Source organism: Ochlerotatus camptorhynchus, unplaced genomic scaffold, assembly GCF_037179485.1.
Source record: "Ochlerotatus camptorhynchus isolate MF236.1 unplaced genomic scaffold, CSIRO-AGI_Acam_v1.1 ptg000503l, whole genome shotgun sequence".
In the NCBI taxonomy this organism is placed as follows: Eukaryota; Metazoa; Arthropoda; class Insecta; order Diptera; family Culicidae; genus Ochlerotatus; species Ochlerotatus camptorhynchus.
Window position 1 is genome coordinate 5867329 of NW_027040988.1, and position 72089 is coordinate 5939417.

General features: G+C 39.0%; 1 protein-coding gene across 1 annotated transcript; it reads right to left on the reverse strand.

Moving 5' to 3' along the window:
- Window positions 1-8012: 8012 nt before the first annotated feature.
- Window positions 8013-45117, reverse strand: Ip6k (Inositol hexakisphosphate kinase). The gene is made up of 8 exons (XM_065235736.1): window positions 44326-45117; window positions 35791-36055; window positions 35177-35717; window positions 34860-34986; window positions 11331-11451; window positions 10627-10703; window positions 9676-10057; window positions 8013-9577 (listed from the first exon to the last, which is right to left on the reverse strand). The coding sequence occupies exons 1-8, from the start codon at window positions 44447-44449 to the stop codon at window positions 8317-8319; spliced, it is 2898 nt and encodes a 965-aa protein (XP_065091808.1). The 5' UTR covers window positions 44450-45117; the 3' UTR covers window positions 8013-8316.
- Window positions 45118-72089: the final 26972 nt, after the last annotated feature.

Below are 72089 nucleotides of genomic sequence, written 5' to 3' on the forward strand. Positions count from 1 at the left end.
CATTTTTTTTATCGGGCGAAGATTTTTCTCAGAAACTATAAGAGATATTGACTTGAATCTTTGCGCATTTTGTTCCTTATTAAATTCTTTGGAGCTTCTCCCACTTTCAGCCAAAAATATTAACATTTAACATTGTTTGAAGCACCTTAAATCTGCAAAAAAGCGGGCTAAAAATCGCCTGTTTTTTCAAATGGCCGCCATTTTGTTAATTTGCAAGATTTTTTGCTGCCAACAGGAGAAGCTCCAGAGAATCTTATGCAGATTATTAATTTCATCACGAAATCTGATTCAGATGAAGCCGTTTCAGAGAAAAGTCTTCGCCCGTCCAGGCGTTTGCGGCGAACAGGGGTCTGTTTGCCGCCACTTTGTGACGTCAATAATGTCTTTTTTTATGTCGAAAAAAATTTATTTGTAAACTTTAATGTTCAATAAACAAGAATCCCAAAGAGTTAGGCGCATTACTATGCATTTTCCTTGAAAAAAAAAATAATTGAAAAACAGGCCGAAAAAAGGCAAAAGATTGGGAATACCCCCTTAAAACAAAGAGTAAAGTTGTTTTCATTTTTTAAGACATTAGCAGTTATATCGAGTTTTACTGTTCTTGATTGTGTGAGTCAATAGGTATGTTAACATGTTAACAGCAAGGTTGCAAAGACTCATTTCAGCTAAAACAATGTTTTTCTAAATTATGAAATAATTAGATGCCATAATCAAATTTTGAATTGGTAGGATACAAGAAGAGGTTGCAAAGAATGTGTTTGACATATTAAACCTGTTTATTTCACTTCATGAGAGTCACAATCAGCGATTTTTCACAAACTCACTCACTCACTCACTCAGCGATCAGCAAATCGCTGATTGTGACTCATAGAAAGCAAAATTTACAGGTTTTATGTTTCCAACGCATACTTTGTAACCTCTTCTTGTAAGTTACAAGTAAAACATGCCATCATACCATCTTTTGGTTTTATTATTCCGAAAAACATTATTTTAGCTGAAATAAGTCTTTGCAACCTTGGTTAACAGTGTTTGTTTTTTTATCATTTCCCATCACACGCAACGAGTAGCGCTTCAACCCAGTGTAGTTTTGAATATCTTCGCTGTGAAGTACGAGCGAAACTAATAAATGAGTTCATTATACATCAACGAATACGCGTTTGTTGATATTCACCACTGCTTGATTATCCAACCCGAAAATGTCAAAATCAGAAGCGATCCTCAAAAGCAAAACAATCAAATTCATTTTGGGCAAGATGATTATTTTGAATATTGTCGACTCCAGAGTCTAAAACTTCGATATTATCATCATTTCAGCTCGAGGCAATAATTTTCAAATTCAATCTATGTTTAAAAACCAGCACTATATTTGAGTGATATGAAAATAATCATTATGTATTTGATCCTCAAAATCATCCCCACCAAGATGAAGGTGATTATTGATATTGACTACAACACAGGCGATAATAAACAGCCAGCCACGAATTAACAAAAACAAATGTTGACTTCGATACTCAGAGGTTGCCTTGATCAAGAGAATGTGTAAATGTCAAAATTCAAATTCATGCACGTAGCTGGTCTATCTCTTAAGGTTGCATTAATTTTCAGCTAAGTTGATTGTAGAAGGAATTATTTTTATCAGCATTGCATGTTAACGTATTATGCCACACGACCATTATGCCAAACGACCTTATGCCAAACGTGGCACAATCATTTTGGATGGAAACTACGGTGGTTTTTCGGTATTTTCGTTACTGGCAGTATTTTTGATTTAAAATCAAATTTAAAAAATCGTCAACATTCAAATGTGTTTCAAAGTGAGTGTGAGTGTTCGCGCCAGCGGCCTAAATGCCCCTAATTTGGGCCCATACATAATACATACCCCTATCACACATTTTTTTAGTCTCAAGATGGTCAAACAATTTTTCAACGTTAAACATTTCTTATGCGATACTCTTTCGACTAATTACCTTCCTGTTTTTGGCTACCCAGGAATCCAGAAACAGCTGATGGCCTATCCCGGTAATTGCTGGGAATACTTCTATTCAGTGAACAAATAGGTCCACTAAAATTTTAACTTTCTGAAGTTTATTCCATCCTTCCCCTGGAATTTCTTCCACCTTACCCCGTAAGTTATTTTCCAAATCCTCCCAGAAGTTGTTCCGATTTTCCTTGGAAGCTTCGTCTGACTTCGCTCAAAAAGTTCTTCCATCTTCTCCTGCCAGTTTTTATTCAAATTCCTTGGAACACCAGGGATGCATCCTGAAGTTTATTTCGGTTCTAATGACTGCAGGTATTTTTAGAAGTTTTTAAAATTAAGAAACGTTCAGACTTTTGGGTATCTGTGAGGGTAAGTTAAATTAAAGACAGTTTCATTAACTTCTGTTAAAATTCGAGAAGCCTGTAATTTCAGGAAAGTCAAGAGAACTCCAGTGAACTTTTCACATAGATTAAGACTATTTGTTTCCTTGTTTCAAGATTCACTATCAACAAGGCATAAAAAGTAACAAGGACTAAGATGTGTTCCTTTGATTACTGAAAAATCCTGTTCCCCAAGTTTGAAGGAGTCAGGACTAGGAATCGGTGATAGATCTTACATCCCGTAACGTACCACGAAAAGGTGATCTACCCACGTTACGGGGCTCCAGTGAACTTACGGACGCATCAGAAACATTTCGGAAACTTCGCAAGTCCAAAGAACTTCAAGGAAATTTAATGGTTCTCAGGACAGTTCCATTTGATTCAGAGGAATGCGAAGAACTTTTGGGAAGTTCTGGTAACATCAGGCCAGATCAATTAGTTTTAAGAAAATTGCTGAAACTTTGAAAAAGTTCCGAGAAACTCAAGGAACTTCCGAAAATTTCAGCAAAGTTCCGAGAGGTTCATACATATTTTAGTACCGTTAGGAAAATTGCATATGCATCAGATAATTGCGACAACAGTTTAAGGTAAGTTCCGTGCTTTTCAATTCCATTTTCTAGAACTTTTAAAAATTGGAAAGATCAAGGAACCTTAATGCTGATGTTCGATTAATTCCAAAAATATTGTGAGAGCTCTTAAGAAATTCCGAAATTTCCAAGAAAGCCCAAAGACATTCAAAGAAGATTAGAGATTTTCTGGTAGTTCCGAGAGCTTCAAAACAGCCCCATTAACGTCAGGCAAATTGCAGGAACTTTCAAGGAGTTCCGAGGAATTATGGGATATTCCCAAGTGCATTTCACGAATGTTCCGAAAACTTCAGGGATCTTGTGGGGTCTTTAGGGATGGTTTTTGAATTTCAGGAAATTATCTGGATCATTAGAACATGTAAGGGAATTCAGATAATATAAGCACAATATTCCCTGAATTAATTACATGTTCTCTATCGAATCAGGATCTAGAAAATTTCCTGAAATTAAAAAAATACATGCCATAAATACAATTCAAAATATCCTATAATTCCTCGGACCTCCTTGAAAGTTCCTGCAATTTTCCTGACGTTAATGGGGCCCAGAAATCTCTTTCATCCGAATTTTTTTCCCCCCTTCCAGCGTCTCTAGGAAGTTTCCTCTGTCTTCGCCAGGAAGTTCTATTAATCATCTAATCCAATTCTCCCACAAGTTTTTTTCGACTTCTATTGGAAAAATTTCCGAACTTCTTCTGGCTTCCCCTGAAATTTGCTTCCAATGTCCGAACCTTTCTGGGTTCTTCTGGATGTGCCATTCTATTTCTTTAATTTTTCGCCAGAAGGTAATCAGTATTTGTCTTGGAAGTTCCTCGGATGCTTTTCTGACGTTTCTTACAACTTTCTTCAACCTTCCTCCAGAAGAGCTTTTTTATTCACTCTAAGGAAGTTTTTTCGGCTTCCTTCAGAAGCTAATTCAGAAACTAAATTCCTCGGAAATGTATTTTGACTAAAGTAGTAAATTTTCCGTTCTTAGTCAAAAAGTTTGATTTTTCACCTTCAGAAACGACAGAAATATAAAATTAATTAAAATAGTAAATACCCATTTTTTTTTAATTTGGTGCCGATAGGCATGCACATAATCTGGGCAACGCTGGTTCGCTCAAGCGACATTTCCACCACTATATTTTTACTGTTTCTCTGTAATGTGATGTCTCTGTAACATGAATCCAATAAATACACGATAGAAGCAATGAAATTGGGTTGTTAGCGGAATGCTTAAATAAAACAGCAAACTAAGCATTTTTAATTCCAATCAATTAATTTTGGTATCGATGACAGATACGTATTTCGACTAAAATGTGCAGTCTTCATCAGTGTCAATCCCACTAAAGACTTATCAAAAACCTAACCCCCTTAAGTACTCATCCCCTAGGTAAAAATGACAAGATCACAGGTATAAAAATGAAACTACCACGTGTGGAATCGGAACCTACCTAACTAATAATAACCAAAGATTTAAGTAAAATAAAAGAGAAAAATCTATTCAAATCTCTAATAAGGAATAAATCCCAAACCCAAGCAGAATAAAATACCTTATGGATAACAAATGCAGGTATGAAAATAGAATAACTGGCAACCTAAATCTCGATGAACATTTCAAATGGTCCTACCTGTTTTGATCGATTCTCTTCATCGACTTTCTCTTTTCATAACCACTGCTATACAAACAGATTTCGCGCTAATTCTACCACATAGTTTGATAAAGGAGGTTCTTATCTAGCGTCCAAAACGTTAAATACAACAGGGAAAGGTTTTGCAGCTGAGTTATTGGCGAAAGAGAAAGTCGATGAAGAGAATCGATCAATGCAGATAGGACCTTTTGAAATGTTTATCTAGAATATGGTATTGACGAGGCTGACATAAGAAGCAAAATACCAAAAATAATACCTCAAAAATGTTCTACGAATAAAGAACTAATAATTAATTTAGTTATTATAATTACGGACGGATAACCCGAGCAGAAAAAAATAACTTATTAATACCAAATTCAGGTATGAAAATAGCATAACTGGCAACCTAAATATGGTATTAGTGAGGCTGACATAAGAGGTAAAATACCAAAAATAATACCACAAAAATGTTCTACGAATAACGAACTAATAAATAATTTTGTTAGTACAATAACAAACGGATAATAGACGCTGATCATATTTTGTTATTTTGGTATTCATTTGAATTTTACAAAATATTTCGATTACTGAATATTATCAACAATCAATACGAAACTATCGATTTAAAATTGGCTCACTACTTGACTAGTCTATTGGTCCCAAGCAAATCGATTCACACCATTCTAGTCGAAATTCTAGTACTATACACAGAAATTCAAAACAACCCAAAATTAAATTCTTTTCACTCATCTCCCATGTTCCGTACGATAAGCCAAATTTGGGTAAACCGGCTCAAAGTAGTTTGCATTTAGGCACGGCAAAAAAAATTACCCATCGCTAAGTTATTTTCAATTTTTTCTACCCAAAATTAAGTTCAATTAACTCAAATTTGGGTATATCGCATATTACTCAATTTTGGCTTCTCGTACGGAACTAGACGGTTGAGTCGAATCTTTCGTTCTATTTTTGACAACAATAGCGAGAGAAAATGAAACGGGCTGAGGTCAAATAACTTTAATTTGAGTTTAAAAAACCCAAGCGGTAGGTAGTTTTGTTTTTCTGTGTACTATGTTTGTTTTGATTCGCTATGAAAGTTTGACAGATAAAATGAGGGGTTCGTGGATTTTTCTATGTTTCGAGGGGTACATCGATTAGCTTGGGACCGAAGATAGTACAAGAGCTGAGCCAAAAAGTTGACCACGTTTCTTCGGGACCTTCTGGTCTTAGAGTAACCTCTATGATAATATCAAAACAAGGTTTTATACCACAAGCATACCGAAATCTGGTATCATACCACATTAAGATGTTCATTTGTTTTCGGTTAGCTATCGGTTCCTGCTCGGGAAGGCTTGGTAGCCATCATAATGAAGAATTGAAATTGGGTTATTAGCGTAACCCCTCATGTTATCTGCCAAACTTTCATATCGAATCAAAACAAACATAGTGTAGTACTAGAATTTCGACTAGAATGGGGTACGCTTATAGATGTACTTTGGACCAATAGGCTAGTCAAGTAGTGAGCCAATTTAAAATCATTAGTTTCCACCGGTCGGTAAAACCGAGTTAAGCTAGGTGCCATGCGTGGGAGAAGAAATAAACGCATGCAGTTTTCCATTTTTGGATTAACTATCGGGACCTAAGCTACGTGCTTACGCCAGCGCATATGAGGGGCGTAGGAAAATCATAGAAGTAGAATCAACAATCAATACGAAACTAACGATTTTAAATTGGCTCACTACTTGACTAGCCTATTGGTCCCAAGCAAACGATTAACGTATCCCATTCTAGTCGAAATTCTAGTACTACGCACTGTTTGTTTTGATTTGCTATGAAAGTTTGACAGATAAAATGAGGGGTTATTGGTTTTTCCTATGTTTCGAGGGGTGAATCGATTAGCTTGGGACCGAAGAGAGTACCAGAGCTGAGCCAAACAGTAGAGAACGTTATTTCGGGAGCTTCTAGTCTTAGAGTTACCTCCATGGTAGAATGATTTTATTCTAGAATTATTTTAATGTTTCTCGGTCGCCCTTGCAGGCAAACTCCTTGCGGGATACAGGGGAAATGGATGTAATGTCGGCCTAAATGCCCCTAATTTGGGCCCATACATAAATTCAGCAATCGACTAAATTTTCAATAGCGGCCAAAAATATCCATTACTACCGCCCAATGACACGTTCATCTAGATAAAATTGATAAATAGCAGATTTTTAGCGTTGAGCCTAATCTTAGATCCATGGGCCAACATAAGAGCTATGTATGTGGAATCCCCAATCGTCATGAAATCCAAAAATAAAAGTAGTAATTATCAATTATTAAAAAGTAAAGTACCATAATTTCGTTCACCTAGGTCCCTAATTTCGCGCATTTTTTGAAAAATTAAAAAACAAAATTATTAATCAGGATATTTTTGAATTGAGCTAGGAATTTAGATACGTTTAATTCGCCAGCGGATGGGAAAAATATAAATTTAGAAAATATCACAATATATGGGAAATGTATGTAATGTCGGCCTGAGTGTCCCTAATTTGGGCCCATACAAAAATTCAGCAATCGACTAAATTTTCAATGGCGACCAAAAACATCCATTAGTACCGTCCCAATGACGTGTTCATCTAGATACAATTGATAAATAACAGATTTTTAGCGATGGGCCCAATCTTAGATCCATAGGCCAACATTAGAGCCATTTCCTCTACTACAAATTTTCGATAAAATTGCGCGGAGTTAGGCGACGCGTGAAATTATGGCACTTCACTGTTGCATGTACCACCTATAAAATGATACTTTTATTGAAACTAAACTAAGAACTGATCACAGTTTGTAAACAAACCGTACTGCTGACTTAAAGATTTTATAGGTTAATTGTAACTTCACAGTTCAATTCCTAATACCATCTTAGGCTGCCCGGTTGAGCTCAAATTTTCAGAATTGCCTACTCAATTTCTACAGAACAACAAATTGTAACAACAACCATTGCACTACGACATCATACCTTGGAAATTATAATTTACCACCTAAGTAACCACTTACCGTTATCGTCCACTATTTTCAGTGTAGCTTAGAGCTATCAGCGAGCGAATACTTACGGTTTTAACGGCTATGATAAAAGTGATGCGAATTAATAGGGGGCGCATCAGTGAGGCATAGAATTGAGAAAACTGCACCCTTATTGAACACACAAACACACGGAAAGAAACATCTACTCGCTCTACTTAATCTGAATACCATAGCACCTTATATCACCCACTTTGCAACGTTACTAAACGCAGTGCGTACAGATATTGAACTCCCCAAGATTCACAGAAAAAGACGAAAATCAAACGAAAACGATACGGCAGTCGAAAACGCACATCACTCCGGTCGAGGAATTTTCTTCTAAAATTAACTGTTTGCTTTTGTTTGTAATTTTTCTTTTTTCCTTTCATATTAAATATATAGTTTATATATGTACTTGGATGAAAAAATGCTTTAGTATCACAATATTTCACAAAAAACGGGTGTTTCCTCGTTCCGACAAAACACACTTTTACCGAAGGGCGACACAACCGCTGCTGCTGATCGTGGCCGCCTTGCATCCAAAGTCCTGCTGGAAGAGCCGCACAGCTGCTACTCAAAGTTCGGAGAATGAGACAGAGAGAGAGAGACTAAGGACACACGTGCACCGTCGCGGCACGTGCTTGTAGGTATTACGTAGTATGCACTTAGAATACAAGGAAGAACCAACGGTGTAGTACTAGAGATCGATTCTGCTCACTCTCACCCTCAGTGTTCTTGGCAGATTTCGGTCAGGATTCGCTTCAAGCTATCCAGGCCCCGAAGGAATCCACTGTCTGGACCATGGTGCACCTTGGTATTTGCGCTACACATCGAGGATCCGTTCTTGATCTCGAATGTGGTGTGTGCGAAATCGATCATTCGCACATCTGCCATTCCTAGCGTGCTGGATCCTGCACTGGCTCCACTGATCGAAGTTGACTTCGACTTGGCGCTAAGCTTTCGTCGGAGAGTCTGTTGTACCTTGGACGCTGCACGACTGCCGATGGTTTCTTTTTCTTTGCCGCGGTGCCGTTTTGAGCTGACGGTTGTTTCCTGAAGCAGATGGCCCTCATCGTCCTCGTCTTCGTCGTCATCATCTACGGCGCCTTCCTCTTCGTCATCATCGAGATCATCCACTTCATCCTCGTGATAACCAGCATCGGACTGGTCGTATGCCTTACCACAACTACTGCTACTATTGTTATTGGTATTACTAATATTAATACTGCCACAACAATGCGTGTCCGACGGCGACGCCGTAGTGGTGGTCGTCGTCGCCGTCGTGGTTATTGCAATAGGTGGGACCGTCGTGAGAGATGAAGACCGCTCACGATCTCGCTCCATGGTCTCGACGCTACTTAGCTTTCGGCTCGGTGGAACAACCCGTCCGCTGAATCCTCCGTCAAAGTCCGAACTGGCGTCGGCTTCAGTATTTTGTACATGAGACGGCACCACAAAGGCCGAAGAATAATCATCGCTGCTGCTATTGCTACTGTAGTTCATCCACGAATCCATCGAATGTGGACTGGAGCTGGTCACGTTCTGTGTCGTTCCCATCGGTACGTTCATTGTTACGTCACATACACCGGGATATATCGTTTCCTCGGAGATGGGAACGAAGGGAGTTTTAGCCTTGTTGCCAGTGGTGCCGCTAACAGAGGACGAACTTCCTCCGCTTGAAACTCCACTGGTGGACGTCGCCGACGGAGGTGAACAGGATGAAGCAGCTTTGGCTGCCGTTGCAACCGTAGCCATCGAGGCATTCAATCGCTGATGAGCCGATGTGGACGAAGACGACATATCCAGCTGGTCGTCGTGTGACGAAGAATGATTGAACTGCTCGATCGAACTGTTCGAAGCGTCCGCATCGTAGCAGTAGGAGTTGGATTCGGTTTCGAGCAGGTGGTATTCGGGCTCGGATGGGAAGCTACTACTGGCCGGGGTGGCCGGAGGTTCCTCGTAGCCTTCGTACACGATGAGCAGGGAGCTGGTCGGGAAGAGAAGAGATACATTTGTTTGTGAGAGATTTCTCAAACCGGTTTAAGGAAACATCTATAATAGATCTATGTATGAAGTGTCCCTTACCAGGAATAGAAACGATAGCTGGACTGCTTCTCGATGACCCGCCTCATCTGCTCGAGTTTATCGAGCACTCTGGCGATCACCTTCACACGTAATCGGAACCCATTGTGGAAAAAGTTGTGCAGCGCTTCCTTGAAGCCCTCCTCGTTCAGTTCCCGGCCCCAGTATTTGTCCTTCTTCATGTAGTGATCGATATCCGCCTGGTACACCTGCATACCGCACAGACGTACCCCGAGCGATGCCGACGTACTAGCGGCACATTTGGCCATCTGCTTGCTACGTTTCTCCGCCGAGGCATCGTCCCCGTGCTGGCGAGTACCCATCTTCAGATCCAGAATACACGGCTGTCGATAACAGGACGTGATGTTTTCCAGCATTAGGAAATCTGCGGAGGAATAAGAAAAAAGAAGAAGCGATATTCGCCTATTAGCATTTCCAATTTCCACCGCATTCAGGTTATGCTAAATGAAAGAGACAAGAGTCACACATTTCTTCGCCAATGCCTGGGATGGTGATGCTCGCGCGCATGGATGATGATAATGGACGGCCACACATACGACACTCAGTGGTACGCGGTGGTTCTTATGAGCGGTGATCCAAGGAAATCAAAATCCGGCCTGCAAATAGCGATCCAGCCACCATTATGGACCGTGTGGGAGAGGAACAACAAATATAAACAAACCGAAACCGGTAGTGAAACCAGTTCCATGATTGTCAACATTTGGATTTCAAATTAAGACTAATAGAAATGATAAGAATGAATAAAATACGGACTAAACAGAAGAAGAAAAAAAGCAGGATGTAGAGCAGACATAGCGAACGAACGGACAAAGATGAGCGACCCGTTTGCTGATTGCTAATAGGTATACTAAATGTTAATATTAATTAGGCATGTTTGTTGGAAGGCGATGTGCATTCGGCGCTTGTGGGCTCTCCAATCCGTGCGATACTAACATTGTTTGTTGGAGTTGTCAATCTGTGAAATACTTTTTAACACTTCTGAAGGTATGCCATTCTTATGAATTTTCATCCTGAAAGTAGAAGAAAGAGAAATAAGGGAAAAAGTCTCTGATTAGTACTAGATTGGGCAGCTTTTCAATCTGATATGAGCTTCTTAATAAAAAAAATGAGATTATTATTATTTTTGGACTAGAGTAGAGTAGAGGGCAAATATGATCAATCACGCAAAAAGGCAAACTATGGGACTCTTTCGCTGTTCAATCTAGGAATGAGAGGAACAGACACAGGTATTTGTGGTTGTTGTTGTTGATAGGTAAGTAACAATTTACCATATGTTCACAGATCACTGGCCAGAAGAGAACAAGTGTACGTTCCGCGTGACCCTCAGAGAGTCAGATGGCAGCGAATCACGACAGCCGAGCACATGCCGAGCGGGCGATCTGCTGAAGCTCGAGATTACACTCGCACACTTCTATTGTGTCAGAGAGGCGGCTTGCAACATTCACAACAAGTCACAGGCGGTCTGTCTTGTCTACGTGTGTATGTGAGTGATTGTAGATTGGTCTGCATGTCGCGCACACACACACGGGGCCAATGGTGTGGGACAGACACAACAGTAAGCTGCAATTTGGATTACAAAACACAATGGTAATGGCCAAGGGAAATGGGTTTCCGAATACAGACGGCAGGACACTTACCGTAGTACTTCCTCGCGTTTGCGCTTCGAAGCGGCCATTTTGCGGCCCGGATCGTCCCGGAAGCTCGGCGAGTAGCGTTTCTCCAGCTTGGTACCGCCCATCGTGGTGGCTTGCATGACACCTGGAATAAGAACGGGAGAAAGGGCACATTTTTAGCACGGGGTTTTGATTTTTCGTTATTGTTTGAATACATCACAGCAAAAAAAATAATTTTAATATTACATCCAAGAGGATGCACTTCAATCATGTCAAAAATGTCATGAAATTTTTATGGCCGCAAAAAACTAAACAAATGCAGTAAAAGCAGCGTAATGTTAGTCAGGGTGGCAAGTGAATTTCCATTTAGAAATTCCTGGTTTTCCTGGTAAACAACGCTGGTTTAATAACTCTTATTATTGAAAAGACTCACTGCTGAAACTCCCTTAAGTTCGTAGAGCTTCCCTGAAGCGTTAAGGTCTTTCCTGAAGGGTTCATTGAAGTTTTGAAGTTTGAATTGCCTTAATTTCATGGAACTTCCTCGAAGTTCGAATGACTTTTTTTTTAAGATTTTAGAACTTCCCTGAAGTTTGGAGTTTTTTTTTAAATTTATAGGAATTTCTTAAATATTGTAGAAGTACCACGAAGTTCGTAGAAATTTTCAGCAGTTCGTAAGACTTCCTTCAAGTCCGAAGAACTTTCTCGAAGATCTGAGGACTTCCCTGAAGTTTGAAGGATTTAACTGAATATATAAGGACCCTAAATTTAGAAGAGCTTTCCTGAAGTTCATAAGGCTTTAAATATCGAAGGGTTTTCCAAAAGTTTGTGGGTCTTTCCTTAATTTCTTGGAAATTCCCTGAAGTTTGGAGAGCTCCCATGAATTTCGTAGGACTACCTGTAGTTCAATCGACTTCTCGGAAGTTCTAGGAACATTTTTGAGCTTCGAGAACTATGTTAAGTTCAGAGGACTTCCCAGAGTATTGAAGACTTCTCTGAAGATCGGAAAAAATCCATAAGTATAATCCTATGATCCTTAAGTCTTAAGTTTTAAGCAATGCATAAATGTCGTAGAAGTTACATTAAATCTGCAGAAAATTCTGAACTTCCCTGAAGTTCGTAAGACTTCTCTGAAATTTGTAGAACTTCTCTGAAGGTTCGGAGAGATTTCCTGACCGTCGTAGGTCATCACAGTAGTTCACAGGATTTCCCTGAAACTTGTAAGACTTTCTCGAATTTTATAGAACTTGCATGAAGTTCGAAGGCCTTATCTGAAGTATTTAGAAATAAAACTTTTTATTGAACATTATGAACAGGTACTTCAAAGTATTTACGCGTCGGCACTGCTTAAGTCTGCTATCAATTAAGCACAAATCATACATGCAATTGATTCGAGAAAAAATAAATAAATTAAAAATAAATACAAAATATATTTACTAAATTCTCAGGGTAAAATTTTTTTCATCAATGTTCAGTTGTGTGAAAGATTTAGCTTGAACAAAATGCTTAGTTTTGACCAGATTATAAAAAGAAACTTTGACATACATAAAATTTATAAACCCTATTTAAATTATACAAACAAGATTATTTTCCTGGTGGACTTATGAAATTCCTGGTTTTTTCTCGGTTTTTCCTGGTGAACATAAATTCCCGACTTTTTCCCGGTTTTCCTGGTTCACTTGCTGCTGTTAGTTCATGCACTGTCAAAATCAAAAGAAATCAATTGAAGGGACCACTTTGTATTAGACAAGAACTGAGGACCACTTCAATGGTGGTCGATAGTCGTGAAGATTAATTCGCACTCGCGATGATTGATATACTTCTGCATTCAGTCTATTTTTCAAGATGCTTGACTAATAAAATTAAGCAGAGTGACAGTAGCGAGCGAAAAAAGAATGCGCGAGCATAGAGCACACTTCGATTAGACTAGATTTTCTAAGGAGCCCAAACACAGTAGGTGCCTTTAGAGCAACAGATGCAGCTTGCTTAGACCTTTTACAAACATACAAAGTACACTGTTGAACCATAGAGGTAACTCTAAGACTAGAAGGTCCCGAAGAAAAGTGCTCAACTTTTTGGCTCAGCTCTGGTACTCTCTTCGAACACAAGCTAATCAATTCACCCCTCGAAACATAGGAAAATCCACTAACCCCTCTTTTTATCTGTCAAACTTTCATAGCGAATCAAAACAAACATTGTGTAGTACTAGAATTTCGACTAGAATGGAGTACGTTAATCGTTTGCTTGGGACCAATAGGCTAGTCCAGTGGCGTCGCGTAACCTCACTTTTTACCTGTTCAACAACTTTGAAAACGTTATTTAGGGTCATGTTTACATTCAAATCAGTTTCAAAAGGCATCGGGTCTTCTAGTTTCACTGATGTTTATCCATTGGAACCAATATTGTTTTGTTTGTTTACGTATTGAGAGTTGTTGAACAGGTAGATTGAGGTTAGGGCGACGCCACTGGGCTAGTCAAGTAGTGAACCAATTTAAAATCGTTAGTTTCCACCGGTTAGTTGTACCAACAATCAATACGAAACTATCGATTTTAAATTGACTCACCACTTGACTAGCCTATTGGTCCCAAGCAAATCGATTAACGTGCCCCATTCTAGTATAAATTCCAGTACTACTCTATGTTTGTTTTGATTCGCTATGAAAGTTTGACAGATAAAATGAGGGGTTAGTGGATTTACCTATGTTTCGAGGGGTGAATCGATTAGCTAGGGACCGAAGATAGTACCAGAGCTGAGCCAAAAAGTTGAGCTCGTTTCTTCGGGACCTTCTGGTCTTAGAGTTACCTCTATGGTTGTACCAACAATCAATACGAAACTAACGATTTTAAATTGGCTCACCACTTTAGTAGCCTATTGGTCCCAAGCAAACGATTAACGTACCCTATTCTAGTTGAAATTCTATTACTACACTATGTTTGTTTTGATTCACTATGAAAGTTTGACAGATAACATCAGGGGTGTGTGGATTCATGCAGAACATGCAGGGGTGAGTGAAATAGCTTGGGACTGCTTGGGACCGTTGTTCTGGTACTGAGTGAGCCAAAAATAATAATGATTTTCTTCGGGACCCAGTGGTCTTAGAGTTACCTCTATGGTTGTACTACCGTTGTACTGCTTGAAGTTAGTACCTCAAATTGTATGTTTTGAGGTACTAGATTAAAAGAGTACAACCAACCGGTGGAAACTAACGATTTTAAATTGGCTCAATACTTGACTAGCCTATTGGTCCCAAGCAAATCGATCAACGTTCACCATTCCAGTTGAAATTCTAGTACTACACTATGTTTGTTTTGATTCGCTATGAAATTTTACAGATAAAACGGGAGTTCGTGGATTTTCCTATATTTCAAGGAGTACATCGATTAGCTTGGGACCGAAGATAGTGCCAGAGCTGAGCCAAAAAATTGAACACGTTTCTTCAGGATCTTCTGGTCTTAGTACTACCATAGAGGTAACTCTAAGACTAGAAGGTCCCGAAGAAACGTGCTCAACTTTTTGGCTCAGCTCTGGTACTCTCTTCGGTCTCAAGCTAATCGATTCACCCCTCGAAACATAGGAAAATCCTTCTTCTTCTTCTTCTTCTTCTTCTTCTTCGCATTTCAAGCTTATTGCATATCGCATATGAGCTTATTGCGTGCTCTCAACTTAGTGTTCTAGATGCACTTCCAAAGTTATTAATTGAGAGCTTTCGATGCCTGTACCATTTCTTCATTGGTATTATTGTGTGGCAAGTCCAATCATACTTCTATGCCCAAGGAAGTCGAGAAATTTTCCAACCCGAAAAATTCCTAGACCGGACCGGGAATTGAACCCAGCCACCTCCAGCATGGTCTTGCTTTGTAGCTACGCCTTTGCCGACTGAGCTAAGGGAGGCCCCAGGAAAATCCACTAACCCCTAATTTTATCTGTCAAACTTTCATAGCGAATCAAAACAAACATTGTGTAGTACTAGAATTTCGACTAGAATGGGGTACGTTAATCGTTTGCTTGGGACCAATAGGCTAGTCAAGTAGTGAGCCAATTTAAAATCGTTAGTTTCGTATTGATTGTTGATACTACTTTGTATGTCTGTTGATGGTATTATACTGTTGTCACGTCAGTCATCTAATCACACATAAAATGACACGACTGACCATTCCACATCGCGCCATCAGTTAGCGCTATCGTCCATCGATAACAGAGTGCTAACGATTGTAACTGTCAGCTTCCTGAGATAGCCGCGCCATTAACTGTATCAACTCAGACTGGCACGTGTAGAATCGAATGTAATCATTTGATGATTTCACTCGATCGTCATCTTATCACATTCCCAGTTCAGTGTACATACCTGCAATGCACTTGCTGATTGTTCCGCAGTGTGCCGTTGCTTTTATCATATGAATGAATTCACACCTCAAACAAAAAAAAAACACCGTCCGCCGCACATTACCACTTTTGAACATATTCCCAAAATCAGGGAGGTTTGTTTATTTGAATATCGTTTAACCAAAGTGCTCCTGCTGCTGCTACTTTGTAACACTTTTCCCGTTTGCACTTTGAGAGAACCACCAAAACCAAATCTAGACGAACATGTGGAAAGGGCCACATGGCCCACATGTACACAATCCACGGAAACTAACTACACCATCTGATAGAGTAAAATTTCTCTACCATATGCTGCTGTTGGTTGCGAGAAATCACAGTTACACTTGGCTCGTTTCGCCTTTTCAGATGTTCGGCTAGAAATAACACCGCAGGATGGTTTGTTTATACCACCATGGTGGAAACAGTTTTCCTGCTTGAATCGGAGGATTTCCAATACATTTGGGTATCTGAGGTGGAAAATTTGGCACATTCCTAACCTGTCTAGTAAAAGACATACGGTGGCATCGGGTTGTTACACTTTTGACTGCTTGACCGTGACCAGTTTGTTTACTTAGTTTTAGTTATACATGTAATTGATTTGAGATTTTGCCTCATTACCCTTAACGGTCTGTCTATATGGTCAGGTTGATGGCTTGTTTTGTCGGATGACTCAAACTTCAAGCTAGCTCGTCTATCAAAATAATGACACACCCCAAAAAGGACTGATTATCGCGCTCGTGCATAAAATCAAACGAAAGATGCTCATCTTTCTAGCAGCACACTTGTATAGTGAGTGGTAGTTTACTAGAGCGGCTTTTTTTTTCCTATCCCGTTCGTCTGATTCAGCAAGGCCGGACCGGCGTCGTGGACCAGATTTGTTTTGCGCTCGTTTGCCAACGACGAGCACAACAAAGTTGGTGATGACAAATTTCGTTATTTCATTCATGGTATTTTCTCCCCGATGCTTAATCACACGTGGCAATGACTTTAATTAGTGTTGAATAGGTTCTTTTTTTATTTGCTTTCGCCTCAATGGCGACGTGCGGAGGACAACAAGACGACCCGACCATGGTGGGCAACGCGACGGTCAATCGAATCCTGATGGGAGGCTTGACACGTGCGTGTAATTGGTCAATTTTAGCAGCACATTTCGATCGTAAATACCGACGATGAGCGAGCGACATTGTAGGAAGCAACCAGAAGCACAAATTGGGAAGGTAAACAAATTCCTTGATTCTCCAATTAGGTGCCTCGGAACCATCCTACAGGAAATTGATGTCGATGTTGGAAGCAATAACAGCTCGGGAAAGCGGAAAAATCTTTCATCGTGTTAATCTGTTCCGTCGGGTGGTGGTGGGTGAATAAAAAAGAAGAAAAAATGAACACCACCGGTAAACAAGGAGCTGCAAAAAAAAGATACACAAACGAGTTTGTCCGCACCCAGTTCTGAAAATAGTAACCCCCTTACGAGAGGTGGCGAATTTAAAATCAGGCAAGATTTTGTAGATAAGTATTTTGACTAGCTTTTTTTTTTTTGTTTTCATAGTAAAACCGGTTTGTGTTGGTTCGCATTTGTTTACGTAATTGGATAGGCAAGAGCGGTAACTGGTGTAGCGGAATCGCATATTCAATTAAGTCGAATGGATAGTATTCATGTGTCACCCTTGGAACTTTGATTCGTAACATACTTTTAACCTTGAATAGTCTATGCAACCGAATCAAATCAAGCAAAGTGAAAGCGAACTGTAAACCTTTAGTTGGGAAATTGTGAACAGCTTACTCAAATTTGTTAGACTATTCCGAAATTAATATTAAAAATGCAATTATTTTATTTTTAATATATAGGGGAAATGACGGCTTCAAAACGATGTTCAGGAATATGTTTCTCCTACATGCAAAAAATCAGCGCTCAAGAACATTTACCATTTACCCATTGAAGATATTAGTACCGATGAAACCAAAATAAAAATCTTCTATTTTCGTGAATATATAACTACACAGGTAATGTTTACTTTCGTGTATATTCAGATGCCAAGAAATCCGACCGCGGATTTGCAGTATAATCGTCTCTGTGTTTCCTTATCACGTTCCCAACGAGGTAATCCATGAAGATAAAGAAGTGCTCCGAAACACCAAGTCTCATTTTCAGTAGTGATAAGGAAGTACCATTATTGATCGTGCGTCACAAGACGGTAATAGATAAAGCGGTCAAATCAAAACAAGAGGCAACTGGTTCCCACCAGCCAGTTCCAATATAAGCAATTTGTCTTCCAAAACAATGCACTGCATCATCAAATTTGCACCAATTGAGAATCAAGATAGCCTAGCCATAGCCATATTTTACTTTACCGAGACTACTAGAGACACGTAGTTAATCAATAAAAGCATGTACTGGTTGGTTGATTTATTGGTCGTGATGAATGGTTGCTTTATTGTTCGCGATGAATAATGCACGTCAAACTATTGCCAGGCAAAGTTTATCCCCTTCGTTTCTCGGTTCAATGCTAGCTCCTATGAGAGTGTGAAAAAAGGACTGTCCATTAGACTGATGCAAAATTTCGAAATTTCGCTCCACAATGCTCAAACGGTTCCAAATTTGGTCCTGATTAGCCTCCCAAAATTTGAACTCATTTGAAAAGAAACTGACCTGGCACAAACCATTTGTAATTTATATAGAAATTATTATGGGAAAAACGTTTTGTTCATTATCTTCTAGATGTTGATGGCTGGTTGGCCGTCGAAACTTGAAGAAGTTGTTCGAAGTGGTCAAACCAGCAAACCACTAATAATTGGGAGCAAATTATGACTGTAACGGGAATTGACAAAACAGCTGACGGGATATGTTCCTATTTTGAGCCTAGGACTGCAACCTGCATTCTGAATTTTATACTTTGAATAGACTGAATAGCTTACACAAACTTGTTGCCTTAAAACAAATAGACTTGTCTCAATCGTTAAATAGCGAATCGATCCCATTACCTTAAATGTTTCAATAATTCAGAACACTGATTCTCAGCTGTCAAGTTACGAATTAAGAACTGTCCTATGAAATGGTATGCCATTTCTTATTACCCAAACGACGGGAACTGATGCAGAACAGCGATGGTAGTAAAAATAATCGAGATTCATCCTGTCTGTGGAATTATTTATATTTCAGACGAAAAGCCGTGCATATGGCCGGTGGGATTCTATGCATATTAGCAGATGCGCAGGATGTCCACATTGATTAATGTTAAGCGGAGCTAGGTAGTTGCTTTGAATGCAAAAAAACGATGATTCGGATAAATCAAATTCCCGAGCTTATTGCTGAACACGATTTCAATGCTATATATGCTTTCGAAAAAGTGAGTTATAATCGAAATTATCGTCGTGTTACTAAATGTGCTACGGCGTCTGACTGTGGTCGATTGTAGAGTAACATTGAGTGAAAAGATAAAATTTCTTTCAAAGTGGGAAGGTGTCTTTTATCCGTACAAGTTTGCAGAATAGGGGTGGTGCATGGTGGGTACCTAGATCCCAGCGATGTTGAGATTGTGTTCAGAGTATGGTGACCAGCAAATAATTTTATTTTCTGGAAATTTTCCAATTTATCCAAAATTTATTTCTTTACCCGAAATCTTCAAAATTTGTCTACCTTGAAAATTCGCTTCGAACTCTTAGAATTTAATTGGGATTTTCTTTAGAATAAAGCTCTTTTCAGATTTCTTCTCAAGTAAATTGACGATTCTCTCTGGTTCAGTTTTTTTGTTCATTAATTTTTTTGATAAGGCTCAACCGAATTAACTTTACAGAGCCGAGGATTCTTGGTCAGTATACAATACATCTTAAAACTATAGTCAAAAGGTACAACACAATAAACACTTTATCTTCCGCTATCCAAAAAGCCTCCTCCATCAGAACTGGAGCCGCTTGCAGTGGTTTCATTGTATGGCAGTTACGCTATCGTGGGGCAAAGCGTATCCATTGCAGCAATGGACGCAAAACGTGGTCAATACTCACACACACATCACGAAACGGTTGCTTTCCAAAGTCGACGACGCATCGACCGAAAGAACTGCTGATGAAGAACAATGAGGAGGACCACACAATGCACAGTGGGGATTGTTGCAACAAAAAGGCTTGAAATTGTCTGCCGCTGGAACCACACATTGTAGCATATGCGAGGGGCACGCCCTTCCAGATATAAGTGCGTGATATTTAAAATACATACATCGTAGTAATTTAAATACGTTGAAGACAGTAATAATTTGAATTTAAATATCGGAGACGAGCCAGCCAACAGCTGAAAGTCTCCTTAATAAAGATATAAAAAAAAGAATTTAAATACTTTAAGCGGTATTGAAAATAATTAACAAATAATTAGCGATAATTTATGTAATGACAAATAATTTAACTATATTGTTAATGATTTAAATATAAAATTTGTGAGTAATTTAAGTATTTATTGAAATTCAGAGTTTATTAAAATTATTTAATGCAGTAATGGCAAGATTTTAATTATTTGGTCAGCAGGCTTTGTAGTATTGAAAGACTAGTGCGTGCCCCTCGAGCATATGACTTTATTTGGGGAAAATGTCAAGAAATTTATTCTTCATATTTTGAATCGGCGCACGCTGTGATAAGTGCATGTGTCCTATTTTGCCCTAAAATCCCATAGTTTCTGTGTTTACTGTGTTTCATGTGTGTTACTTCATTGATTCAAATTGTCAGTACCTTTTATCAGAAGTAGCCAATATATCTTCTAGTAGTCAGCTTATGCCTTTTAAAAACTATTAAAAACATATATAGGAGAGCATGTGGTCAAATAAACCAGATTGTTTAATAAAATATAAAAGATTTAAATATGAGAAGCACAAAACACTCAGAAAGTGGATTAAAATAGTCTAAAGGACAAAACTGATTCAAGTGCATGTTTTGAGCGTATTTTTCCCCGGTATCTCATATCAAAACAATTCACTTTATTTGAAAGACTTCTGCCGCTGAAATGCTAACACGAGATTTAGGTTTTCTTGAAGTAAAAAGGAATATAAGCATCCAATGTGCTTGTTTGCATACTGTGTACGAACAAATAAATACATGTTTAAAACCTGATTTACCCCAAAATCATCTATCAATTGAAAGCATTTGAACTGGTTTATTGGCATAAATAGACAATATCTCTCTTTTAAAATATCCAAATATACCATTTAGAAACCAGGAAGTGAGCTTTGATTAACTATTGGAAACATTCATAGGAGAATGAGGCGTCAAATAAGCTTGAACCGGGTACCTGGGATTCCCACGATATACCCACGGCAATAGTCAGCAGACGATGTTTTGTGCGTATTTAGTATGTTATATATTTTATTTGAATATACAAAATGTTTGAAGTCTTGCGTCATCAAAACCACAATCTGCATCACCACAAATACACTTTTCAACAATCTTCAACTGGAACGTTCTCACCAAATCATTACACCCGGGAGCGCATTCCCGATATCCCGAATAGGGGAAATGGCTCTAACGTTGGCCTATGGATCTAAGATTGGGCCCATCACTAAAAATATTTGATCGCTATTGAAAATTTTGTCGATTGCTGAATTTATGTATGGGTCCATTTAGTTAACAAAAACCCTACAATATATCAGCGCGGTTGAGCCACACCGGCAACAAAGGGAACCGAGAGCACACCAGGCACCTAAGCAACAGGGGGAAAACATCATTCCAAATCAAATTATCGCGCCCGGGATACAAAACTATTCAAAACTGACATTATCAATCACACACCTAAAACCGTCCGGGAAGCAGAGTGACAGCGCAAATCAGGCAAAAGCAGACGAAAACTACGAAAGCGAACGCACGCACAAAACAGAGAGCAAATTTACACAACCGTATCCGAAGGGGTTCGAAACTGAACTCTGGCAACAACTGTCTTCGTTATTAAGGCCTGTACTCGAAAAAAATGCACCAGACAAAAGTGTTCGCCAAAAATTTATTTTAAGTCGGATTTTTTTGAAACATATACATATGGATTATGTTTCGGCATAATTACTTTATTCAATTTCCTTTCCATCGCTGAAAGCCCGCACCTTTCCCTTAAGACCCCTCATTACATTTTGTGCAACGGTGGAGCCGACCTTTTTGGTCACTTTCATCCATTCTTTTTTCAACTCCAGCTCGTTCTTAAACACCTTGGACGATTTTCGAACTTTGGCCTTCATTATGGCCCAAAATCTTTCCACCGGACGAATCTGTGGTGAATTCGGGGGGTTGGCGGTTTTTGGTACAAAAACAACGTTATTGTCTCTGTACCAATCCAACGTCGATCGCGCGTAACTGCATGATGCCAGGTCCGGCCAAAATAATGTCTCGCCTCCGTGAGACCGCAGGAAGGGCAACAGACGCTTCTGGAGGCACTCGGTGCGGTAAATTTCGCTGTTGATGGTACCCATTGTGATGTACTCAAATAGTGACAGCGGCGCCGGTTGTGTAGTGACAAGCATGACTGCCTCTCACTCCAAAGGGCCTGAGTTCAATCCCAGTCGCGCCTTCATTCGAAAGGGAAGTAAAGCCGTTGGTCCGCGGTCCATGTGTTTGATAGGTCGATAGGTAGGGTCCAGGTGTGGGAGTTGCCTCCATGGCGTCGGTAGTATTGGTACACAGTACGGAAATTAAGATCGACGAAAAACAAATCTGACTCTAGGAACTTTTTGGGAAAAAGTGACTTTTTGTTGAATGACTTGGAAAAAGTGACCTAATCACTAAAAAGTATCTGCTAACAGCCCTGTGTAGAGTAAGGTGGGGCAAAAGTTCGACCGGGACAACAGCTCGTTTTGAGGTTTTCCCATAAGTTTGACCAAGAAGAGAAGATACAAGCAGAAACCGTCACTCCACGCGGCGATCAAGATCAAGTGTGATGTGCGCGCTGCATACAGACGTCAACATTAACACAAGGTGGGGTTGAATTTGTGTTTTATGTAACCGTTAATAGACCCAACATGATGGGGGATATTCCGAGAGTCGCAGTGACTTTTGTCACTAGTGAAGTGAGAAAAGTCAAGTCATGGAAACGTAAATCTCCTTTTGTTTTACACAGAGATTTTCAAAGGAAATGGATGTAATGTCGACCTAAATGCCCCTAATTTGGACCCATACATAAATTCAGATATTTACTAAATTTTCAATAGCGACCAAAAATATCCATTAGACCGCCCCAATGACGCGTTCATCTAGATAAAATTGATAAATAGCAGATTTTTAGCTATGAGCAGATTTTTAGCGATCTTAGATCCATAGGCCAACATTAGAGCCATTTCCCCTTCTTAGAAGAGCCTCCTGAAGAAAGTTAGAAGAATTCGGAAGAAATTTGGGAGAAAAAAAACTTTGCAGAAGTCGGATGACACTTCCTGGATTAGTTCTGGGACAATTTGACTTCCAGAGAATTCAAAAGAAACTTTTGGGGGGAATTCAATAGGCCTTCCAATGTAAATCAAAATATTAAAATAAAATGCTGGAACTTATTTAATCATTTAGATGTACAGAAGTTCATGATTTACTTATATGAATTAAATACTAAAAAATTTGAATACCAAAATCTCCAACTTTCCTTGCATTTTGATACTTTTAATCAAAAATTTCATAAGGGAACGCATGAAAATTTTATGTTTACATCAAGGCTCTGGGAGAGGTGAACCTTAATCCCCTCCTCCCCTCGCTGCGCTAGTGCCATATTGATACTTTGATACTTGGGCAATGCTGAAAAAACTGGAATTCTGACATAAATTTCAAGAGAATTGCGATAACAATTCGAAAGGAATCTGAATATGAAGCTGATTCGATTACAAAGGAATTCTAGGAATTTAGCATTTTCGAAAGCGTGAGGTTATTTAGCTGTAGTTTTGAGTTGAACTTCATGGAAGTTCAAACTCACAAAATCGGAGGTGTCATAAGAGTTAAGGAGAATTAAAAAAAAAATCAGAACGAAATTCTGGGAAAATTCGAACGGAATTTTTAAGACAAATTATAACGACATTTTATGGAGAATTCGTGAGAAATTTTGAAAAATTCTGAAAATAATTATGAGAATCTAGAAGAAAATAGTTCTGAAGAGAATGCCAAGGAAGTCCTGTCAAAATTCAACGGCATCATAGAAATGCAAGGAAATCTCAATCTGATAATAGTTGCAAAGGAATTCTAAAGCGAATTCCAATTAAGAGGCTGTTTTTTTTTCGAATCACGAGGAAGATTCCAAGTGACTTCTAAGGATAATATTAAAGAACTCCTGGAAACATGTCAAGGAAACTTTTGAACAGAGACTCATTGAAACGATTAAAAATTTAGACGGAATACTTAAAGAATAGTAAGGTGTGTTCCTAGTACCATTCTGTGGAAAATTCAAAGTTAAATAATTCTGGACATAATGGCTATTATTTAATTACAAAGCACATTAAGCATCTTTGAAATGTCCGGTCAGTCTGCGGGCGGGCGTACAAGCGTATCTAAAACTGTGTGAAAATAAGCATACAGTCCCACCTATTTGAAGTCAATTTTACGATGGAAATTATTTATAGTTACATCCTGGTCCAGTTCAAACGATTCCACGACCAGTGTGATTGAAACTTACAAACACATCCAACGTCCAAAGCAAGCTATCCAATGCTACCATTTTTTTTTCTTCAGGCAAGCGCCGTTCAAATCCGGATCTGGCCTCAGAGCAATCACTCTCTGTGTGGTAGCAAATAAATAATACACGTCGACCGACTAGCAGAGTGAAACGTTACAATTTTAATGAGCATATTTAGGACGAAATTTTTGCATCCGTATGGCTGAGATTGAATTCTTCAGGTTTTAATTTTCATACGGCCGGTAGGTATAGATCATTTAAAATGTTTTCACTTGGATAATCTTCCACTCTACGCCGACGTTGGAATTTCACTTGACCATCACATCTAGGCGCCGCTGCCGCCTTCGCCGCCGGTCGGTATTTTGTTGTCGCCATCGCCGTTCATTCAGAAGCTGTTGCTCTTCAACATAAGTATATACTGGTAAGTCCAGATTTATGGACCGACTTTTATATTTTAGGCGCCAAACCGACACTCAAGTCCGGATATAAATATCACTTTATGGATTTGGTTGTTTTTCTCAACGGATCATTCGACGTACTTGACCCGTGAAATTCCGACGGCATGACTTTTCATCGAGTGGCGTCTGTGAGCTTCCTCATGACCAACCGAAGAGAATATATAAATTATGTGAGGATGTTTTCACCGGCAGCCAATGCGAAATAACTTCTCCGTCTTGCCCTGGTGACCGATAGAATGCATCCGAAATGCGTGGGAAAATTTGTAAGTGCGGCGTCAGAAATGATGTTTTCGTTTCAAATCGAATGGAAACGCACGGTTGCCCAAGCGTGACTTTCCGACAGCCAAGGAGCTGGTAATATTTCCTCGAACACAACTACGCGCAAATATACACATGTGAGAAACTGGCGCTCGTCAGTTGTCGGTCACGTTTCCATCCAATTTCGTCATACAGGTGTGCAGCTGTTGTTATTGTTGTTGTTGATATTTGGTGCCATTTGGCTTGTAGTTCGTTTGGTCTGGCGATTACACTGGGACTATTGTGGCTCCTACGCATTATCTAATCACATATTTAGGACAGGACTATGCAATCTGCAGTAGTTACATAGCATGCAACTGATTTACTATATACAATCCGCAATTTGACAATGTCGTAGGATTTCACTATTGCAGTAGGTTATCAAGCATGCCGTCGCAAAATTGCTGTGTTAACCTAATTATGGTTAATATGTTGAGTAGAAGATGAAAGATGACCAATAGAACTTCTTAGTTATAGAGTTAAGTTTATCCTGGGGCCTCTCTTAGCTCAGTCGGTATAGGCGCAGTTATAAAGCAAGGCTATGCTGGAGATAACTCGGTTTGATTCCCGGCCTGTCAAGGAATTTTTCGGGTTGAAAACTCCTCGACTTCCTCCATAGACTTATGATTGTACTTGCCACACAATTACACTATTCCAAAAATGGTACAGGCATCGAAAGCTCTCAATTAATAACTGTGGAAGTGCATCTAGAACACTAGCAGAGAGAGCAGGCAATAAGCTAATATGCGATAAATAATAAGCTTGAAATTTGAGTAAGAAGAAAAAGTAATCCTAACAGGTGCAGACTTAATTTTGAATAAATATTTCCGGAACATTATTGTCGTAGACGTAGAGCCTAATGTTTATTCATGATTTATCGACAAAAGGTAGTGCTCAACCTTGCACCATGACCCGCATCGTGCCAATATTTCAATACTACATACAGCCTTTAGTTCACCCATTTGGAAGCCCTCTGCTGGCGACAGTTTCTGAATAAATGGCTCCTGAGGCTCCCAACCGTACACCCGTAACCAGCAGAGCGATGAATCAACAGCATCCCCCCAAAGGGATAAAAGGAAAAATGTTCCCTGCCATAAATTATCCAACAGTTTTCCTTCATTATCGGTATCCTCTTATGCGCGAGCACAGGTTTCCCAGAGAGACTGACTGTTGGAGGGACATAAATCTGTTGTCACATTATGCACATAAACAAGAACCATCCTGAATCTTCATTTCATGTGCTAAAAGTAATAACGATTATAGGTTTTAGTAGCTAATATGATCGCATACTTCAACCACTAGAAGGCAATAGTTGCTCCTTGGTCAGCCTGCATGTTTGTTCTCTGCGGTGAAGATCTGTCTCTGGAATGTTCTTCATTCGTTAGATAGAGCTATATGGACATGAAAACCTCCATGGCATAGCAAATACAAAGGCGCGCCGTGGACGGAAATATATGGCCGACCAAGCGCCAGTGGAATGCTCCCTTTGTGTATGTGGCCTTCTTCTATGTGCTCATATTTTTTCATTTTTCTCTGCATTGGACCACTCTTGACTCTTGACTAGTAAACGTATGGCAGCGAGGTTAGAAAGAGCAGTCCTTTCAGTAGACTGAAAGGGCGGTTTTTCTTTGTAAAGTCTACACAGTTTAAAAAAAAAAGCATAAATTGATGTTGTGTTACTTGCATCATATATTGATCTACATCACGGAATTTATGACATATTACATGAAATAATTCAAATATTGTATTAGAACACCATTCTTGTGTGCAACCTGTAAGCAAGATACTTTCTCTCACTCTCTCTTTTTTTCTAGGCTTTTAAGCTTTGTAGCGATCATTTTTCTGGCTTTCAACTTAGTGTTCTAGATGTGCTTCCACAGTTATTAATTGAGAGCTGTCTATGCCAACAAATGCATGAATTTGTATACTATGTGGCAAGCACAATGGTATTCTATGCCCAGGGAAGTCGAGAAAACTTCCAACCCGAAAGATTTCCTCGATCAGACCGGGAATCGAAGCCACCCCGCCTCCAGCTTGGTAATACAGTGCCTTTACTGACTAGGCTAGCTGAGCAAGAGACTCATTCGTGCAGAAATAAAACAAATATTGACATGCCCGGCTGGTTACGTCACATGTCATATTCAAAACTTTGTACTGTGTACACACTGCTAGACATCTCTAGAGTACAGGGCTCTGTGCGGAGAAATCGCCATCACCATTAACCCTGACCACGGGTGCTGTGCGGTTTGCCTGTATCCTGCAGCTAGTTCTCATAGGCTGGTACTTCCTACATAGAGATATAGCAGCTCGTCTGCATAGCTAGGGTAGATGTACCAGTTATGACTATACGTTCCTATTACCGTGTGTTCCAATGTAGTTCCTATATCCCATAATTGGAACACTCCATAATAGGAACGTATGGCAATAGCTGGTACATATACCTTATAACAATATAATAATGTCCATAGGAATATAACTGTCAGGAAAAGGCCATGGTTACAGCAACAATCGTGAGCTGCCCTATCTCTGCGCCTGACTGGTTGGTTGCAAAGTTATTGGGAAAACAGACGATGGAAAGTTTACTCTATAGCTAGTGTAAAGCGTGCTAGAGAGCTGCATAGTTGTGTATGTGTGTATGTACGTACATGACAGATTACTAACTAGACGATGGGTGCATTGTTATACATTGCAATGGGTCGATCCTGATATAGAGATATGCGGTGAATGTTTTCAAGTGGGTAGCGTGATGAAAACTTGATTATATAGGTAGGTTAAATATATCCAAAATCAGCAAAGAAGTATTATGTAACTTCAATAAAAAAGATAGTATGACAAATTTCATACATACAAAGGGTATAATCACATTACATTCAAGCCCAATCTTTATACCCTGGTGCAACCATTTGAGCTCTGTATCACTAATATACAGATCACTTCTAGTCTAAAGACACGTGCCCACCGATGTTTCGGCCATATCTCCGGACCCAGTCAACCGATTCCAAACATATAGGGGAAATGGATGTAATGTCGACCTAAATGTTCCTAATTTGGGCCCATACATAAATTCAGCAATCGACTAAATTTTCAATAGCGACCATAAATATCCATTCGTACCGTCCCAATGATGCGTTCATCTAGATAAAATTGATAAATAGCAGATTTTTATCGATGGGCCCAATCTTAGAGCCATTTCCCCTATAATAGAGTTCTAGAGTTCATGATTCCTTTCACAGGTATAACATCACTGCCTTATAGAGTTAGTTAGTTAGTTAGTCATCTTTATTAAGGAGACTTTCAGCCGAACGCTGGTTCGTCTCTGGGCCTTATAGAGATTAGAGACGTTTAACGCACGCACACTAGCGGGTGCATCGCCGTGTAAAGATGTTTTATATTTTCGTCTGACTAATCTAAAAAATGTATGAAATTAGATCTGTCAAAATGACCGATGGATTGACCTGGTTGCAGCAGTTTGGATGTAATATTCAACAACTTTTTTTTCTGTGTATGGAGATATTTTTAAAAGTCTAGGTAACTCAGCTTATGAGTATCCTACGCTTTTATAAATATCTCTATACGAATGAGTAAAAGTGACTCACTCTCTGAGTATGATTCGTTTTCAGACACTCTATCATTCAGACATCTCGAATCTAAAGTCGGTTCTTTGAAAGAAGGGTCGAATACATCCAAGCTACCAAAATGAGAACCACCACGCGCTTAGTGACAGATAGAATTTGTATTGTTGAAAATACGTTCTACCCAACATTTTATTAAAGTGCTAAACCGATTATTAACATCAGATTATCACCTCGATCTCGCAAAACAAAACGCAACAGATCACAAGCCACGATGAGCTGTCTAAGTGTTTATACTCTTAGTGCCAAGTAGCTCACCAAATAATGAATGAAAGTAAAATCAGCTTGTTGAGGCGCAAAAATGATTCATTCACACTTACAAGTGAACTTTTTATAAAACTTGGTATAGTTCAAACTAGTAGCACCTATCTATAGAAGCTAATCGAACCAACTAGCCTATTTTGAGAAAATCTAGCATTCCGCCCTAATCCCACGCGCCATTTTCAAACCGTGCAAGCATCCGCCGCTCGCTTTAAACAGTGCATTATTTTCCGATCCAAAATTGGATTTCCGATGCAGATCGGTGTCTGAAATCGGTGCCAAATATTCCAAACCGATGACGACACGGCGTCGTTCTGCAAAGTGATTCCATTTTGACGACACGCTGCCGCCGTCCACGCCGACCGAGAAGGTCGCCATGGAGGCAAATTAATTTTAGATCCCTCGCCATCGTAGAAAAATATCATGGAAACATTCTTTGACATTTTTTGTCGTATTTTGAATGAAGCTGGCTTGGCAACAACACAAAAAGAAACAACGATTCATGACGTTTGAGAGTTTCTCCATTCCAGAGCGCGTCGAGTGTATGAGTGAGGGACGAGTGGTGATCATAAAAGTGATGTAGTACAGCAGGTGAACTTGAGTTACTTGTGCGGCAGGCAAAGTCTTCACAATTTGGGGAGGATTTTGTTTTCCCGTTGCTACCTCACGGGTGGTGTGGTATTTCTTCGAATGACCGGTGGAAAACTCCAATGGAGCTGAAAGGCCACCTGTTTCTTGTCATTGCCCGAAGAATGGACATACAGGAAGCAAGCTTGGAGATTGTAGTTGTATATTGTTACAAACAGTCGAAGGTGCAAATTTGTATAACTCTGTTCCAAAAGGAATCCGGAATAAGATTGTTTTTTTTTTTTAATTTGATCTTGAAAACGAAAAATATGTTGAAGATTTTGAATATGCCTCACGGTAAAACTTATTTTCAGATTTAAATATAATTAACATCAATGTTCGCATATGTCATCATTCTGATCCACGCTCTTGTTAGTTGTCCGACCAACACGACGTACGATTTGTCAACGGATCAGGACAGGATCAACCAGAAAGAACAGGAAAAAAACACGCACAGGAACACGATCGTCTGGCGCCTGTTGCACCCACCCATCAGCAAACCAAGCATAACACTCATCTACTGGATCAAAGAAGGTGCGACGCCTGTTTCAATGTAACTGTAAATAAGAACTGCGAGACAGAGTGCAGAGTAGTTGTATCTGTCAACAGACCGATGCTGACCTGCACCTTGAAAAGTGTAACAAGCTAGTACCAATGATCGAATGTCGTTGTCAATGACCGTTTGTAGGAAAACGTTTCTCGAAAGACAACGACCGGACAACAAGTTTTGTTTAACAATATCAACGACGTTTATCCTCGCACCATTCATACGAATTCGAAGAATGGAATGTAATTTATCAACAATAATCAGGGTTCACCCCAGCAAGCCTGGGTTCAATCCCAGTCGGCGCCGCCGGAATGTTCTGAGGCATAACATCTCTGATCAGGGAAGTAAAGCCGTTGGTCTCCGGTTCATGAGTTGATGGGTCGATAGGTAGGGTCCAGATGTGTGAGCTGCCTCCCTGGCGTCGGTAGCATTGGTGCTCAGCACGGAAAACAAGATCGATGGAAAATAAATCAGGGGAAAAAATACTGTTAAATCTATCGTTTCAAAAATCCAAAAAGTTCTCAAAACGCGTAAATCAATGAATGCGGAAAGGCATTTAAAAAGGCGACAAATTGCCATAGTATCGTCTGAAAAGGTTACAAATTGCCATAGAAACCTAACAAAAATAGTCTTGAACCCTAATATGCGTTTTCAAACAAAGTATGGCGTATTTTAATAGTTTTTACATCACTTAATAAATAACACTTAATTAATAAACGCCAAAATAAAATGCCAAAAATAACCGCCATTAGCAACACAAATGCAGAACTGGCATCAAAACTGCTGGCATTAAAAACGGTAAACATTACTAAGGCACTCATAAAAATTCCCTATTAACGCTCTAAAATAATCTTACAACTCCAAAATTGCCCTGATTTAGAAAAAAAAAACAAAATGCAATTTCAATAGTAAAGTTATTATAAGCATTCAACAGCATTATATTTAGAAAGATCGTACATTTTATCGAAGGCTTATAATTTTAAATCCACCATTTTGAAAATCATTCGCCATCTTGGAACCAACATTGTGAAAATAAACCAACATCCAAGAATTGAAATGGAAGGACTTCCCTGAACTTCGACAGGACTTCCCTGAAGATCAGCTGGACTTCCCCGACCTTCGGCAGGCATTCCCTGACGGCAAGAGTTTCCTGAACTACGACAGGACATCCCTGAACCTCGGCAAAACTTTCCCGAAGTTCGGCAGGCTTTCCCTGAGCATTGGCTGGACTTCCTTGAACTTCGGCAGGACTTCGCTAAACTTCAGCAGGACTTCCCTGAATTTCGGCAGAACTTCCCTGAGCTTCGGCAGGACTTCCCTGAACTTTGGCAGGACTTCCCTGAACTTCGGAAGGACTATCCTGAACTTGGAATCTTGGAATTGAAGTTGTCATTTTAATAGTAGAATTTATATAATTATACAATAATATTGTATTTACGAATATGGTCCAAATTTCAATATGTACTTCGCATTTTGCTAATTTGCAATGCTTGTTGGAATTGGTGCATTTTTAATTTGGGTGTGGTTCGAACGGGTGTGAAGTCAGTATCAACGGAAAAGCATTAACTTTCACCTTAAAGCGCCAAAAACAACTTTTAAAAAGGAAATACGTAGCCTCTTAAACCAAAATGGCCTGAAATCGCAAAAGGCACGAAAAATAAGGAAAATGTAGCACATTTTGTTGTATGTACTTCAAGAACCAGCATAATCGCACATAAATACAAATAGATCGTTGTGGCCAGTGAATTTTCATATTGAGATTCCCGGTGCAAATCTTAAACAAGAAACGAAAGTGTTCAATAAATTTGGTATTTAAGAAAATTTCCAAAAAAATTTCAACGCATTTGTTTATAGTCTTCTATTACGACATCTGTTCGAGATTTATGAATTATAAAATTTTTCGTGATCATAGATTAAAAACAAACGATTGAGAAAATATTCAAAATGTGGGATCCTGGAAAAAAAAAATCAAGATCCTAGACATCACCTGGAAAAAATAGCAAGGATTTGATACTTAAAAGATCTTTCAGGATTCTTACAATTTAAAGAGATTTTTTGATAGAATTTTTCCAAGAAATCCTCTTGAAATTTGGGGTGGATTTAAGGAATTAAAGTGTTAATTCAAAGCAAATACTTAGGAGGTTTCCTAAAAAAATCCTGGTAAAAATTCGAAGGGAGCTCTGACCAGCATTCCAAATTTTGAGATACATATAGTCCAAAGATATTTTGTGATGCAGTCCAAGGTATTTCTAGGGAGAAGAAAGGAAGTTCTGAATTTAATTCCTAGGTGATTCAGAAGCGACTTTTGACAGAGTTGAAAACAGTGTTTAAAGGGTTCTCCTTTCCTTTATTTAACGTCAGTCTCTGTTCCGCAATATAGATATCGATTGCCATCCATTGACGGCAATCGAACGTGCAGGAAGGCAGCTTCCACACCTGCGTAGAATATCGCACCCATTCAAACACACATGGGCCGGACCCAACGGCTTCCCTTCCAGAGATTTTTATGCCTCAAAAAAATCCCACCGACCTCGGCTGGGATTGAACCCAGACCCATTGCGGTGAGAAAGCAGTCACGCTTACCACTACACCACCCGCGCCAGCTGAGTTTAAAAGGTTATCTGACGATAATTTCAAAAGAATACTAAAGGAGATTCAGAAAAAGAACTTCAAAAGAATTTCGAAAAAAAAAATATAAAAAAGATCATAATTTGAGGACAATTCTAAAAAAAATGAGGACAATTTAAATGAACATCTTAGAAAAGTTTAAGGAAATATTTTTAACTTCGGTAAACTTCTCCTCCTAACCTCAGCATTGCTTTATCACGGAAAGGCACATTTTTGTAAGCCGGAAGAGGAAATTTAATCAGGATTCATTTTGGAAATAGATGCGACCTATCAATTCAGTAATTTAGTATAGAACTCATGACCTTTTCCTCAGTTAGCAAAAATGGTCACCACTTGGCCACCGCACCCCTTCAATCACAACAAACCACGGCGACCAACTATGTTTTTGAGCTCGGATTAAGCATACCTCATATTAAAATTGGATTTTTTCTTCGCATCGGTCCGATCGAGTTCTATAAGTGTTTATTTTCTACGATTTCTTCTACCAAACAACGAAAAAAATAATCAAACACCGTTGCTTAGGCTTCTTATACGAAGGAGTAATAAATACCCATGCTATTCTACTCAGTATACCCATATTCTACTCAGTAAGCAAAAATGGTCGCTACTAGAACACAGAAAAGAAAAAGATTTCGACTTTCGATTCCTAGCGGCATGAAGCTATTTAAATGGAATGGATTTAATAAGTCATGAGGTAGGGAAATATTAAAAAAAAAACACTATAATAAATCTATATTAAGTTGTGCGAAAATTTAAGGTGCAATTTACTTTCATGCATTTTCGAATAATTCAAATCCGGTTTTTATCGACGCATAATTTCAGATTGCAAAAAGTTCACGTCATTTTGTGTAAAATAGCAAAAGGAATGAAATGATGAGAGTTTTTTGCTATCTAAATTGATGCGTCGAAAAAATTGGGTTTGAATTTTTGGACATCGCACCAAAGTAAATTGCACCTTAATGTGAAGGAGCTTGAGATTTAACCTACGATCTTTTGATCCTTTATAGTTAAATGACTTCTGGGTAAGACTGCTATTTTTTTGTATTTAGGGAAACGATACTGAGAAGCTGATACACACGAACATCGTGCGAAAAATTTGACAACCCAACCCAATTTGTGAGTTCAAATCCCGCCGGGTGCCGGATTTTTTTTCTTGAGCATTTATTATGATCCTTTTTATGTTGTGTTGATCATGACTATCAGCTTCTCAGTATCTTTTCCCTAAAGGTTGTCACCGAACCCTTCATATCAAACCACTACAACCTTTACGATCTGAATAAATATTGCATTTATTTGGTTTCAAATGGTTTTACAGCTAACAACAAATTTGATTGATCAAAGATTATAAAATACATAGTCGAGATGTAAATGAGTAATTTTGACTGACTTGTTACATTTTGAAAGCGCAACAAAAACACTGTTTTCGTTTAAAATCAATGTAATAAAAATGTTGCTGCAGTTGACTATCCTTGTGAATTTAAAAAATTCCCTACATTTTCCTGGTTTAAATAAAACCCCGTCATTCCCTGGTAGAGTTGCCACCCTGGATAATGCAATTCATTAGGGATGTTCACTTTAGCAGACAACCGGTTGCCCGATACAGCGTGTGATGGTGAATTCTAACAACGCTATTGACTTGCGACCTTGAAAAGCTTTTGCGCGAGCGCGAGCGCTATCTATGTACTATTACCGAAGAAATGCGAATAATGTACGGCCCCCTTTGCGCCACCCCACCGGCTCGAGTAAATCTAATTTCGCTACTGCATATTCGCATCGTCCTTTCCGCAGTAGCATGTCACTCCGGACAGCAATGGTGGCTTTGAAAAACCTAATGTTACAATTCCATAAATAGAAAAGTGTCCCTTTTCTTCTCTCGAGGGTGTGAGATAAGTGCGAGTCTATACGCGCAAATATATACGTACTCCTACCAGATCCAAGAGCAAACAACTGAATGCGAATGTCAATGGCGTTAGTTTCAGTAGCAGCAGTGGCGTTCGCTGCTCCCTCTGGAAAACGTGCATTCAAGGACAAAAGTGCATTCGCGTTGTGTTTGCTCACTCATTTCACTGCTGGGGATGACAATCGAATTTGCTTGTTGATTGTCTCGCTGATTGGGTATTTTGTGTGTGTGTGTGACTTACCTCTATACTTTGGAACGAACTGCTGGATGTCGCTGGGAATGTTTTGGTAGAACTCTAGTTCTCGTAGATTCAACGGTTTGATAACGGTGCTCTGATTCAGCAGTAGCAGTCGCGTATGGCCGCCGACCTGGTTGTTTCCCGGGGGAGAATAGAGAGTGAAAAAGATGAAACTGTTAGAACTGGTTGCGGAAAAAGAGTCACACAGCACAACTGCATTATACTCTCTAATTGTGAGCTACATTTTTGCTACATTCTTAGAATCGAACTAACTAACTCAACATGCATTCGGCCAAACCTAAAACAGATACGATACCCACCTGATTATTGAGTGGATACAGAGCAATCTCATCTTCGTCACTCTCAGTGTCGTGTTGCTGCTGCTGCTGTTGCTGCTGATGGTACTGATGATGATGAAGATGATGGTGATGGAAATTGAACTCTTGCGAACAACACTGATCACTACCGACACTGACACTATTACTGCTGTTTCGACGATTGCTAAGAAGATGACTGTGCACGTGCTGATGATGCTGAGTATTGCTAACGACACTGCCACTATTGATGTGACAATTGTTGAGCTGCTCCTGCTGTTGCTGTTGCTGTTGTTGTTGTTGTTGATCGTCGAAGAACGGCGATGGATCGGCGTTGGCGCTTTTGGTTAGGCAGAAACCACTAATGAGCGCCGACGAGTCTGTTCCAAACTGCTGTTGCTGCTGCTGCTGTTGTTGCTGATATTGCAACTGGTGATGTCTCTGCTGCTGCAGCTGCTGTACTGCTGAAATATATTCATCATTTCGTACAGAGAGATGCTGCTGCGACTGACTGAAGACGAAACTTTTTTGCTTCTGTAGCTGCACACTATTGGAGACATGCTGAGTTGTAGTGCGTTCAGTATCTCCCATGCCCCAATGTCCCAGAAAATATACCATACCCTTGTGGCGAAAACTGTACCCTGCTCCGGCAAGAAGTGCGTTCGATATCGGGTGGCGGATTCGCAACGATTACCACCGGCGGAAAGTGAAACCTTATTGTACTGACTAAAGGTCGTTGTACGGCCTGCGGAGCCACCTTAACGACTTTTCCTATGCTCTTGAGAACGAAAGGTCCCGTCCCTTGCTGCGGCGTGTTCTCGCGACTGCGAATGCTTTCCACTTCGTTCGGCGAGCTGCGCGGCGGGCTAGTCACGTTAGATAGAACTGAAATGAAACGGAGAGAAACACGGAAAACTGGTTAGATGCTGTAGGTTCTAGCTAAATTTAGATGTGCAATCGGTGAGGGCGTGGTGGTGTGGCGAACACTTGGTCAGGCGAAATGGGGTCAACATCTTCGACGATGATGAACTGCTGATGCAATAATGTAGCCAGTGACTGAGAAAGTACGTCGTCATAGTTTGACTGCTCTCGGATACGGTAGAATTTATTACTTTTTTTTCAGTGGGAACTGATGACGAGGCGGTGACTTTAGTTCGCTGTGATTCAATTGGACCATCTCTGTTTGCACTGGAGAAGGACATTCTATGGTCAAAGTAATTGGCTGCACACAAATTAAACAAATGGCATGCTTCTAATTCCGGGATTTTGGATGTTGGATTTGTAGTTCGAAACTTTAAGGCTTTGATATTTTATAAGATCTTAGATTTAAGTAAATGTTGAACTTAAAATTTTAACAGTGGCGTCCCGTAACCTCACTTTTTACCTGTGCATCAACTATCAAAACCAGATTTAATATTATTATTATTATTTATCTTTATTAGGGAGGCTTTCAGCCTTGGGCTGGTTCGCCTCCAATGACCAGATTTAATACCATATTCATACTCGACACTTAATCTTCTAGTTTACTCGATATCTATCCATTGCAATCAATATTTTGATAATTGTTTACGATTTGAGAGTTGGTGCACAGGTAGATTGAGGTTAAGGAAACGCCACTGAATTTTAATGGATTTTATTGTAAAATTGATCTCTTAAAACTGAATGTCATTTGTTGAAAATATTTTGTTTATAGAAATTAGATAACATCTTTCTTATAAACATGGAAATTATCCATAAAATTGTGGGAAAACCTGGAATACTCAGGAAATTTTAATAAACAAAATAAGTAGACATAAGAACCAGCTGAAATGTTAATTCAGCTACCCCAATTAATATTGACGGCAAGATTAGAGATGGTTCCATTGTTCTGAAACTTACTGATTTGTTACAAATTCATAGCAACAGTTAGGTTAACTTTGACATAAAGCTATGTTAAAATGTGTGTCGATGCTGTGACACATTTAGCAGATTTCAATTGCAATATTGCATTTAAATGGGGTGCTTCGGGGAATACCCCTCACCATCCCTCTTCCAACGGGGGAGTTTGGTAAAGGGATATGATCAAACCGACTTGTACCTTCCTTAAAAGTTGTCCTTGCTCGCTTTCTACAATTTTCACACTGCCGTACTCAAACGGAACTATCGACTCTATACTTTCATCTCCTCATCTATCGTATAAAAATTACCTTAGTCTGTTATTTGAAATTAGCATCTTCAACTATATTAGTAATAGAAAACTGGATGAACTTGTCTGGGGATGACATTTTAACTTTCATTTTAGCCATAAATTGTCTTCAAAAGATTCGTTTGTATGATCATGCTTCACAATGTGAACGTGACAAAAATTACTCAACTCCTTACTACCACAAATTAGTGGCGCCGGTGGTGTTGTGGTAAGTGTGATTGCCTCTCACCATAGCAGCCCTGGGTTCAATCCCAGTCGGCGCCACCGGGATGTTGTGAGGCATAACATCTCTGATCACACCTTGCTTCGCCGTTGGAAGGGAAGTAAAGCCGTCGGTCCCCGGTTCATGAGTTGATGGGTCGATAGGTAGGGTTCAGGTGTGGGAGTTGCCTCCCTGGCGTCGGTAGCATTGGTGCTCAGCACGGAAAACAATATCGACGGAAAACAAATCAAGGAAAAAATACAACCACAAATTGTTGTAACACTAATAGGATATCGGGTCGTACTGTAACCAATACGAAGCGAATTTTTCCATACAAGCGTTCATTGGAAACATGTTTCGTTTCAATCTCACCACTGAGGCTCCTGCGCAGTGGGACGACGCCGGTTGTAATTGATTTTATTTCATAAATTACTAATTTTATAAATTTTTTCAGATTTTCAAATATAGGGGAAATGCAGGTAATGTCGGCCTAAGTGTCCCTAATTTGGGCCCATACATAAATTCAGCAATCGACTAAATTTTCAATAGCAACCAAAAATATACATAAGTAAAGTCCCAATAACGCGTTAATCTAGATAAAATTGATAAATAGCAGATTTTCAGCGATGGGTCCAATCTTAGATCCATAGGCCAACATAAGAGACATTTCCCCTATTTTAGACTTGTATGCAAAATTTCAGAATAATCCGACAAGAATTGAATTTTGTGCATAGCGGAAAAGATGAAAATTCGATGTAAATCAGTAGATTTTTTACCAAGGCATGACACATTGATCTTTCAAGAAATTGAATGTATATGAATAGTAAATTTCAATGGACTCCTTTTTTCTCAAACCTAACGAGAATAACTAGGGGAAATGTTGGCTTCGGCAATATCTCAACCTATTATCGTCAGGGGGTAAACAACGTCCTTGAGAGCATCTATTGGCTAAATTTTAGTGCTCTGGGACTTTGTTTACCCCCCTGACGATAATAGGTTAAGGTATTGCCGAAGCCAACATTTCCCCTATTTCTTTATGTAATAAAATAATCTACAATCGATTATAATTTCTGTTTACCTAAGCTATTATATTACTAGATCACAATTTTGCATTGAATATAATGTTTAGACTTCTATAACTAAATTGCGCCCAATTGCGTCAATATGGGGTTTGTACTGTCTAAAAGGGTTCTTTCTATATATCTGAACCACATTTTGATCAAGTTTGTGCTTCTAGGGGAAATGGCTCTAATGGATCTAAGGGACGGTACTAATGGATATTTTTGGTCGCTATTGAAAATTAAAATTAGGCCGACATTACATCCATTTCCCCTACATGTTAACATTGCTAATTTTCACGAAGATCTTTTTTTTAGATTATATTTAGGAGGCACCCTAGGCAGGGTTGCTTCTACTCACTTGCTATAAAAAAAAGGATTTTCGCAATACTGAAATCATTTGATGTTATAATGAAAATGTGTACTTGTTAGATCCAAGAAGATATTAAAAGGCAAGTGTTTGACGCATAAAATACTTGGAAGTCTCAGGGAATCTTAGGGAATAACTCAGAAAATTTAATAAATTTTTTTACTAAGGATATTCCAAAGAAAAGAATGCATTTTCTGTCCGTCGGTGATTGGCACTAGATTGCGGAACAGAGTCCGACGTTAAATAAAGGACAGAAGAAGAAGAAGAAGAAGAAGAAGAATGCATTTTGGGATGCTTAAAGGAGGATTACAATTAAATCTGAGAATAACTCCAGGAGATCTTCAAAGAAATTCGGAAAATAACTCCAGGAGAGATTGCCAAACAAATTTAGGGGGAGAAATCTAAGGAATTTGTGAGGAGAAATGAAAATGAATTCTTATGAGGTTTTCAATGTGAGTAGAATTCCAAGAGAAGGAGTGAGATTAAAAAAGAAATCTGAAATGAATTCAATGAAAATTCTGAGAATCTTTCTATATGATTTCTTACTAAGGAGAATTTCAAGGCAATTCCTAGGTTAATAAAAAGAAAATTTGATTCGGAGGATAGTTGCGAGAAGCATTCTAACTATATTTTTGTGATATTTTTTTTAGATATTGCAGAGAAGCGTTCTAAGTGAGTTTCGGGAGAATACGAGCGAATGATGAGGAGACACCTACGATTTGTGCAATCGCATATGCTATGCTATGATGAGGAGAACTCCAAGCGAATTTGCACGAAAAATCTCCATTGAATATGCAATCGACTATTCTGAGGTCTCAGAACAACTTGAAAGTTCCCAAAATATTCCTGAAGTTAATGAAGCTGCCTTGAAGTTCTTTTGTAGTTTGAGAAACTAGCCTCAGCGGCGGCGGTGGTGTAATGGTACGCGTGATTATCTCTCACCCCAGCAGGCTTTTGTTGTTCTGAGGGCATAACATCTCTGATCACGTTTTCCTTCGAAAGGGAAGTAAAGCCATTTGTCCCCGGTTCATGAGTTGTTGGATAGATAGGTAGGATCCAGGTGTAGAAGCTGCTTCCCTGGCGTCGGTAGCATTGGTGCTCAGCACACAAAACAAATCAAGGGGAAAAAAGAAACTAGCCTGATGCTCGCAATAATTTTCATCATTGTTTTTAACTTCTCTAAACTTTTTCGGACTTCCTAAAGTTTCCACAATTTTCCATACGATCATGAATCTTCTCTAAAGTTTTAACAATTCGCTGCTCTGATGATATCTTTTATTTCTTGAAGTTTTAGCTTTTTAGTGAGATCAATATCTTTCTTGACGTTGTCGAAACTTCTCTAAAGTGTTTGCAGTTCTCATGAAGCGTGTTGTACTACCCTGAATTTAATTGAACTGTTCTAAAAATGCTTAAGCTTCCGTAAACTTCTGGACTTATGCGAAAACCTAAATAATTTTCTTAACATCTCTAAAGTTCTCTGAAAATTTGGGCCTTCTTAAAAATTTTCGCTAATTTAGTGAAACTAATGGAACTGAACTCCCATGAAATTTCCCTTGTTTATGGAGCTTTACTAAATTTATTTGAAATGCTCCCGTAATGTCCATGTCTCGGATCTTCCCTTAGTTTCATAGACTTTTAAAAAAGTTATCGAAATATTTCAGAAGATCACTGTACTTCTGTGAAGTTTTCGAAGTTATTCTAAAATTTCAGGAACTTTTTTAAGCTCCTGCAAGAAATAATTAATATAGTTCTATTATTGTCACCGAAGTTCTCAAGATTTGTCGATTTTCAAAACTAACAGCTATTCCAACAGTCTAGAGATTCCTGATGTTTTAAAACTGTCCAAAATATTTCTCAACTTCCTTAAAATTCTCTAGACTGCCCTAAATATCTAAGTATCTTTTTAAAAGAACCCACAATTTTACTGGAATCGATTCAATTGCCTTTAAGTTTTACAATTTTCGTTATGTTTTATAAAGTTTATAAACGCTCACGAAACTTTGTCTTAAATCATTAATTTTCCCTGGAGTCCAGCCCTAAAGTTTCCTATGCTTTTTTTTTGCTCTGTTCGGGATCTAAAACCACTGCGACCAGTAATTTGATCTATTGTAGTATATACCGTGTCCTAAGTTTAGTGCATGTCGTATTACTCCATCACTATTGAGAAATTATAAAGTATTTGATTTTTTTTACAGTTGTCATTCTCGCATTTATCGCAAGGATCCGACTCTAATTGAAAGGTCCCGCTATTTATACCCTTCGGAGTGTTGGAACATCCTCCAAAGGCGCGCCCCTTTGACAGTCAAAATTGGAGAAAAAAAAATTAAGAAATGACACCATGCATCAGAACCCTAGTCATAACCACTTCAAACTAGGGAATAGAAGATTAGGAATCACATAGATGAAGACTAACTAACTATTTTTTTCCTTGTTTCAAGATCATCCTCGTTGGACAAAGCCGAGTCTTGTCACTATCAACAAGGCATAAAAAGTAACAAGGACTAAGATGTGTTCCTTGGATTACTGAAAAATCCTGTTCCCCTAGTTTGAAGTAGTCGGGACTAGGAATCGGTGGTAGATCTTACATCCCGTAACGTACCACGAAAAGGTAATCTACCCACGTTACGGGGTATTTCTATGTTTACCTTAATTTCTCTAAATTGATGAAATGTTCCGGTAAATTTTCTGATGTATATTTATAATGCCTTGAATCTTCTAAAGTTTTCAGATCAATCATATAATTCTCGGAATATCCCATAATTCCAAGGAACTCCTTGTAAGTCGCTGCAAATTTCTTTAAGTTAATGGGATTTTTATGATCGTCCTCAAATTACTCGCAATTTCACTGGATATAACGAAACAATCTAAAAATATCTAAATTTCTAAGAAGTTCTCTGGAATTTCTTGAAAATATCGGTGCTTGCTAAAAGTTCTCGCATTTTTTTTTTTATTAATGGAACTTCGTTGATGTTCTCTAATCAACTTAGCTAAACTTTCGAAAAAATTTAGATCTTGAAATTTCCATGATATAAGACCCTTGAAATACTCTCACATTTTTCGGATGTTCATATAATTTTTATTGCGTTCCAGAAATTTTTTCAGAGCAAACCGAAGTTTCCGGGAATTCCCGGAAATTTTCTTGAAACTTCTTTAAGGTTTCTGCAATTTCCTTGATTTTTTTTTAACTGCCCTTTAATTCTATGATCTGTCTTGATGTTCTCGGAGCTTCCCTAAAGCTCTCAACTCTAATGAAGATCTCGGTTCTGCTTTAAAATAAATGGAATTCTCGTGAACACATATAAACTTCCCTGGAATTCTCTGGATTTCTGTGAAGTTCCTGAAATATATCTGAAATTTTCATAAATTTTCTGAAGGTCTCTGTACCCATTTTTTTTTTTTTTTATTATAGTCACTTTAACACTCTTGGGTCATTCGTGACTTGTCCGGGGTGAGATTTGAACTCGTGACTTTGGCGTGAGAGGTATGGATGTTAACCACTACGCCGGGGTCGCCCTCCTCTGTACCCATTCTCTCGGATCATCTTAAGGGTTCTCGATCTTATTTCAGCACATTATGGAATTATCCTGAATTTGTCTAAGCTCACGCTTATAGATTTTTAAGCCAATCCATAAATGTAGGCCTACTCTACACACTGCAAGAAGAATGATCAATCTTGAAATAAATTCACGTAATTTTTTTTTTTTAAATAGTGATTGATTACAAGAAAAATTGACTTTAGTGACTTGGTCTTAAAAAAGGAAAAAAGTCTCCTTTTTAAGACCAAGACCAAGTTGCTTGAAAAAAGTGACCAAGTCACTAAAAAGTGACTCGCTACCAATCCTGATATATAGTAATCAGAACTCACCCTTGAAAAAGATTTATTGATTCTAAACTTTCCAAAAAAACTTCAAATCTTGAACAAATAATCAAGATCTTAGACTATTTTTTTTTTCAAGATTTTAGGACTTCAAAAATCTAAATTTTCAGGGTCTCTAGAAGATTTTTTTTTCAAAACTTTCAGACTTGCACAAATTGTGCGGGTGGTTACATTTAAAAATATCAGACATAAAACAAAATGTTTCACTTAGAAAAAAAATAATAAGATCCTGAGGATTGAACAAAAGCTTAGATTCTGTGACTAAGGTTAAAAAAAACCTTAAGCAGACCTCAAATAAGAGACATTTCAAAGTTTTAAGTGTAACAAGACAAGGAAGAAATGCACATTGTAGAAATCTTTCAAGGATAAGGATGGGTCTTAAATGGAAATTACTACACTTGGTAATTTGGTATGATGGTAAATAAAATAGAGAAGACTCTGCATACCCCATAATAGAATTCGATCACCCAAATAAATCAAGAGTGCATTTTAAAATAGAAGTATATGCTTTTGTAAAAAAATATTCAAACATCAAATTGTTGAAACTTTTAGCTCACCCTCGCCCCCGCAAGCTAAACCATCTTTACGCTACCTGATGGTGGCGGTAGTTTGCGTGGGCGGGCTAAGAGTTTCGACAAATTGACGTTTGAATCTTTGTTTACAAAAGCAGATACGACTATTTGAAAATTCACTCTTGAAGTATAAATACTATGTTAAAGTTGCAATCAAGCTCCCTGTTATTTTCCGGTTTTCCCCGGTTGTTTCCGATTCTTAGTTAATTCCCGGTCTTTCCGGTTTTCTCGGTTCAGTAGCTTGCAACTATTCATGACGTTCCCTGGATGGAATGGAGCTCTCCATTGGAAGCGAATGGACACCATTGGTAGTCATCGATGGGAACTTACTGGGAGTTGAGAACTGTGAGGTCACCGAACGGCGTAATAGGTTGTTTTCAATAACATGTGATAAAGCCAAAGTCACGTATAAACTCAAACAACTTCTTGGACATGGTTTTGCACTATTAAGTGCATGCGAAGCGTTAATGATAAACCTTGAACGGTAAAGGTTCGTCTCATTTCAGTATCAGCAAAAATGTAATAATTCACACAGCAAAAACTTCATTATGTTGACATGAACCTAGATTTCACATCCAGACAATATTCTTCAATAAAAATGTTACGAAAACATCCACAGTTCAACAACTGTGGTACAACGAGCTGAGCTTATCTATTAAAACTAATTCCAGCAAATGGGATTTCGATTTTAGGGAAACACTTTATAATCCACAACAGAAAATCAAAGCTGTTTATGTGTTGTGTTTTCAATAACATATTGTAATAAAACTTGCAAATCGCAAATCAATCCAATGCTCAATTGTTCACGATCACTTGTGCTTTTACTGGCGATCGATTAATGAATCGGCACGATCGGACTCGAACCTACTAAACTCTACTGAAATATCTTACGATCCACTTGTAAAGTATACTCGGTAATCCACTTGTGCGAATTTTCCCTGTTTCTGCAGTCTTCGAAGCGTACACTCACTTTATTTTCAATTAGCTTCTGTTTCTTCACTTGTTGCTTTTGCATTCCTGGGAAAAATTACTTGCACTAAGCATCATCCATAAATAATAGAACACATAAATCGGACCACGTTAGCGACAGGGTGTGTTGATCCTTTCGAGACCATCAATCTTCGGATAAATGTTAACCACAACTGAACTCACTCACGCGGCGACGACGTATATCAAAGAACTTTTTCATCCGTTAGCATATCTTATCTTCAATCGCTTATTCCAACACTCGATTGCTTTCCGTTGCCATTTGATATCTTGGCTGCTAACTCGTCGTCTGTCTTGTTAGACACTGCGGCAGTTCCCACCGATTACCATTCAATTTACTTTCATTCGAGTCACCTTACAAATGAAAACAAAACGATTAGCAAGAACACACTACATCGCCATCATACGGAGCCAACGTCATAACATGAAAACCGATCCACACAGTCAGGATTCGACGACGCAAAGTGACGCGCTTAGTCACTCACTCGCCACACTTCTTCCCCATCAACACTTGTACGTGCGCCCGGTAACACCATCTTCTGACCGCCTGATAATTGAGCCAAGTTGAACATTCAGCGATATTCGTCGTCATAATAATCACAACCCTGGATGACACTCTAATTAGGTAAACCATTCCGATTCACCCATGCCAACAATCACCCGACATCCATTCTTACGTAAAGCTTCCCCATCATTTCACGCTGCATAGAAGACTCACTTGGAATACTGTTGACAATTCCCAATGCGTCGAACTGCACGATCGTGAATCACGCACGTAAATTTCCGAAGCAAAACCGAGTTTACTTAAAATGCTTTTTTTTTTGTATATCTCCTCTATACGAGAATACCGAGAACCCACTTGACCACTGCGTAGGCCAAGGGGAAAATTCCTTCTTTGAAGGTAGAGAGTTAACCAGCGACTAAACGTCGTGTCGCGTCCAGCCTAGCGCGCAAGCGACGATGGGCAGCGGTTCTCTGCTCTAGAATTTGAGAAAAACCTACTGCGCTCTCTTTTTTTGCTGAGAGACAGCTACTAAGACAAACCAGAATTAATCCACCTACGGTGAGATCTGGCCCTTCATACTAATAGAAATTGAGACAATGAAGTGATATAATAAAGAAATTCTCAAGTGATTAGCGGTATCGCATCATGGATTATGACCCTAGTTTGAAACTGGCAACTTCCCCGGAGGTATCCGAAACATATCCGGATGTAGTCAATGTGGTCCTAGGCACTCCGAATGACTTCCATTGAACTGGTTTTTGAATACTTTGGAAACTTCCCCGGGGGTACTCGGAACGTGTCCGGCTGTGGCAAGGCCAGTGTGATTCTGGGCTCTCCAAATGATATCCTATAACTATTTTTTGAATTCTAATGTGGTTTGATTTCATCATGTGGGGTGACATGATAGATTTTATTCGTTTCTAGTCAGATTCAGTCTCATTACCCATATAATCCGAAACATTTTCGGGCCATATCTCCGGAACTAGTTGACGGATTTCAAAAACATTGTTATATACACGCACGCACACAGCCATTTTCCAATTTCGCCGAGCTGATTCGAATGATATACGTATACCTTACCCTTTATAAGAAGGGTAAAAATGTTACTTTACCGTGATATTGAGCTCCAATACCAATGTGCTTAGGAGAGAGAGAACAAAGAACGCGCGTGGCTGGCTTGAACGGCCGGTCACTACCTACATATCAAGGGTAGTATTTTACCCAGGGGCGTCACCAGAGATAGCTTTAACGTTCATAACAAAAAATGCAAGAACATTCGTAGACTCATAATTAAGTTGATTTATGTAAACTTAGTATGCATTCAACTTAGGGGATGTTCATAAACTACGTAGGTTTTTGCACCCCTTCTCTCCACGTACACTAATCCATACATACTTTCGGAAATTTGTATGAACTGATTAGATATGGATTGTCAAAACTGATTTTTTCCATGGATATGGTAGCTAATCACCCATATTTTCATAATACTAGATGAACTCAACAATTTTGTTGGAAAAATAGCCAAACGGGTTGTTCCATTACATAATAAGCAATGGTGGAAAGTAACTTTAAATACGTTTTTTTTCGGTTTGCAGATTTTGTGCTATGGTACGGACTTGCCATGAGCGGCAGCGTAGATACTTGCCAAATCCCCTAAAGTGTCTACGTGGTTTATGAACAGCCTCTTTCTATTGTTAAACTTTGAGTAATCTATATATACTAGTGGGGTAAAAAGTAGCCTCCTTTGGAATGAAATTTTTTTATGCTTTTTTTTTATTTTATTAAATATAGTCCCCTTTTAGCTCGATACACTTATTCCAGCGATTTTTCAACTTCATGATCCCGTCCGAAAAGTAATTTTTCGGAAGGTCTACAAAATACTCCTCCGCGGCGTCGATGATTTCCTCACGTGAGCTGAATTTTTTATTGATGAGCCATCTTTTGAGATTTGGGAAGAGATAATAGTCTGAGGGAGCCAAATCGGGCGACCCAACAAACCATTTTAGCTGCAGCTTAGTTTATACAGGCAAAAATTAGCTGCATAAGTCAAATTTTGGGCTGTATAAGCTAATCTGCAGCTAAAATTGTTTGTTGGGGAATACGGTGGATGTGGAAGCAATTGGAGCCGTAAGTCATTGATTTTAGCCGTGGTTGCGATGCTCTTGTTCATTTCATGTGAGGCCATTTTGCAGCGATTTCAGCATTCAATCGCTCCAATATACAGTAATACTTGTTGATGGTTTTTCCTTTTTCGAGGTAGTCCACGAAGAGTATGCCATGACAATCCCAGAAAACCGACGCCATAACCTTTCCGACCCATCAAGCCTCCCTCGGCCGCTTCGGAGCACACGTGCCGGTTTCAGTCCATTGCCGGGCACTCATTCCGTTCTCTGGGATGTAATAGTGGATCCAGGTTTCATCAACAGTTACCAATCGACGCCAAAAGTCCGCCCGATTCCGCATCAGCAAGTCCCAACACTCTTTCAAAGTGCTCTCGCATTCGTGTTTTTGGTCAGGAGTGAGCTTGCGCGGTACCCAGCGGATAACTTTTTCATGTGCAGAATCTCGCCCAAAATATGGCGTGTACGTTCAGTACTAATCTTTGCAGTATCTGCTAGCTCGCGCACCTTCACTTTCCGGTCAGCCAACACCATTTAATGTATTTTTTGACATTGTCCTCTGTAACCACATCGGAGGGCCTGCCGCTGCGGACTTGATCGGTAGTGGAGTTGCGGCCACCACGAAACTCTCGAAACCAATATTTCAGTGCCAACATTTCAAAGGGGCGTAATTGCATTTGTAAACAATGGCTTTAGCCGTCGATTTCTCGCGAACTAAAGCTCACTCATGAAAAATAATGACACCAACAGGTAGATAAATGTTTCTTCTACCAGGTGGCATTGTTATTTTGGAGGGGTGAGATTTCATTCGCGAGAAATTGACGGCTAAAGGCATTGTTTACAAAAGCAATTACGCCCCTTTGAAATGTTGGCACTGATTTGACGGTGTAATCTGACGGAGCATTAGCCCCATAATATTTATCCAACTTTTCTTTTGTTTGCTTCGCCGTTTTGCCTTAATATAAACGGACTACAAGGCACCATAACCTTTTTTGCAGTAGCAGCGCATTCTGGCGGTCAAGGAGGTTGCTTTTCACCCCACCTAGTTTATAAAAAATGAATTTCTGTCTGTTTGTCTGACCCTTATAGATTCGGATACTACTGAACCGATCGGCGTGAAAATTTGTATGCAGGGGTTTTTGGGGCCGGGAAAGGTTCTTATGATAGTTCGAGACCCCTCCCCCTCTGTAAGGGACATACAAATGAAACAGAAAAATATAGCATGCTTTTTTGAATCGGCGCATAAACTCAAGCTAATATTGAATCCCGAGCAAGGCCGCGCACACTCAACAAGTATTTAATAAAAAATGAGGGGCTATAGATGCATTCAGGGCACAATCAAATCAAAGTGGCCCCGTTAATTTCAAAGATGTATAGCCAAGGGCGTGAACAGGATTATAAATAGAGAAGTGCAAGAACTTGAAAAAACTGCTAATATTTCAAATCAAAAGAAATCTACATCTGGAAGTTGATAATTTGTTTTACTGACTTCGATTTATCGCAAATTTTTCAAAGTCTTAGATTTACAAAAATTAGCTAAAACTATAAGTTTGGAAAATTTGCCTAAGCTTAAGACAGTAGGAGTTTTTAATGTGCCAAAAATCTAAAAATAAATGAATTCTCAGACAATTGATTTATTTTAATCTCACAATCTTAAACATTCCAAAATACGGTATTTCGAATATTTGTGTTAGCTTCTTATGTTCCAGAAGCTTGAAAATTTCTCAACGTTCGGAATATAAGAGCTCACATTTTATAAGTCCTAAAAATCGATAAATAAAAATCTCCTAACCTTGAAGATTTTTCTTAATCCAGAATCATAGTTCTATTGATTTTAGGCATTAAATTAAATTAAAAAGAATCGAAATCTCAGAATACTGTTTGCTTTTCGAATCCAATTTTTTTTTTTATCTCGATAATATTTGTGTTTTTGAATCAACTTGGAATTTTACCCACGATTTTTATTAGTATTGTCTCAAACCATTCCTTAGAATCAACTTAAAGTTTCCGCAGAGCTCATCTTAAGTATTCTCTAACAATTTGCTTGCAATTCTCATTAAAATCTTAACAATTCTCGCTGTATTTGCTAGGAATTCCCCAAAGAATTCTTCTGAAAATATCTCTCCTCAGTATTCACTAAGTATTCTCCCTAAATCTCATTGATTAGTCTTCTGAATTCCTTCTATACTCCGCTCAGAATTCTCTTGTAGGGGTCCCGTGAATTCCTTGAAATGGTCCTCAGAATTACCCTAGGAACTCTTCTTTGAGTTCTCAACGATGAACAACATTGAAACTCCAGTGGCGTTTCCTTAACCTCAATCTACCTGTGCACCAACTCTCAAAACATAAACAAGTATCAAAATATTTCTTGCAATTGATAGATATCGAGTAAACTAGAAGATAAAGTGTATTTTTCAACCGATTCGAGTATGAATGTGACATTAAATATGGTATTGAAAGTTGGTGCACAGGTAAAAAGTGAGGTTACGGGACGCCATTGTGAAACTCCTTTGAAATTTATCTCAAAGTTTTGTTGTAAATTTCCTTGCTTTTTTTTTAAATTATCCTCAGAATTTTAATTAAATTCTTTTAAGAATTGCCTTTATATTCTACACTTTGAATTCTATTTACAAGTACCTTGAAATTCTCCTAAGAATTCGCTTTCTCGTTACAAAGAAAAGTCTCTTGAGTTTTAGTCAGAACCAGGGCTGGTAAATATCACGGCCGTCATGTGACAATGAGAAAACAGGTACTCTCACTATCACAGCCGAAACTATCTATCATTAGTTTTCTTGTCATTTTCCAATGATCAACCACTCATGAGAATAATTCTATTCCGGTTAATACATCTACATTTCTAACTGATTTAGATTAATTCAAGCTAGTAACCGTATGTAATCGGTAGAGTGAATATATTATTACGATTTTCTCTGTACAAGTAACTTTAAAAGCAATAAATGAGCTAGTACTTACGATGATCACAACAGGTCAACACGAATGTCACAGAAGTGATAAAGTGTCACTAATAAATAATAATAATAATAATAACAACAGGTCATGTCATGACGAAATGATTCGATGAGATTTTGAAGGAAATCTCTATCATCGTTTTCTCATCTGATGATAGTGACAGAAGTATCTCTGTAAATATCGCGTGAGATCTTTCATTGAAAATGACATTTGCCAGCCCTGGTCAGAACTCTCTTTGAGTTCTCTTTGGAAATGCTCTACAGAAATATCATGTAAATTAACTGTGAACTGTACTCATGATTCCCTTGGAATTCTATTCAGAACTACCATGGAGCATTCCTTACGTTTCACCTGTAGTCTGGAGTTCATCAGAGCTAATTAATCATTTCGTCAAGCTTCTGCATTCATGTTCCATCAGATGTCACTGCTGTTGTTTGCGGTGACATCTATCGGAAACTAAGCATTATGTGTTTTACGTTAATTGTTCACAGAGGACAGTGCAGTGCACAACATGTCTGGTACCTCTATATATGCATTTAGATTAATAGTTGAAGTCCCTCCTTTTTTACACATTCTGCACACAAAACAGTTCACCCGTAACAGAATTTCCCACCGATTTTTATAAATGGGTGGGGCAGAAAGTATCTTTTGTGCAGAATATGTAAAAATGAATGAATGTTAATCTAAATGCATATATAGAGGTACCAGACATGTTTTGTAGTGACAGGTACTCTATTTTGTAATCTGTGAAAGGGAAATCACAAATCGAGTGTCCTCAAAATACATGGCATGTTGAGAGATTGAGGTCGTGAGAGAGAATTTTCTCTCTCAAATTTGAATTTTTTGGCTTTCCGGGGACTGTTAGTAAAGCAGGTAAAATTGTATGGGGAAAAATAATTTTTATTTAATTATAGCTTGTTTAACAATAATTTCCGGGAAAAAACTGAGCGACAATGTCCCTGACTAATAAATTTAGATTGTCGTTCACTTTTTTTGACCTGAATATGCATCGAAAGCGAATTATTCCCACTTCTCTCAATTTCTATATGGGGATTTTTATCACTTCCTACCAGCTGAACAGCGCCATCTCTGTGGAAAAAGACCGGACGATATGATTAATTTGAAAGGAATTCTTAGATTTTAATTTCCTAAAAATTGATTCTTTGATATATTCCTCCGAATACTTGAATTGATATATTCCTAGAGATTCTTGGGAATTCTCATCAAATTTATTCATTAAGGGGAAGCTCACCGCCCCAAAAAAATAATTACGTTTTGATTTTTCCAAAAATATTGGAAAAGGTATCAAAAATCTAAAAAAAACCACATTTTTTCTAATTTTTCAAAGAAAATTCACGTGCAAAAGCATTTTTTTATAAGTCATTATGGCATAAAGTTGGACTCGAAAAACCACAAAATATGATGAGATAGAAAAAAATATTTTTACATGTAATTTTTGACAAAAATCTAAGGAAGAAACTGATTTTCTTGGATTTTTGATAATTTTTCCCAATACTTTTAGAAAAATAAAAAAGTACAGAAATTTATTTTTTTTTATTTTCGGGCCGGTAAACTTCCTTTTGTTGGAAACCTGGGTTTTTTTTGGAATTTATTCTATGTCATTTATTTTAGTTCCAGATTCTTGAAAATTTCTCCATGTTTGGTTTCATTAGGAACAAGTTTCAATCTTGTTTTCCGTACTGAGTAACAATGCTACCGCCGCCAGGGAGGCAGCTCCCATCACCTGGACCCTACACCTTACATATAGACCCATCAACTTATGGACCGGGGACCAACGACTTTACTTCCCTTTCAAAGGAAGGCGTGATCAGAGATGTTATACCCCAGAAAATCCCGACGGAATTGAACCCAGGCCCTTTGGAGTTCTCGCCTCTCGGCAATCACGCTTACCACTACACCACAGGCGCCGCTGAGATTTCATGTTTAAATTCTGTAGAAATTATCCATGTTCCAGAACCTTACGAAAACACAATTCAATATTTTAAAATTCCTGAGAAGATTCTCTAGCGAACTTCAAATTTCTAAAAAATTGGTTGATAAAGAAGTTATTTTTCAATTCGTAGTAACCCTGTCGTATGCTGTCAGGGAATGGAGGGCTCTTATCTCTGATGCAGCCTAGCCTATCAGAGCGTATTTTCTGACAGTTGGGAGCGGCTTAAAGCGGCGTATGTTCTCCATGTTAGGGATGGCTGATCATCGTCTTGGTGCCAGCGTTGGACCACGCCCAAAAAGCAAAATCATCTGCACAGGAAGCGGCGAAAGCGGTCTGACGATTGGAAACTCGGACCATGAAACCTCAACGCAGCCATGAACCGAGTTTGTTGGCGCAACATTGTAACACAGGTGAAATCCTGAAGGGCTTCGGACCAGCAAAAGTAAGAGAGTAATGACTAAGTAGTGCTCACCCTATGCGCCAAAAATGTTTATTTTTTTATCTAGTTCGTTTGTTTGGAAGGTTCAATCGCGTTAGCTTTACGAAGCCGATAGATCATTGTTCATTATTTGTAATAAAATTCACTTATTTCTATGTCTAATAAGAGTTGGGACGAATGCTCGCGGCTTACCCGAGGTTAGAGGGATACATTGTCGAAGGATATTAGGATCAGAAGAGGAGGTTGGGGTTGGGTTTCGTTGTCTCATCAAAGCGTTGTCACCAGTATGAACGGTAGTGCGTCTGCAGTTCGACCGGCTATGGTGACCTGTAGGCGACGATGAGACTCAACGACAAGACAAGCAAAAACTAATAAAGAGAGTCAAAAGACAAAGGAATTAAATTCTTATACTAGAAATTTGCAGAAACTAAAAAAAATCAGTGCGTCCAAAAAGTTGAAAACGCTTTTTTCGCGGAATTACAAATTTCAAAATTATTTAAAAGTCTTCTGCCGACTACATTACAAAATCTGTTCATGCGGTGAAACATTACAAATTCTACATACTTTTTATGAACATCTGTAATAACATCTTCCGAACTGTTCAGAGACTCAACCGATCAAAACTTATTGGGGGCTCTGCTAAATACGAAAACACGTTCAAATTAGCAATGATTAATGTTCAAAGTTATCGTTTTTTATCCTGGGAAAACGATCTAAGACGTAAAATTCTTCCACTTCCACTAACCGTTAATATCAACCTATTTGATAAAAAAACGCTAAAGCTAACTCCTGATCACCCAATGGACGAAGTTTGTACATACAAACTCCACCTAGCGACACCACTGGCAAGTATCATGCTTAATGGAAAACGAAATAATGTTCGAAAATCGAATGGAATTGTTTGACCGCACTTGAGAACAAGTCGTGTGTGGGGGGGATTACAATGCTAGTTAGCTAGCAGCGATATTTAAATTATATTTTATTTTATTTTAGTAATAGACGTACTGACACCGGTCTGGAGGCACGCGCATCACCCCTATAAGGACAAAAGAAACACGTGTTGTCGTGTAATCACGGGGTGCCAAGATTTCATAAATTAATTAACATTTTGCTTGCAGCGATTAAATTTATTGTACACAATAAACAAACTGTTGGTCGTAGCAGGTAAGTTTATTTCGAGCAAGCTGATTACATTGCCTAGGATTGGAATATTTATTAATTTGGATTGTTTGTACTTTGATTCGCGTGTCAAATGAACACCGTTTCAGTGATATGTAACATGGAAATTTTCCCAGAGATCACACTCACTTAGGAAGATGTTAAAAACTGATGGTGAAGAAGTTTCTGGAAGATTTCAAAGCCATACATCTGAGTTTAAATCATTTCAGACCAATTTGTTCATAACATTATATTTCATGGCCAGTGCTACTACCTGTGTCCTCAAAATTGATATGGTAGTCGGTACCACTTAATGAATATAAAAAAATACCCATCGTTAGGTAGACGAACTCGAATGTATGTCAACACAGTGTCGGTTATATGTGTAGCTGAGTGTTGAAAACCTAGATCGAAGTCTTAATTTGAGTGATTAATTTGCAATACGATCATGATGTCGGTTGTCGCCACATTTTGTAGCCAAGTTGAACCGACTTTTTCATACAAGCGTTCGTACGAAAAAGCTTTCGTTTCGATTTCCCCAACAAGAGGAAGAGAGAGTAGAGTTCTTCCCGAAACTCCCTTGCAAATTTTCTTTGAAATACTTTGGTGTTATCCCTAGATTCTCTCAGTATTTTGACAAATATTCGAAGCATTGGAAGCTTGTTTAGCTCAATCAGTTCGAGACCATTTTTTCCTAGACATAGAGTACCATTGTGCTCGCCACACCATATTCAAATGCAACAAGGGAATGAGGCTTAGAAAGCTCTCAATCACCAACTGTGGAAATGCCCAAAAACACTAAGTTGAAGGCATGCGTAAAACTCTAGATGGTACGTATTAAGACGCGATACATACAAAATACCAAATTACAAATTTGTTGAGCCAACATAGTCATTACATCACACATTGACGTCACCAACTTTTACAGACACTCAACAACTAATGACAATACCATGTCGGCTATAAAGATCCCAGACAGCGAATCTTACGATGAGCTCTAAACTCATACTACTTAGCATCACTATCGACCGCAGAGAGTCTCTCGTAATATATTGGTAGCTCTCGTAGTCTCGTCCATACTTAGCCTCTCGCAAAACTCTGCAATCTGTCTCAATGAACAACAAAAACATACACAAGATGCTCCCAGAGTTCTCTACCAAAATACCGAAAACTAACTGGGATAATTGGACGCTACGTGACTCAATAAGGGCAATCAATGGTGATTACGAATAATTTCCTTCCGCGGAACGGTGCAGGTCAGCAGTAAAATAATTAAAATAAATAATGAGATCTCACCCCTGTTTGACCTGCGGGGCAGCAGTCGACAGCTGATGATTAATCTCACACCATATTCGGTTCAACCGAACAAAGAACCCGACCCAGTTACAAGTTCCAAATCCTACAAAGCTAAACAAACGTTTCGGACAAAGATCGCGGATAGTTCCAAGAAAGGAAAATACACTACTGTGCTTCCTCAAGGAAGTTATTCCATGAATTCGTTCGATCGTGTGAGTGTGTGGTCGGCATGGCTCTTGCCTGCGGCAGGAGTAAAATCAGAGTAGCAATTTACTGCTAAACCACGCGAGAACCTAGTCTGAGAATAACTCAAGCTATGTATAAGAAGCAGCCGGAAAGAATGCCCCGCTTTACCCGAGGCGGCGCGCGGGAGTACAAATAAAAACAAACAACCATGGCGAGTCCGATCGTAGTAGATCTTAGCAATTGCCGCGTGGGGCAACAGAGCTGTGTAGTACCAGGCAAAGTGTCATGATTTACACTTGTACGGCGGCGTCGACGGCCAGAGCGCGGGCCGCTGCTAATTGTTTCAATTATTCAAATAGAGCTCTCATCAACAGCGTGCCTTCTGTGTGCTCTCTCGGAGGCCAGATTTAGCTGAGCAGTTGATGGATGTCTTCTACTGATGATCACCGCAAACCAGTAACGAGAAGACACTGCACAGAGAGAGAGAGATAGGGTGAATTTGGGTTCGGGTTTTTTGATTAATTGAAAATCGGGGATTGCATGAGGAGGGCATTGCAAGTAGTCGACTGGTTTGGGGAAATTCCACTGGCAAATTCGATTGGTTCGCCGTAGATGAGTGGACAATTTTGCTTCGCACGTGAATAAAGAGGATCGAACCGGTTGGATGAGAAGACGATAGTGGGATTTTAGTCTTACTTGTTGTTCTTGTGATGTAACTAGGATGCTTTATTTTACCTGCAATGAAATAGAATAAGAAGCGATTAGGTTAGCAAGTGATTATCGTAGTTTGGCTTAAATTAATTCAGTTTAAATTTGTTAAGATTTAGCTATGATAAATACTTTGTAATATATGTGTTATGGTGGTTAAATTTATCATTTACCCTCCATCGTACTCTCCATAAGTCGATGCCTCGTCCTTTGGTCGATGATCTATGTATTAAGTGTTATTTTGATTCTATAACTCGATATGTCAAAGGTAGAGCTTCAGAATTTTGTGATGTTGATGTTATAATCAAAGGAAATGCCTTTAATGTATTCAGAGACGACAGAAATTTTCATGCAACACAGAAGAAGTCAGGTGGTGGAGTTCTTATAGCTTTTTCGGCCAATTTTAACTCAGAAATTATCTTTACACCAAAATTTACAGAATTTGAGCATATTTGGGTGAAATCACACATAGCCGGTGAAACGCACGTGTTCGCCTCAGTGTATTTTCCACCAGACCATGCTCATAAAAGCACTTATGAAGCCTTCTTCCAAAGTGCTGAACAAATTCTATCTGACCTTCCTCCTGAGGTTAAAGTTCACATCTATGGAGACTTTAATCAACGCCATGCTGACTTCATTCTGGACTCTGAAAATGAATGTATCTCACTCCCAGTCGTTGGGGATAATGAAACATTGCAGTTCATTTTTGACAAAACTGCTAATTTAGGACTAAACCAAATTAACCACATCAAAAACCAACAAAATTGCTATTTGGACTTTTTACTAACGAATATTTATGAAGATTTCTGTGTGACCGGACCGAATCATTAAATCCACTGTGGAAAAATGAAGCGTTTAACACAGCAATCGAATATTCTTTATTTATGCATGAAAACCAAAGACCCAACGACTGCGAATACGAAGAAGTCTTTGAATACAAATTAGCAGACTACGAAAAAATAAAATTTAAATTAAACAGTGTCAATTGGCAATTAATTTTAAGGAATGTAGGAAATGTCGAAATTGGTATAGACGTGTTCTACAAAATTTTAACAGAAATAATTTCGGAAGAAATACCTTTGAAGAAAAAAAGACGTAACAGAAACACACAAAATCCAGTCTGGTTTAACAGACAAATAAAAAACTTGAAAAATCGGAAGCAAAAAGCACATAAAATTTATAAAAAACACAATAGTAGTAATAATTTATTAATTTATTTGGATCTATGCGATCAACTGAATTTAGCTATCAGTACTGCATTTGAAGAATATAATGCAAAAACTGAACGTGAAATAAAGTCCTGTCCGAAGAACTTCTTTAATTACGTAAAAACGAAATTAAAATCTGACAATTTTCCTTCATCTAGAGCATCTAGACGAAAATGTCGGTGATAGTTTGGAAAAAAACTGTAATCTATTCGCAAAATTTTTTCAAGAAATTTATACGACATTTTCTGAAGAAGATCGTGACCGCGATTATTTTGCATTTTATCCAGAATTTTCAAGGGACATTGGCCTCAATCAACTTCAAGTGCAGGACATTTTGCAGGCTTTAAAAAATTTAGATGCCTCAAAAGGTCCTGGACCTGACGGAATTCCTCCAGTATTTATTAAATGTCTAGCAATGGAACTCACTGCTCCATTGTTTTGGCTTTTTAATATGTCCCTGGAATCCGGAACCTTCCCTAAAATTTGGAAAAGCTCATTTCTAGCACCTATCATTAAATCTGGTCGAAAATCTGACGTACGTAATTATCGTGGTATAGCCATTATCTCTTGCATTCCTAAGCTTTTCGAGTCAATTATCAACGAAAAATTATTTCTCCAAATCAAAAATAGAACTACTGACATGCAACACGGCTTTTTCAAGGGTCGTTCGACCTCGACCAACTTACTTGAATTTATAGACTATTCATTGAATGCAATGGATAATGGAAACCACGTAGAAGCTCTCTATACAGACTTTAGCAAGGCATTTGACCGCATTGACATACCAATGTTACTCTTTAAACTGCAAAAAATTGGAATTAAGTCAGGGCTCCTGAAATGGCTTGAATCATATTTAACTAACCGCCAACAAATAATTAAATTCAACGGAAAGAAATCGAGCCCAATTCAAGTCACTTCAGGCGTCCCCCAAGGCTCTCATTTGGGACCTCTCCTTTTTATTCTATACGTAAACGACATATCTTACATTCTCAAAAAACTTAAATTGCTTATTTATGCCGACGACATGAAGCTCTTTTTGGAAATAAGAAATGAAGAAGACATCAATATATTCCGGAATGAAATACACATATTCTACATGTGGTGCAAAAAAAGTCTACTAGAATTGAATGTAAAAAAATGTAACTTAATATCATTTAGTAGAAAAAGAACAACTTCAAATATTTCAATTGCATTAGGAAATCAATGGGATGATGTAAAAGTATCATATTCTTTTCATCACCGCTGGCCATTGGCCAGCGGGGCAAACGACTGGGTAATGCGTACCACCAGTACCGCGAGTACTTGAAGGATAAAATAGACCCCATTAGTGGTCCATTAGCCTCTTACCCAGTAACTCCTATCCCTACCTCCTCGTGGTGTCTCCTGGGATATGAGCAACCTTAGCGAAGATCGGGTAACCAACCCCGGTGGGAGCTTTGGTCATATGCTGACAGGGAAGGGGCCCCTAGCGGGTTCGGCCTACACGGCCTGAGCGTCTGTTCACCATGGAGGTGCGGCTCAAACAGCGTCTGACTGGCATCCAGCGGCTGAATAAGAAATGCTGTATTGTGTCAGCTAAATCTAAGATGGCAGCCCCATCTACACAATAACTGAGCGTCTGTCCACCATGGAGGTGCGGCTCAAACAGCGTCTGCCTGGCATCCAGCGGCTGAAACAAGAAATGCTTATCCCCGAAAGCTATACCCAAGATGGCAGCCCCATCACGGCGGATAGGAGACCTTAGGCTAACTACCTACTGTCCCCGAAACTTTACAACTGTTACAGAAACCAATAGAGAAAGATCACGGACTGATATTACGGCAACGACTTTTAGCGCAAAACAACGGACAAGAATTGGAACATGGAATGTACTAACGCTAGCCCAACAGGGGAAGCTGGCACAACTCGCCAGCGAGGCTCGACGCATGAAGCTCGAAATCCTGGGACTAAGCGAAGTCCGTTGGCCAAACTTTGGAGAACACAAGCTGCCGTCGGGACAGGTACTACTCTATTCTGGTATTCGAGGTGAAAACGCTCCCCGCCACCGTGGAGTTGGTTTCCTGCTTAGCGCCCAAGCAAATGCGGCGCTCATCAAGTGGGAACCTATCAATGAGAGGATAATCGTTGCCAGATTCAGAACGCGGGTTCGTAACCTAACCATAATCCAATGTTATGCGCCAACCGATGCTGCCGAGTTACAGGACAAAGAGAACTTTTACAGTCAACTGAATGCAGTCGTGGATAAAATTCCGAGAGGTGACATCAAGATCTACATCGGCGACTTCAATGCGAAGATCGGCTCCGACAACACGGATTATGAGCGTGTCATGGGGCGCCATGGTCTTGGCGAAATGAGCGAAAACGGTGAGCTGTTGGCAGAGTTTTGTGGCAATAACGACATGGTGATCGGGGGTTCGCTCTTCCCCCATCGACCAGTGCACAAAGTCACGTGGGTTTCCCGTGATGGACATACCGAAAATCAAATCGACCACATCTGCATCAGCCGAAAATGGAGAAGGAGCCTTCTTGACGTTCGGAACAAACGCAGTGCCGACATCGCGTCTGACCACCATCTCCTCGTTGGAGAGATCCGCCTTCGTATCGCGCGGGTCCAGCGGCGGGAGGAGCGGCTCGGACGGCGATTCAACACACGCCGATTGGAAGATCCAGCAGTAAAAAGGTCATTCGTCGAGGAACTGGAGACCAGAGCTGCGGATATTCCTGATGGTGGCAGCGTAGAAGAGCAATGGACGGCGATCAAGGATGCCTTTACTGAAACGAGTGAAAACAACCTGGGCGAGCTGCGCGCTCAGAGAAAGGAGTGGATCACGGATGACACCTGGAGGAAGATAGAGGAGCGGAGAAATGCAAAAGCCGCGATAGAGCGGGCGAGAACCAGAGGAGCGAAGAACCAGGCCCGCCAACTGTATTCGGCTCTCGAGAAGGAAGTGAAGCGCTCGTGTAGGCGGGATAAGCGAGCGTGGGTGGACTCCCTAGCCGATGAAGGTGAGAAAGCCGCAGCAACAGGCGATATCCGTCTCCTCTACGATATCTCACGACGCCTGAGTGGAGCAAGGATGAATCCTAGGATGCCAGTGAAGGACGCGACTGGTCAGTTGCTCACCGACCCCACTGATCAGCTGAAACGCTGGTTTGAACACTTCGAACAGCTTCTACAAGTTTCGTCGGTCAACCAGCCATCAACATCTCGGCATGAACCGCCAAGAGTGCGACGCATCACTCGCGTCAATTCTGAGGCGCCATCCCTACCGGAGATCGAAGCTGCTATCCGAACCATGAAATCCAACAAGGCTCCCGGGGTCGATCGCATATCAGCAGAGATGCTCAAAGCTGACCCCATGCTATCTGCACAAATGTTGCATCAACTATTCTGCAATATCTGGGACACCGCGACTTTTCCGGCTGACTGGATGCAGGGCGTCTTAGTGAAGGTCCCAAAGAAGGGGGACCCAACTGTATGCGATAACTGGCGTGGCATTATGTTACTGTGTTGTGTTCTCAAAGTTCTATGCAAAGTTATCCTCAACCGGATACAGGAGAAGATCGACGCGACTCTCCGACGGCAGCAGGCGGGATTCCGTGCTGGAAGATCCTGTGTGGACCATATTGTCTCGCTCCGCATAATCTTGGAGCAGGTCAACGAATTCCAAGAGTCCCTTTACTTGGTTTTCATTGACTACGAAAAAGCTTTCGACCGACTCAACCACGAAAACCTGTGGGGCGCCCTAAGGCGCAAGGGAGTTCCGGATAAAATCGTCAACCTCATCGAAGCTCAGTATGAGGCTTTCACGTGCAGGGTGCTGCACAACGGAGCCCTATCTGACCCTATTCGGGTAGTCGCTGGAGTGAGGCAAGGATGTATTCTATCACCGCTACTGTTCCTCATCGTAATCGACGAGATAATGGTTGGTGCGATCGACCGTGTGCCGAACCGTGGGTTGCTCTGGCAGCCTATTACAATGGAGCATCTAAACGACCTAGATTTGGCGGATGACGTTGCTTTAGTATCACAACGGCGTTCTGACATGCAGAGTAAGCTCGACGATCTCGCCGAACGCTCCTCAGCGGCAGGTCTCAACATCAACGTCAGCAAGACTAAATCGTTGGATATCAACACGGGAAATCCATCCAATTTTACGGTAGCTGGTCAGGAAGTGGAGAAGGTTGAAAGTTTCCAATATCTTGGCAGCCAGATAGCGTCGGACGGCGGAACCAAGAGTGACATAGGTGCACGGATCAAGAAGGCAAGGGCTGCTTTTGCGAGTTTACGAAACATCTGGAAGTCAAATCAGATTAGTCTCCGCACGAAGATCCGAATTTTCAACTCTAACGTGAAATCTGTACTGCTGTACGCTAGCGAAACATGGTGCGTATCAGCGGAGATCACACAGAAGCTGCAGGTGTTCATCAACCGATGCCTGCGGTATATAATTCGTGCTTGGTGGCCTCACAACTGGATTTCGAATGCCGAGCTCCATCGACGGTGTCACCAGAAGCCGATATCGACAGAAATTCGGGAACGTAAGTGGAGGTGGGTTGGCCACACTCTACGGAAGAGCGGAAATGAAATCTGCAAACAAGCGCTGGATTGGAATCCAGCCGGACATCGCAGCAGAGGCAGACCCAGGGGCTCATGGCGGCGAAGCCTAAACAAGGAGATTAAGCAAGTCGACCGGAATTTGACCTGGGCCCAGGTCAAGGCGAAAGCAAACAATCGCCCAGGATGGAGATCTTTCACGTTGGCCCTTTGCGCCAGGGATGGCGCTCAGGACACTTAAGTAAAGTAAGTAAATTAGGAAATCAAACTGTAGACAAATGTGAAAGAGTTAGGGATTTAGGAATTATCTTAGACTCTAAGCTAACTTTCATAGACCATTACAATACAATTATTCACAGGGCAAATAACATGCTAGGCTTTATCAAGCGCTTTAGCTATAACTTTCAGGACCCTTACACAATTAAAACACTATATATTGCCTATGTGAGGTCAATACTGGAATATTGCAGTATTGTATGGTCTCCATTTTCAATCACGCACGAAGAAAGATTAGAATCAGTACAAAAACAATTTCTATTATACGCTCTTCGTAAATTAGGTTGGACTTCATTTCCTCTTCCATCATATGAAGCACTAGACTGATGCAAAATTTGACTTTTTCGCTCCACAGTGCTTAAATGGTTTCAAATCAGGTCCTAATTAGCCTCCCAAAGTTACAACTCATTTGGTTAGAAACAGACTTCGCACAAGCCATCTGAAGTTTACATGTAAATTACTATGGGAAATCTCAACTTTTTGTTCATTGCCTTCTAGTCTTTTTCCATATTGAGCTGCGAAACGGTTCGATAGCCATTCTTAAAGAAAATTTTCTCAGCTACAACTTTGCTGAAGTTCATTTCTATGTAAAACGAGACAGAAAAAAGTTATTAATTATTTAAGAGATTGGTAAACTTATAACATGATCAAGCAGCTGCTCTGTAGGCAACACTGTATTTTGCAGTGTGACATAGTAGCCATGATTTTTGTGTACTATTCAACGCCCCAGAAACACCAATGTTGCCTGCTGAGCAGTTGATTGAGCATGATCATAAGACATCAGCGCATTGAACCATTAATAACTTTCGATCCTTGCAATTAATCAAAAAGTGGTCTTGAGCAAAGTTGTAGCTGGGAAAATTTCCTACAAGTACAGTTGAAAGCTTTGGAAGCAGAGCGATATGGTGAATTATTAGATAGACATGAACAAAAATCTTGGTTTTATCATAGTAATTCCCATACAAACTTCAAATGGCTTGTGCCATCTCAGTTTCTCACCAAATGGGTTCAAATTTTGAGAGGTTAGTCAGGATCCGATTTGGAATCGTTTAAGTATTGTGGAGCGAAAATTTCAAATTTTGCATCAGTCTAATGAAGCACGCTGCATGCTTATAAACATACAAACATTAAAAGAGCGTCGTGAATATGCAATGGTTTCATTTGTAAATGATATCGTTTCGCAGCGAATTGACTCAACAGAACTTTTATCAAAATTAAACTTTCATGCACCCACTCGGCAACTCCGAAATCGAAATTTATTTGCCATAAAACATCATCGCACAAATTATGCAAAATATGGGCCATTAAACCGCATGATGGCCTCTTACAATAAACACTGCGAAACCATTGACTTTACAATGTCTCGGCATAAACTAAAGCAATATTTTTATTCCATAAGAAATAACAACTCATAAAAGAAAAGACAAGAAAGCTGACACTACTTTTTTATATAAATATATATTTAAGAAAACAAAACTGTATTAATTGTACTAGTCTACGTTGGTTGACGAAATAAATAAACTTTATAAACATGATAACTGGTGAGTGTTCCGGAGCCATCGACCACATCAGATCATGTTCCTGGTGTTTCTGGGAAATGGTCCGTACCATTATACCAGGACCTATCATGAGATATATAAAACAGGTTACATTAAATGCTGAGGGTGGATGTTGGGTTCCCAAGTAACAATTTTGGTTTTATGAGGGTTATGTATACCATGATTTAGACTTGTAGAATGCTATAAAACCGCGATAAAACTTGCAATGTTACTTGGGTTATTAGACCAGGCTGAACGGTCATTAGGCCCGAATTTCTGTAGTTAATTCCTAAGGTATTCTGAGGAGGACTCCAGGGAAATTCAAATAAAAATTCTAAAGGAATTCTGAGGATAATTTCAATAGTTTTCCAAGAGAAAAAGAATTCGGAGCAAAATTTCATGGGAATTTTCGGATAATACTTTGGGAGTATGATAAAAGGAGGATTACAATTAAATCTGAAAATAATTCCAGGAAAACTTCAAAGGAACTCGGAAAAGAACTCTAGGATAGTTCTGACTTGAATGCCAAATGATTTTTAATGAAAAATATGTGAAGTTTGTCACTTCACTGCAAGCGAATTCTTAGGAAATTTTCAAAATGAACAGAATTCCAAGGGAAGGAGTGAAATTCGAAGGGCGTTCTGAAATGAATTTAAAGAAAATTCTCATAATAATTACAAAGGATTTTTTTCCTTTATTTGTTTTCCGTCGATCTTGTTTTCCGTGCTGAGCACCAATGCTACCGACGCCAGGGAGGAAACTCCCACACCTGGACCAGAGCTGGCAAATGTCTTTTTCAATGAAAGATCTCATGCGATATTTACAGAGCTACTTCTGTCACTATCATCGGATGAGAAAATGATGATAGAGATTTTCTTCTAAATCTCATCGAATTTTTTGTCATGACAGAACGTGAGAGTGTTGTGATCATCGTAATTACTAGCTCATTTATTGCTATAACAGTTACTTGTACCGAGGAAACCTTAATAATATATTCACTCTACCGATTACATACGGTTACTTGCTTAAATTAATCTAAATCAGCTAGAAATGTTGATGTCAAAACCTCATAAGAATTATTCTCATGAGTGCTTGATCATTGGAAAATGACAAGAAAACTAATTAGGTAGTTTCGGCTCGTGATAGTGAGAGGACCTGTTTTCTCATTGTCACAAGACGGCTGTGATATTTACCAGCTCTGACCTGGACCCTACCTATCGACAACTCATGATAGGTGGCAACTCATGAACCAGGGACCAACGGCTTTACTTCCCTCGTTATGCCTCAGAACATTCCGGCGGCGCCGACTGGGATTGAACCCAGGGCTGCTGGGGTGAGAAGTAATCACGCTTACCACTACACCACCGGCGCCGCTAAAAAGAATTTCTTACTGAGGAGCATTTCGTCATGACTCTTAAAATTCATGATCACTAAACAAAATGAATATGTTCTTTCGATAGCCGGCTATTGAGAGATTAAATAAACAACAAATAAACAATACATACTTTTGGTTGCATCGCCAACTTGAGGTGAATCCTAACAGAATACCCTACCCAACCCTCCAACTCCGTAGCACTTATGAGGGTGTCGCTAAGTCGGTGACCTCTCGTTAAGTAAGTACTACATCAACATTTCCTTCCCTATCCCTAGTTATGGTAAAGATGGGCGTGGCCGGAAATAGCGACAGTCATGCTTCTGTTACTCTTGTTTAGATTGGAACCAATTTTTACTCCCCAACATTATTCCTGAAAGTAGTCTAACTGAGAATTTCAGAAGAGACGTGAGTGTCGCTAGTATTCAATCTACGAAGTATATCATAACAACGCTAACGCTAACGCTAACAATGACTTCAATCACCGATTTCCTGCGAATGAAAGCTCAATGTGGCAAACTTACAGCACAATCGTCTAGGGAAGTGATGACTCGTGATATAGTTTGTTTGCGAAACTGAGCTATTATTCACGAGAAATCGGTGATTGAAGTCATTGTTGACAGTTACGCTCAAATTACGAATTACTCCCGACTTCTCAGAAGACCATTGACTTCTCTTGAAATTCACCTGAAGTTCTAATCACAATTAATATTCCCTTAAGAATATTGGAATATCTAAGGTTCAGCTTAAAAATCTATCAACGCCTCAGTACATATCTTAAACAATTTAAAAAATCCTAAGATCTTTAAGATTTAAGTATTAGAGATTACAATTGCAATCACATTTCAATGTAATCAATCATTCAATCTTATAGCTTTCGGTCGATGACATTTTGAACATTTTAATTCTGTACCCCTGGAGAGCAGAGACTAGTGTTCAAGATTCATACTTATTTCACAAAATATATTTGGATGATGAACAATCATGTAGCTACAGGTTTGTGGCCAGCCCCAACAATATTTGTTTTTAAATCTGGGGATTCATTTTGTCATTAGGGTGACCATTTCCATGTTCCAGTAGTCCAAAAATCAATTTTTTCAAAAATCCATAACTTTTAAAGATTAAAATATCCAAAGAAAGGTCAATTTTTAGGAATAAAAAAAAAACATATTCAATTGATATTTAAAAAAGTAAGATTTTGTATTGAAAAACAGTTTGGCTTTTTTTGAAAAAAAAAATCGATTTTTTGGACCACTCTAACATGGAAATGGTCACCCTTATGAATAATACGGGTCTAATATTTTGCGAAAAAGAACAAAACTACAAATTTTTACGAAATTCGGAGAACCACTAAGGCCTGTATTCGAAAAAAAATGCACCAGACAAAAGTGTTCGCCAAAAATTAATTTTAGGTCGGATTTTTTTGAAACTTTCAGGGATTGAACTAATACATATGAATTATGTTTCGGCATAATTACTTTATTCAATTTCCTTTCCATCACTGAAAGCCCGCACTTTTCCCTTAAGACCCCTCATTACATTTTGATCAACGGTGGAGCCGACCTTTTTGGTCACTTTCATCCATTCTTTCTTCAATTCCAGCTCGTTCTTAAACACTTTGGACGATTTTCGAACTTTGGCCTTCATTATGGCCCAAAATCTTTCCACCGGACAAACCTCTGGTGAATTTGGGGGGTTGGCGGTTTTTGGTACAAAAACAACGTTATTGTCTCTGTACCAATCCAACATTGATCGCGCGTAATGGCATGATGCCAGGTCCGGCCAAAATAATGTCTCGCCTCCGTGGGCCCGCAGGAAGGGCAACAGACGCTTCTGGAGGCACTCGGTGCGGTAAATTTCGCTGTTGATGGTACCCATTGTGATGTACGGTTTACTCAGTTTACCGCATTGGCAAATGGCCTGCCAGAGCAAGTATTTTTTGGCGAATTTGTCCACTTTCTTCTTCCTTATGTCTTCCGGAACATCAAACCGTGATTTGGCAATGTAGAACTCCAGCCCCGGTATCTTTGCGTCTGCCTTGATGTAGGTTTCGTCATCCATAACCACACACATCGGTTTCGTTAACCACTCTCGATACAGCTTCCTTACGCGGGATTTGGCCGCCGTGTTTTGTTGATCACGCCGGTTCGGTGCCTTCCGAACCTTGAATACACGAAGCTCAGCTCGTTTCATGGTTTGCTGAACGAACCAGGCGGAACACTTTACCTTCAGAGCCGCGTCGCGAATCGAAGGGTTCGGATTACGCTTGAAATAATCCAACACCTTCCGGGCCTTCACAGGGTCAGCTGTCTTCGATTTTCTTCCACTTCCAGCCCGCCGCTCGGTCGTCTGGGACTCCTTAAACGATTTTACCGCCCGAGACACAGTTGTATGGATAATTCCCAGTTGTCTTCCGATCCATCTCATGGTCGCAGTCGGATTTTCCATCGAATTCTCCGGCGATTTTCTTCTTGTTTCGATGACATCTCAATAACCACTGAACCGATTGTTATGAAATTTTGCACATGTAAACAATTCACTCCAAACTAGTTATACCCAGATTTTCATCAATTTTTACCACACGCATAAAAAAGTTACACACGGATAAAAATGGTGCATTTTTTTCGAGTTCAAGCTTTACAGCTATCGAATGGCTGTATAATAGAATTGCCAAAACGAATTTGAAAACGCTAAAATGGCATAGAATTGCCACAAAAGGAACGACAAAGCGACTTTACAATCGACATAAAAATGACTGTAAAATGACAAAATGACCCTACAAAGTACCTATGGGTTTAAAAACCGCAAAAATGGTCAACACGTATGTTTGAACAAGATAATCTTCCGTCAAACTGCATGAAATATATGATGATTGAAAATAACAAATACATGTGATGTATAGGAAAATATATGTAGCTTGAGATTTTTATACATCATTTGGAAAAGATCGAAAGATGCCACTGATCAGAATTGAAAGACTTCCCAAAGGTAAACACAAAAAGGCGATTGACAGTTCAGCGCTGTTCGCCAATTAGAGTATGACTTTGGTTTACTTAGCACTTACTACGATGAATGATTCACATGTGGGCACAAGGTCCATCGAAATGTGATAATGAATTTTGCTATCGAAACATCCGCAATAATCTAGAAAGTATGCGGCAAAGGAAAATATGCTGTTTTGCGATCAGGCCATTTTATTTAAATAATCCGTAGAAAATATTTGCATTGCAAATTTGTTAGAAACGATGACATCTTTATTTACACATCCATCAAAACGTATTTTTCATCTTGTGATGAATATTTTATGAAGACGCTACCAGATGTTCAAGAAAGTTCTGTTTGTTGAGTTCGGGAACACAAGACAATGGCCTAATGTATGATAAAAATCAATTGCCATAAACGAACTTTTTGGAAACTTTCCAATAAAAATTGGTAAACAATACTAGAGTCAGTCGCCCGGAAAATTCACACATATTTGTAGTGTCGTGAAATTATCACATTTGATATCAATTTAATTTTAGCATCATCGCCAGATGCTAACCCTTAATGCAAGCAAACCCAGTACTCAAATCTCGAGCAGGAGCAGCCACTTCCACGGTCGATTAAATCAACTCAAATGTATGTTTCGCTCACTCAAATTCATAAAAACGTTGGTCTCTGACTGAGTAAAATTTTCCTCGATTAACCTGGATTTTTTTCTTCGAATATGAGGACAATCGCGAGAGGTTTCCCAAGTAGCAGTGCTAGTTTTATCAAGGTTTTAAAGCATTCTGCAAGACTAAATCATTGTCTACACACGCAAAACAATTTTCTCTTACATCCAATGTAAGGTTTGATGTATTACGTCCTCTGCATATGTTTCATACAACAAATGTAATGGCAGTTTTTACAGTGGACTGCAGTGAACAAGCAAGTTTTTACAGAATGTATATTTTTGTATAAAACCTTCACAAGATGATTTTCTAGACGCAATGCATTTGGGGAAACAAACTTTGTTCGAAAAATAAGCTAACATAAAAATTACAAAAACCTTCCGGCGATCACATTACAGCATCTGTTCATGTCGTGAAACATTACGAATTTTGCATACTCTTCATGCAAAACTCTAATAGAATCTTACATTTCCCTGTTGGGTGCAAAACCTTCATAAAACCCAAATTGTTACTTGGGATACTCCTGGACAGAGTAAAATGCTCATTGAGCAGATTTTTGAGGAAAAACGAGGAAAATTTTACTCAGTCGATGAGTAACCTACGTTTTAGCGATTTTGAGTGAAACCCCACTCAATTTTGAGTCGATCTGATCGGCCATGTGTAATGACGATGCTTCCTATTTTCTGTGCTCCCGAAATAAGCACGGTAGTAATATGATAGCGCAATATGTTGACGCTTCCCATCTTCCGACTTTTTTGTGATCAGTATGACAACAGCTGATTTTCGCAACTTGAATTACAAGCAAAATTGCCGGTAACAAATTTAAAAAAAAAAGAGAATTTGTTGCAATATATCTTCTGCTGTTTTCTCTTTCCCTCTCAATAAACAAGGGTCGGCTTGCGTCCTTGGCAAAGTGGAAGAAAACATCGGGTTGAAAATCATTGCCAAGGAAAAGCCAAGCAGTTAAAGAGCTTCACAGCTGTCAACGTGCCCAGCTAGAGCGTAGAGTGTGTAGTGGCATGACCGGGCTAAACATCGTCATTTTAATGACGCAAATCCCTTCAGGAATGCTACTCCCATATGGTATGTTGGTTTCCAACAATTTCCTCACACACGGATTTCGTAATGCGACGTTTGTTTGTTTGTTTTTCTTTCTTTCCGCGACGTTATAAAGTTAGGGTTGTGGGGTGGTGGTAACGCCACATTTCCACAGATTTCAGCTTTTCCTCACATCGTCGATGTGGGCCTAAAGAACGCTAAACATTACATGCACCTCGGATGCGGTGAGAACCGGTGGATTTTAAATTTTTAATGTTATTATATAAAATCGTTGCACATATAATAATGTACACACACAGCGAGGTGGAGCACAGCGCCGATCGACTACCACTGCATCGTTACATAGAGGTATATGACATGCACGAATTGCGTTGTACCCAAAAGCCAACAGGTATTCGTCGTGTCGTGACGAGTGGAAAAAAAATCGCTTTTTTGCAAAAAGTCCCAGCTAAGGCGAAAATGTGACTCACAGAAACTTGTTCACGATGGGTCCAACCACCGCTAATGATTATGATGATGAGCCTCATTAGCATTTAGTTTAGTTTTAAAGTAGGTGCGCATGGTAGTAGTTCAGGACAGGTATGATTGTTAAATTTTGGTGCATGAAATTGCGCTCGCGAAAACGGGGGATTCGGTTCCCACGCCATATTTCGTTCCACTTTTCGCGTGTTGCAAGTGCATCGGGTGTCGGTTTTTTTTGCGGCTTCATGGTTGTTGAGCGAAATTGCCGCAATACAGTATCGCTTGTTAAATGTCATTAGACAAAGATTAGTGCACGAATAGATTTGCTCGATACATTTAGATTCGGCTATGCAATTTTGGTTGCAAACAGCAACCATTGGTGGCTGGTATTAGCAGACTGATTTTAGGGCCCCATAAGCCTAGCGAGCGACAGTAAAGCTTTTTGTAGCTTTTGAACTGAACTGTCGTACTAAATGTAGGATTGACTCGTTCACGTCGAAATCATTGATATATTATATATTTCTCCTCGATATGACGGAAACGGACGCTTATGCCGAAGCAGTTCTCTACCCCATACAAAAAATGGTGTAGCATAGATGTACCAGTAATGGCTATACGTTCCTATTATGATGCGCTCCAATGATGTTCTATGGAAATCCCATGTGTCATAATTGAAACACACCATAATAGGACCGTACATCTTCCGTAAAGGTATTACTAAACTTAGATGCTTACAAACGACTGGCGCAGTGAAGCCAGACCCCCAAAAGCCTTAAGAAAATTATAAAATTGTCGTGAAGATTTTAGAATTCCGATTTTTAGCAAACACATTGTGGGATGATTCATGCCTAAAGGAAAAGAAGTTGAATATCAAATAAGTTAAATTTGAGTACAATAAGTTATTTTTGTTTTATAGACGATAAAATCAAATCAATAGAAAGTTTTACTATTTAAACTGGGGAACAGAACATACAAAATGCTATTAGTTTGATTGATATAAGAGGTAAAATATCAAAAAATCTATGGGACCATAGCTGAGTAATAGCAAAGTCAGTTGTTGCCATATCTTAAAGAATATCAAAAATCATACCAAATTTATATCGTATTTTGATTATATCTCATCAAGCATGCAGCAGTTCCATTTCAAATGACGATTTTTTTTATTATTATTAAATTTTTTTTATCGACCTTCTACGATTATGTTGAAACTTTGCACAGTTGTTTGTTATTGCAAAACTTGCCATTTTACATATTTGGTTCCCTAGTTTTGTACACGATTAATACTTGAAAAGGGCTTATGCAAAAATGATACACATCAATAGAAAAAAATATATCTCACGAACGATTTTTTTGATCGAGATGGTGTCTTCGGTGAAGTTGCGGACAAGAAAAAATATACACAGTAAAAAAATATTTTATTATTTACAAACAAAAAATCAAAATTATTAAAAAATTTAAAATTAATCCAATTGCCTATTTTTTATATTTATATTGTAGTTTAGATAAAGTTCAACTCACTGACAATATGTAGTTGCTGGAAAATTCATAAACAAAAAAGTTATGAATTATTGAAAAAAGAACTATTTTTCAAAATACTACCTACAGTTATCAAATATCTTTGAAATAGTGTTAACATTAAAACACATTAAATTAACAAAAAAAAAACAAAAAAATATATACACTGTAAAAAATCATTTTATTTTTACAAAAAAATCAAAATTATAAAAAAAATTTAAATTACTCAAATTGCATATTTAAATATATATATATTTATATTGTAGTTTAGATAAAGTGCTACTCACTAACAATGTGTATTTTCTGGGCAATTCATAAACAAAAAAATATTAATTATTGAAAAAAAGTACTAACTTCCAAAATACTACCTACAGTTATCGAATACATCGTACAGGTTGGGCAAAAGATGTGCGTCTAACTTTAAAAACTGTCGCATTAATGGCCCTTCGCTCATTTTCAACTTCTATTTAATTTTCATACTGCCGTACTCTACTCCCTTCTAAAGATCATTCTCTAGCTAATAAATTATCACACTAAAACTTCATGTTAGCATTTCCAACCAACTTTGAAAATCGCTAACTTCGCGTATGAAGTAACATAAAAACACTTTGAATGTTTGAAATAGTGTTATTATTAAAACAAATTAAATACACAACAAAAAAGCTCTTAGTGCTTAAATTGCCCAAAGTTG

Excerpts from the sequence above, each read along its gene's own strand:
- Ip6k (XM_065235736.1), bottom strand. The coding sequence starts at position 44,449 with ATGCAAAAGCAACAAGTGAAGAAACAGAAGCTAATTGAAAATAAAGTG. Across the intron at positions 35,718-35,790 it reads GTACAGTTTTCGCCACAAGG|TGTGCAGCTACAGAAGCAAA; the intron begins GTATGGTATATT and ends TGTCTCCAATAG. Across the intron at positions 10,704-11,330 it reads AAACGCGAGGAAGTACTACG|GATGAAAATTCATAAGAATG; the intron begins GTAAGTGTCCTG and ends TTCTACTTTCAG.